At 34.9% G+C, this 60,948-nt stretch overlaps 2 protein-coding genes across 2 annotated transcripts; both read left to right on the top strand.

Annotated features, from left to right (window-relative positions):
- Window positions 1-831: 831 nt before the first annotated feature.
- On the top strand, window positions 832-34,186 carry LOC143257733 (uncharacterized). The gene is made up of 10 exons (XM_076516766.1): window positions 832-1,027; window positions 4,014-4,142; window positions 8,393-8,514; window positions 9,980-10,403; window positions 10,547-10,899; window positions 13,901-13,998; window positions 23,020-24,352; window positions 31,170-32,005; window positions 33,132-33,753; window positions 33,983-34,186. The coding sequence occupies exons 1-10, from the start codon at window positions 832-834 to the stop codon at window positions 34,184-34,186; spliced, it is 4,317 nt and encodes a 1,438-aa protein (XP_076372881.1).
- Window positions 34,187-34,517: 331 nt separating this feature from the next.
- Window positions 34,518-37,519, top strand: LOC143256250 (metabotropic glutamate receptor 1-like). The gene is made up of 2 exons (XM_076513198.1): window positions 34,518-35,451; window positions 36,505-37,519. The coding sequence occupies exons 1-2, from the start codon at window positions 34,570-34,572 to the stop codon at window positions 36,721-36,723; spliced, it is 1,101 nt and encodes a 366-aa protein (XP_076369313.1). The 5' UTR covers window positions 34,518-34,569; the 3' UTR covers window positions 36,724-37,519.
- The last annotated feature ends 23,429 nt before the right edge of the window (window positions 37,520-60,948 follow it).

Below are 60,948 nucleotides of genomic sequence, written 5' to 3'. Positions count from 1 at the left end.
TAAACTAGCACATAGTAAACTAGAAACCAGTTGAGGTGTTAAGCTAGCAATTAACAAAATAGAAAACAGTCAAGTTGTTACACTAGTACCTAACAAACCAGATAACAATTGAAGGTGTTAAACTAGCACCTAGCACAATAGAAAACAGATGAAGGTGTTAAACTATCATCTAAAATAGACGACACAGCGAAACTAGTAAGTAGCCAGTTCATGTTACAAGTATGAAAAGTTAACGAAGAGAAAAGGAACAGGTAAGTCTGTGTTATGACTTGCGAACTAACAGCAACTGGTGTTAAAGTATTGGCTGAATGTTGAATATTGTTCCGGTTTATTGTTGAAGTTTAATGTCTTAAAACATATCCTCTTGTTTTGTGTCACTCATGTTCCGAATGATTGGAAATGAATAATTCACTTAACGTAAGGAACGAATTTTGTATTATTGTATTTCATAACAGGGAAACATTCAATGAGTGACAACCTAAGCCTTTTCTCCATAGAAACTCCATCAGTTGTAAAGTAAAAACTGAGATTTTGGTGATTAGTACTGGGAAACGTATTACGTATAAAAGAAACTCGCTCGGTTTAACAATAGTGATTTTATTGTTGCTATATCTTCCATACTTGTCGTGTAGTTTTCTATTCCATTGTTATCATGCGGTTTTTGTTTTGTTAAATTACACCATAAAGTTTTCTCACTGGTTTCATATGAAACGTCAATATTAAAGTAGAAACAGTGATAAAAAACGTATCATTGATACTTAAAAAATATAGGTAAACATTGTTAGGTAAAACATTTCAAGTGGGACTTTTCTCATTTTGCAGGTATAAAGAATGACATTTATTCAAAGTGCTTTTTGTGCGCTTTTATCTCTGTTGTTCGCTCAACGGTCGTTTGTGATTGGACAAAATTTGAGAAATGACGAATGTCTTATTTCGAATCGACACACGGAGGTGGTGCCAGATGCAGACGTCACCATTGGGGTTCTCTTGAACGTCCATCAACCAGGAAAAGGAATTTATGGCTGCGGTAATACGACACTAGAGGGAGTCGAAACTTACGAAGTGTTGCGATGGGCTGTTTCACTGCTTAACCAACAAGAAAGGGTTATTAACGGGCAGAATATTACGGATACATTTATACCCGGTATTAAAATAGGTCAGTATTTTATATATTTCAAAATATGTTGAGGTATTAAAAAAGAAACTATAGTTTGTTGAAAACAGTTTCCAATTTAAGATAAACAAAACGACACATTAGTAGAGAATATGAAACAACCGTTAAATAGTGGAAGTGTATATACAGTCAAAAAAACAGTTCGAAAGAAGGGGTTACATAGTCAAAACTGATTCTAAAAAAAAAATCATATATTCAAAAACCGATTGAAGAGAAGAGTTCATATAGTCAAAAACTGATCAGAGAAAAATGTCAGTGTCAAAAAGTGATTCGAAAAAAATTCATATAGTCAAAAATCGATCCGAAAGAAGAGTTCATACTCAAAAACCGATCCGAAAAAAATTCATATAGTCAAAAATCGATCCGAAAGAAGAGTTCATATACTCAAAAACCGATCCGAAAAAAATTCATATAGTCGAAAACTGATTCCAAAAAAATTCATATAGTCAAAAATCGATCCGAAAGAAGAGTTCATATAGTCAAAAACCGATCCGAAAAAAAATTTATATAGTCAAAAACCGATCCGAAAAAAATTCATATAGTCAAAAACTGATTCGAAAAATTTCATATAGTCAAAAACTGATTCAAAAAGAAAATTCGTATAGTCAAAAACTGATTCAAAAAGAAAATTCGTATAGTCAAAAACTGATTCGAAAGAAATCTCAAATAGTCAAAAACGGATTCGAAAGAAATCGTATAGTAAAACGGATTCGAAATAAGAGGTTATATAGTAAAAACTGATTCGAAAGAAGAGGTTATATAGTCAAAACTGATTCGAAAGAAGAAGGTATATAATCAAAACTAATTCGAAAGAAGAGGTTATATAGTCAAAACTGATTCGAAAGAAGAGGTTATATAGTCAAAAGTGATTCGAAAGAAGATATTATATAGTCAAAACTGATTCGAAAGAAGAGGTTATATAGTAAAAACTGATTCGAAAGAAGAGGTTATATAGTCAAAACTGATTCGAAAGAAGAGGTTATATAGTCAAAACTGATTCGAAAGAAGAGGTTATATAGTCAAAACTGATTCGAAAGAAGAGATTATATAGTCAAAAGTGATTTGATAGTTAAGACTATGTGGTGTATAAATTGTATGGTTATAGAGAGTATGTTGTGGAAATTGGTTTTATAGCAAAGAAAATACAGTCAAAAAGTTATCTAAAAGGGTAAAATATACTAAATCAATTGTTAGTTCATAATTCACGTTTTCAAGACGAGTGCCTCATTAACTACTAAGTTTTCCACCTAATTCTGTTAATTTTAGTTTTGAAGCTAATTCTGTTAAAGTGAAAATTTCATTCTCGTGTTTGTTATTAGCAAATTGTGTCCGAAAGCATTGTCTTCGTCGAGTATTAATTAACTGCTAACAATTAATTAACTGTTAACTATAAAATCAGGCTTTAGTGAGCATGTGGATGTGAAGAGAAATATTTATTGTGTTGGTACGAAGGTTAAAATAATACTAATTTAGTGTAATAATAAAAATAATTAACTAAAGTAAAAAACCCGTAAAATTATTACTGCTCACTAGTTGGTTACCTTTCTTCGGTAGCCAGAAATTAAAAATCAGGACAACAGCACCACACTTACAAACAGGGCTCCATGATTCAGAGGAGGAGAGACTGCGCTAAAACTCCATCTAGCGGTATTATTAAGAGCCAGAAAAGATGGGTTAAAATTTGACAGGGAATGTTTTATTTGTTGCTTGTCATTGAGCCAACAGCTATTATGTCCATTAGATATAATTTATAATTATTCTCTTCTCCACAGATACTGTTTGATAAATCATCATGTTTTATATAAGTTTTGCCAACGACATTTATAAATTATATGGACAAAGACTTCCCCTTTGGTCAAACATACCGACTAGCTCGTTGTCCGCACGATGTTATGATGGTTTAACTTCAGTAAAATGCGCATCATTTGAAGACAGTAGTAGTTTAACAGTAGTTAATGTCAAAATAATTTAATTATACATGATTACAAATTATCTTTCGCACCGTTTTTTGCTAAGGAGCGCTATCTAGTAACACGTTCTATGTACTGAAGGACTGCAATGGCAAATGTAGAAAACGTAATAAATTTGGGATAAGGAATACTAAAAATAAAACCGTAAACATCTTTGAAGCTTTATTGATAGAAGGAACTCTGATTGTAAATCTAACATAAGGATCCCAGTCTGATCTAAATTCTGACATAAGTAACCCAGTCTGTTCAGGTTTGTGACATAAATAACCCATTCTGATCCAAAATCTAACATAAAGATCCCAGTCTGGTCAATTTTGTGACATAAGGAACACAGTCTGATTTAATTATGACATAAGAAATCCATTCTGATCCTAAATGTAACATAAAACCCAATCGGATCCAAATTCTCACCCAATCTTTTCAGGTTTGTGACATAAGGAACCCGGGTTGATCCAGTTGTATCAGTCTGGTCTAATTTGTGAGATAAAAAAAACTAGTCTGGTCAAATTTATGACATAAGGAACTCAGTTTGATCCAATTGTAACTTACGAAACCCAAACTGATACAAATTTGAAGAGAATGACATGAGATTAATTGTTAGTTCCAGGTTTCGAATATCAAATTTTTTGTGCGATCGAAAAATCGTCGGTTACCAGTTTTTATGTTGGGAATGTGTTCATGGTACCGATTGAACACCAAATATTAGAGTTATAAGCACTCGGTATTATCACTGAGCCACCAGGTGGCTGAGAAATGTGTAATAAAAATAAAAATTAATATATAATATAAATATTCTATGTCATTTCGTAAAAAAAAATCATAAATTTATAAAATTAACATCATTTGCCATTTTATGGATTTTCATATAGGTTTGAAGATTTACGACACTTGTGGCAACCAGGGAGCAGCAGTGTCGCAGCTGACTGAATGGTTTCCAGAATTATTTTCTGACTCAGAATCTTGTTTAGCCAAGTCAAATGCTTCAGACCGGATTCTTGGTAGGATTTCATAACACTAATATTAAGTAATTACAGTTAATTATAAGGAGATGAACTATTTATTAGGAACATTAAACTTGGTTTAGAATATGTTTTGTTATGTCGGACGTAGCATGATGGCTAGTGTGGTGGGCTGTGTATAAGATGGATCACGATGCGATGTATTGTTGTATAAGTATTAAGAATGAAAGACAATCCCGCTATTTGATTGAAAATTAAAAAAGGTCTTATGAAATAATTTCGTGGGAGCCAGGCGTCTAGTGACTAGTTTACTGAACTGCATATGGGAAGGTCCAGTTTTCCTTCACATTATCTCTGAACGCATTCTACTCTTTCTTCTGTGAGTGGATCAAACGCTGGACAAAGTCTCTATGGAGACGGGCTTACTGCTTTTCCTCTATTGAGATTCGATTTTAGGATAACACTCTAAGTTTACAAAACCTCCTAATGTACTCAGTATAATAAAACAGTACTTGAAGTGCGGCATAATGAGACAGAGTGCCATTTCAATTCTTTTCAGGGGGGCCTGGCATGGCCAAGCGTGTTAAGGCGTGCGACTCGTAATCTGAGGGTCGCGGGTTCGCATCCCGGTCGCGCCAAACATGCTCGCCCTTTCAGCCGTGGGGGCGTTATAATGTGACAGTCAATCCAACTATTCGTTGGTAAAAGAGTAGCCCAAGAGTTGGCGGAGGGTGGTGTTAACTAGCTTCCTTCCCTCTAGTCTTACACTGCTAAATTAGGGACGGCTAGCACAGATAGCCCTCGAGTAGCTTTGTGCGAAATTCAAAAGCAAACAAACAAACAAACTTTTCAGGAGGGCTCCAAACCATTCTGCTATCATTTATTACACTGTAAACTTATCATGAGAGAAAGGCATAACAGACGAGGCAAGATTGAAACAAAGTAGAAGACGGACAGATAAATGAGTCCTCTCGCTAGTGGTTCGGTCGGTGTGACCGAGTTCGTGACCAAAAACTAACTATGAGCTTCCACACGATAATCCGTACCACTGTACATATATTTATGCGTAAATTTATTATTTTATTGCCATTTGAACAGTGTTTATCTAATAATTTCGCCACACAAGTTTGAAAACACTCGTCGATCGTGCAGTTCACGTTACCATAACGAAGGACGTAAAGCAGGAACTGTTTAAAAATACATCATGGAGAATTTCTATTATTATTTTTTCATTATCACACGTAATGTGACTTTATATAACTTGATAAGTTTTAGCTTTTACATTTTCGTTACTTTTATAATAATGAATAAAGAATATACACACAAAAGAAGAAATGTAGTTAATAATTCTCAAACCATCCCTATCCTCTTTTCTCCCACTTCACACCGTGTTTATAATACAATTCAACAAACACTGCTGGAAGTAAAGTAACTAACCTAAACTATCTATACTCATTAACAAACATTACTTTGATATCGTTGTTAGTTTGATGAGTAGACACTTCTCCTGAGTAACTGAGCACAAAAGTATTTATTTATGCTCTGTCCACTACGGGTATCGAAACCCGTTGTCTTGTGTTGTAAATCCACAGACATACCGTTGTACCACTGTTGTTCTATCTCTATCTGACATACTTATTCCTCTTGGATCTGGAGGGGTTTTCAACGGCTGAGGTATCCCTCCACAACTCTCAGTGCTTGCAATAATACATAATTTTGTATCTCCTCCTATTTAGTTCTCTTACGTTTAGCAGGACATAAAGATTTTTTGTTTTCAGATAAACATATTTTAAACGTCAGATCTTACTAAGCCTAGATTTATCGTATAAAAATCCAAATAGAGAAACAAATAGTGTTATTTCAGAAGGTGCATCAATTTATATACTCGGGGATTGCACATGCGCCTCTACGTCACAAACAAACCATGGAGAAAATGGCTGACGAGTCCACTTGTCTTTGTAAAACCTGTTCTTCCATATCATTCACAAATATTTTGTTTGTGGCTTGAGTGCGTCTTCGTTTTGTAGGGTTGAGGTACGTCCAATAGGGACGCGAGCAGTGCCGTTTGGAGGAGCTCTCCGCGGCTCGATTGAAACTATCTCTACCTATCAGTGAGAACAAAGTTTTTTTATGCTCTTCACGTGGCTCAAAAGATGGCCAATGAAAATATTGATTCTGAAATTCAGCGGTGCTTTGTTGTATAACTGCAAATTAAGTATATACAAGAGGGAATCCTCAATAGTCGCGGCACTTGAAATTATTTTAGGCAGAATTTGAGTAAATTAATCTCTGAATCTTAGGACGAGGTCAAATACATAAACTGAAAGGATTTGGTCTTCTGATTCCAATTCACCAACGACCAGAACACAATTATCCCACACTTTAAGAATAAAAACCGGTTTTCAGAAACCACGACACAATTAGCTCAGATTAGCCCATTGATAAACAAAAGAAACACATGTTTACAGCACTTGTGTGACGGCCATTGGAGAAACAAACAGACTGCATTCTCTTTCTCTTCAGTTTGATGGAAGTCAATTGTCCTATGACCATATCAGGTACAGCTGTAGGCCAAATATTCCATCTTGTTTAATCCTGAAATAAACACTGCACCCACGTCTTAAAGTTTAAATTAATTATGTGTAAACCTAGATGTACATTCATGCGACCCACAGGAATACTCGCTAACCCTCTATGACGTATTGGGTTTTATGCGCGTGAACTCGAGTCGTATTGGTATAGGTCAAGTAGTCCAGGTTTACCGGACCCTCCCGTAATACCTGGACTTGTGACAAACTACTCGGTGTGTTTTCCCTCCTTTGTGTGGTGCTATATAAGGTTGTTATGTTAAAAGTCTGGTTTCTAGAGTGCATTATAAGCACCAGAAGGGAAGAGTTATAAATCTGAAAAAAAATATATATTTTTCGCATTTTTACGATAAATTTAGGAAAGTACGAATGTTCTGGCCGATAATTTATTGGACAAACAAAGTAAGTAGTAGCCACACTAGGTTTGTTATACCAACGAGGCCTTTCGTAGATACCAAGGATCATCAGGTAGGCTGGCATGCAACAGACATTGTCTGGGCTGTATACATATATCACCAGTTTTAATGAACAACACTTATTATGATGTGAATACAATGAAACTGGTGAACTGAAATTATTATTAATATTATTTACACAATATATAAGTAATTTTAGGTAATAATTAATAAGACGTTTATTTTAACACTGTTTTTGTATTCATTTTTTAAATCGGAATTAATTTTACAATTGTTCACAAGTACTGGCAAACCCTGAACCAAGTCTTCTAAACCATATTGTTTGCTTCTTTTTTTTTAAATTTCGCTGAAAGCTACACGAGCAGTGTAAGACTAGAGAGAAGGCAGCTAGTCATCACCACCCACCGCCAACTCTTGGGCTACTCTTTTACCAACGAATAGTAGGTTTTACCTACACGTTATAACGCCTCCACAATTGAAAGGACAAGCGTATTTGGAAAAACAGCGATTTGAGCCCTCAAACCTCACATTACGAGTCGAGCTTCCCTAACCACTTGGCTATGTTGGGACCCCATAGTATCAACGTGAAAAAACCACATTATTAATTCTAAAAACCCGTGAGTGAAATTAAAGGAATATTTGTTAAGACATGTCAAACAAACTCTGTCATATTCCCTGTTATCGTGTAACTGTTATTCTTTAGGTTAAAATACTTACAATAAAATATCAAGTGAAACACTTCTAGTATGCGCAATGTTTTCGTTTCTCTTTGTTTTAGTACAAAGTTACACAATGGGCTATCTGTGCTCTGCCCACCACGGGTATCGAAACCCGGTTTTTAGCGTTGTAAGTCCACAGACATCCCGCTGAGTCACTGGGGGGCACTCACCAGGGGTACACAGGGATTGGATCATTATTTTTCCCCTAACATACCTTTCGCTCTAAAGTGAGGAATACGTTTTTTGAGTGTCACGAACCGTGAATCTTCCGAATCACAGTCCGGTCACAATAACTATTATGCCACGCCTGCCATCATATCCAGAAGGAATTCAAAAGCCTCATAATTTGGTTTTACAGTACAAGGAACGAATATAATTATTTCTCGCATTTCGAAAATAAAATATTAATTCTATAATTAATTCTATTTTATAGAAACTGATTTCACGTGATAATATTTCTATCTTATCTTAGTATCTAATGACAATTCATTATCCACAAGCCGTTCCTCAATATAGATTACCATTAACAAGAAATTACAGGGACTGTTTCGCACTTTTATTCGTAGGTTTAATCGATACGACGAGGTTAACAAGTCTGCCTCACGTGATTGGTTCTCTTCATGATTACGCAATACCCATAATTCCATTAGATTTCCGCTCAGCGATTTCTCCGGATCATCTTGCAATGGTTCGTAATTCTTTATGAAAAACAAACAAATTGTTCTCAGAAATATTGTATGTCAAGGAATTATAAATGTATATTTGACTTCCAAATGAACAGCTAATTTTTAGTTAACGAACTCGTTTATGAATAAAAAAAAATATATATCATGTCACTCTTAGAATGTTTATTGCCAAAAACATATTAAAAATCTAATTCGAAAGGTTTTATATTTTACTAGTCTCGTTATGAGCTACCATATGTCTCTCTGATATTTCTTATTTTCGGTTCTGTTAGTAGATAGTTTACTAAAGTAGTCACACACTAGTAGCCACATGTTAGATGTCATACGCTAGTAGTCACATGTTAGATGTCACACACTGGTATCCACATGTTAGATGTCACACACTGGTATCCACATGCTAGGTGTCATACATTGGTATCCACATGCTAGGTGTCATACATTGGTATCCACATGTTAGATGTCACACACTGGTATCCACATGTTAGATGTCACACACTGGTATCCACATGTTAGATGTCACACACTGGTATCCACATGCTAGGTGTCATAACTACTAACCACATACTGAATGTCATACACCAGGAGCCACATATAATTGTTAATTGTACAGTACCCAAGTTTGAAGGGATACGTGCAATAAGATTTATGATTTTGTCTTATTTTAAGTGTAAATAATGCCCGTACATATAAGGTCTGTGGTTTTATGGTATCTTAAGTTTAAAGAATATCCGTACATATATAAGGTTTGTAGTTTTATCCTATCTTAAGTATGAATAATATCCGTACATATATAAGGTTTGTAGTTTTATCCTATCTTAAGTGTGAATAATATCCGTCATATATAAGGTTTGTAGTTTTATCCTATCTTAAGTGTGAATAATATCCGTACATATATAAGGTTTGAAGTTTTATCTTAAGTGTGAATAATATCCGTACATATACAAGGTTTGTAGTTTTATCCTATCTTAAGTGTGAATAATATCCGTACATATATAAGGTTTGTAGTTTTATCTTAAGTGTGAATAATATTCGTACATATATAAGGTTTGTAGTTTTATCTTAAGTGTGAATAATATTCGTACATATATAAGGTTTGTAGTTTTATCCTATCTTAATTATGAATAATATCCGTACATATATAAGGTTTGTAGTTTTATCCTATCTTAATTATGAATAATATCCGTACATATATAAGGTTTGTAGTTTTATCCTATATTAAGTGTGAATAATATCCGTACATATATAAGGTTTGTAGTTTTATCTTAAGTGTGAATAATATCAGTACATATATAAAGTTTGTAGTTTTATCTTACTTTAATGTAAACACTAGTCTCACCATCTCATTGTTTGAGCTTTTTATTCTAAACGAAATTTTAGTAAGTTTAAAAGTTTCACGTGAGCTGGTTTTGATATCACTTTCTTTTTGCGGCTGTTGTTTAAAATGACCGACTTTGTCAATTGTTTTAGACCATAGCAGAAGTCGCCCTCGACATGGAATGGAATAAAATTGCTGTCTTACATACGAGCGACAAGCACAGTATTCGCTTAACTGAAACACTTGGTCATCTGGCTGCGATTGGAAACCTGTGTATTGTTAAAGTAAAAAGCATCCAATGGAAAGAAGATGAAGGTATTCTGTCCGGGAGAAAACTGTATGGTAAGCTACTGAACAGCCTCGCCGTTGAGTTGGAAGATAAAACTCCAGTTATTGTGATTGGATATGGACTTATTATACAACGATTCATCCAGGCGATGGCTGAAAACCTACAAATGGTGGCAAGGTTTCAGTGGATCTTTTCTTGGATTCCAGATATGGATTCTCTCACCAGCTTAGCAAATGCATTGAACGAAAGAAATATCTTCTCTGTCGCTGTCTATCCGCAAGCTGTCCGTCAGCTGGAGAATTATTGGGCCGAGCTACAGGATTTGGGTTCCACAACTCTGCAGGAAAACCGCTGGTTTCTAGAGTACATTATGAGTAGCAAAAATTGCAGTGTTAGAGGTCTAGAAGGGTTACAGTTTAAAATCTTCCAGTTTGTTCTAATCACCGTCTTTTAGTGTCTCCTGGACAGGTATTGTTAAGAACATCACGAGCTATTCCAAGCATTCACGCGCTCTTTACTTATGCCCACGCGCTTCGTAAAGCTTGGGAAATCAAGTGTTCTGGACGCCCTGGTGCTTGTTCGTCTTTCCAACAGATGTCAGGACGAGAATTTATGTGGCAGTACTTGAAGCCTTTAGAATTTACTCTTAGAGCCAATAACAGGAGTCCTCCTGAAGTAAGCGGCCAGAAATTTAGAGGAAGTCAACTGGGAAGAGTGGATAATATACATTTAGGTTTAACATTGTACACATTTAATAAAACAGTGGGAGTAGAACCTCGACAGGTACGTTTTCCACAATATTACAGGAATATTAGTTATGGCCGGTAACTAGGTGGACGTTCAGAACTCTGGTTAGGTAGCGAACTCAATGTTTGTGTCCCACCCTCGTCAGATGGATGGAGATAAAAACGTCCAAGACAGGTGCTGATTTTTACCTCTTTCACTTCCTGGAATTTTCTTAAAATAAAAACATTAAAATAGATTCTTTTTATTTTGTTTACTTTGTCTTTTAAAGGGAAATTTCTCCCAACCTCCTGTTTAAAAAACAAACAAACAAGCAAAAATCAAAAACAAGTGAAATTAATAAATGCCAAAAAGATTCCTTTTACCAATTGGGTTTGAGAGAATAATTTTCATTAACGTGAAACGCATTTCTGAAAATTAGGAAATAAATAAACGAATATTTTACAGTTAACCTTAATGCAAGAACAGAAATAATAAAAATGTCGCTGGAGTTCTAAGAATGTCGACATAGTTACCAGTTCAACTGAAATATCTGTTGGTATGATATGAAGTGACTGTTCAACAGAACAGTGGGGGTTAAATGTGATTCATCCAGTCCTAAAGCTGTAAATGTGTAATCTTCTCGTTGGATAAAATGTTTTTTTTTTTCTATTCCTAGTACTTTTAATCCCAATCTAACCCTAATACTTTACCTCCCATTCTAACACTAACACTCTTATTATCGTTCTAACCCTAAGACATTTAATATTATTCTAACCTAAACACTTTTAATATTATTCTGATACTAATACCTTGCATATCATTCTAACTCTAAAACATTTAACATTGTTCTAACCCTAATACCTTTAATTCCACTCTAACCCTAACACTGTTAATATCGTTTTAATCTTAACATATTTAATCCCATTCTAACACTAACACTCTTATTATCGTTCTAACCCTAAGACATTTAATATTATTCTAACCTAAACACTTTTAATATTATTCTGATACTAATACCTTGCATATCATTCTAACTCTAAAACATTTAACATTGTTCTAACCCTAATACCTTTAATTCCACTCTAACCCTAACACTGTTAATATCGTTTTAATCTTAACATATTTAATCCCATTCTAACACTAACACTCTTATTATCGTTCTAACCCTAAGACATTTAATATCATTCTAACCTTAACACTTTTAATATTGTCCTGATACTAATACCTTTCATATCATTCTAGCCCTAAAACATTTAACATCGTTCTAACCCTAATACCTTTAATCCCACTCTAACACTAACACTGTTAATATCGTTTTAATCCTAACACATGTAATCCCATTCTAACACTAACACTCTTATTATCGTTCTAACCCTAAGACATGTAGTATCATTTTAATCTTAACACCTTTAATATTGTCCTGATTTTAATACCTTTCATATCATTCTAACCCTAAAACATTTAACATCGTTCTAATTCTAACACCTTGAATATCATTTATTTTAAAAACAGAAAAATCTTCAAATTGAATTTCGATAAATTCTACTTTATTCATCGTTTAGAAATGTTCCAGTAAAGATATGGAAACGTCATATTTCTGTATGCATGTATGTGTTTCTGTTTATATGAGAGGGGGGGGGTAATTACAGTTCTTAAGGAAAAGTTCTGGTACCTAAACAAGTGCCAAAACCTTTTGATAAACAAATAACTTTAGTTATAATGTTTTATATTTAATGCAGTGGTAATGCACATTGAGAAAAGTGTTTATATATTTAATGCAAGCGAATTAAGTTCTGGAAGACACGAAGCAAGATTTATTTAAAATGTCCTTTTTACTTCCAGAACGATCCTAAAATATCCTTAAAACGATTAGCATTAGTTTATATTTAATGGCCAAATATTACTTTTAGTGGATACTCGCTCTTTTATTTTAATGGTTTTCACCACTCACACCACTGTAAAGTAGTGTGTTGTCTGTCAATCAGTAAGTAAACACTAAAATGACGTCACATAAGGGACGTTTAACATTGCAATTTGTACTCTCTTGACGTCAGTAAAACGTGCGCATATCATGAATCACGAGAAGAATCATGTAACTTATAATATAGTATGACATGTGAACTGTAAAAGCAAGAAGTAAAAATATTTGTTACCCCTCATTTTGGTTTTTGTTTACTCTTGAAATAAAACATCTTCGGGGACCATGCGAAAGTACACCTTGTTTTGGAAGTTTCTACGACTATTTATGATTCATTGTGGCCAGTTACACATCACAGAGGACTGGCCACTTGATCCGATTAACAGTAAGAAAATATTAGCTCGTACATAACAAAAGTCAAATAATGTTTAACTCTGAAATTATTTGTTTTCTTTTTTGAATTTCACGCAAAGCTACGCGAGGGCTATATGCGCTAGCCGTCCCTGATTTAGCATTGTAAGTCTAAAGGGAAGGCAGCTAGTCATCACCACTCACCGCCAACTCTTGGGCTACTCTTTTACCAACGAATAGTGGGATTGACCATCACATTATAAGTTGTCATTCGAGCCTCGAGCAAATGATTTTCAAATTAAGACTGATATTGTGATGTAGGTAACTGATCTACCGTTATCATAAAATCATTAAGACAGTTAGGCTTGAAGCAGCGGTAAAAAGTAACACATTCAAATCAACACGTTGTATGTTTGGATATAGATGTACTCAGAATGTGAGTTTCTTCAAAACTGAGGCCTTAATTTCTTACTTCACTAGAGATATTTTCCTTATGGGTTTTATTCTTTAACATAATTTTTAATTCTTAAGAAAGCAATCAATAACTGGTACAACAAGTGTATGTATTTGTAAGGCAGTTTGTGGTGCCGTCAGAGGTTAACACCTGTTACGCATGCTCAATATATGCTAACTCCTATCACGCACGCGCAGCAAGGTTAACTCCGTCACGCATGCTCGCTAGATGCTAACTCCTATCGCGCATGCTTATTATTTCAATAAATGATATGTTTGTGTTTTTTCACCTCAAAGTATTACCTTCAAACATTCTTTATTTTTTCTTTCATGCAGTTAGTGTTTTACGACAGCGTTCGATCTCACGTTGTTGACAGTCATTTTGAATATTATCCCTCAACGTGTTCAACAAGTGGATGTACGTACTGTGTAAAGTAAGTCGGTGTCTCGTGACTTGGAGTGTTATAACAACTGTATGAGTTTGGTGAATTTAAAACGATTTGTGTTCCTCATCAATCATAATTACCACAGACATCCGCAAGGAAGAACTTGCTTCCCCGGATTATCTCATTAAAGTAAATTTAAAGAAATATGTATGATAAATATTTCTATTTTGTATCTCAGAGTAAATTGTCTGGGAGGGGGAATCGTTGGAAACAAAGCGTTCAACATATGATACTAAATTAACTTGACAAAAACACGTAAGCGAAATCTCTAGTAAAATCTGGCGAAGAGTAGACAACGTTCGAGGTCTGTCTGGGGTTAATACAGGAGCAACACAAAAACATATATTAACAATATACAAACTGTACATCAGACAAGTTACAGGACATGATCCCAGCAAGAATCAATGTAGATATTAACAATATACAAACTACATCAACATACAGAGTTCCTACATCAACATACAGAGTCTTTACATCAACATAAAGAGTTCCTACATCAACATAAAGAGTTCCTACATCAACATAAAGAGTTCCTACATCAACATACAGAGTCTTTACATCAACATAAAAAGTTCCTACATCAACATAAAGAGTTCCTACACCAACAGAAAGAGTTTCTACATCAACATAAAGAGTTCGAACATCAACATACAGAGTCTATACATCAACATACAGAGTCCCTACATCAACATAAAGAGTTCCTACATCAACAGAAAGAGTTCCTACATCAACAGAAAGAGTTCCTACATCAACATAAAGAGTTCCTACATCAACAGAAAGAGTTCCTACATCAACATAAAGAGTTCCTACATCAACAGAAGGAGTCCCTACATCAACATAAAGAGTCCCTACATCAACATACAGAGTTCCTACATCAACATAAAGAGTCCCTAAATCAACATACAGAGTTCCTACATCAACATAAAGAGTCCCTACATCAACATACAGAGTCCCTACATCAACATACAGAGTTCCTACATCAACATACAGAGTCTATACATCAACATAGAGTCCCTACATCAACATAAAGAGTTCCTACATCAACATAAAGAGTTCGAACATCAACATACAGAGTCTATACATCAACATACAGAGTCCCTACATCAACATAAAGAGTTCCTACATCAACAGAAAGAGCTCCTACATCAACATAAAGAGTTCGAACATCAACATAAAGAGTTCCTACATCAACAGAAAGAGTTCCTACATCAACATAAAGAGTTCGAACATCAACATAAAGAGTTCCGCGATCAACAGAAAGAGTTCCTACATCAAAATAAAGAGTCCCTACATCAACATAAAGAGTTCCTACATCAACAGAAAGAGTTCCTACATCAACATACAGAGTTCCTACATCAACAGAAAGAGTTCCTACATCAACATAAAGAGTTCCTACATCAACAGAAAGAGTTCCTACATCAACATACAGAGTTCCTACATCAACAGAATGAGTTCCTACATCAACATAAAGAGTCCCTACATCAACAGAAAGAGTCCCTACATCAACATACAGAGTCTTTACATCAACATAAAGAGTTCCTACATCAACAGAAAGAGTTCCTACGTCAACATACAGAGTCTTTACATCAACATAAAGAGTTCCTACATCAACATAAAGAGTTCCTACATCAACAGAAAGAGTTCCTACATCAACATAAAGAGTTCGAACATCAACATAAAGAGTTCGAACATCAACATACAGAGTCTATACATCAACATACAGAGTCCCTACATCAACATAAAGAGTTCCTACATCAACAGAAAGAGTTCCTACATCAACATACAGAGTTCCTACATCAACAGAAAGAGTTCCTACATCAACATAAAGAGTTCCTACATCAACAGAAAGAGTCCCTACATCAACATAAAGAGTCCCTACATCAACATAAAGAGTTCCTACATCAACATAAAGAGTCCCTACATCAACAGAAAGAGTCCCTACATCAACATAAAGAGTCCCTACATCAACATAAAGAGTTCCTACATCAACAGAAAGAGTTCCTACATCAACATACAGAGTTCCTACATCAACATAAAGAGTTCCTACATCAACAGAAAGAGTTCCTACATCAACATAAAGAGTCCCTACATCAACATACAGAGTCCCTACATCAACATACAGAGTTCCTACATCAACATAAAGAGTTCCTACATCAACATAAAGAGTTCCTACATCAACATAAAGAGTTCGAACATCAACAGAAAGAGTTTCTACATCAACATACAGACTTCCTACATCAACAAACAGAGTCTATACATCAACAAACAGAGTCTATACATCAACATACAGAGTCCCTACATCAACATAAAGAGTTCCTACATCAACAGAAAGAGTTCCTACATCAACATAAAGAGTTCCTACATCAACATAAAGAGTTCGAACATCAACATAAAGAGTCCCTACATCAACATACAGAGTTCCTACATCAACATACAGAGTTCCTACATCAACATACAGAGTCTATACATCAACATACAGAGTCCCTACATCAACATAAAGAGTTCCTTCATCAACATAAAGAGTTCGAACATCAACATACAGAGTCTATACATCAACATACAGAGTCCCTACATCAACATAAAGAGTTCCTACATCAACAGAAAGAGCTCCTACATCAACATAAAGAGTTCGAACATCAACATAAAGAGTTCCTACATCAACAGAAAGAGTTCCTACATCAACATAAAGAGTCCCTACATCAACATAAAGAGTTCCTACCTCAACAGAAAGAGTTCCTACATCAACATAAAGAGTTCCTACATCAACAGAAAGAGTTCGTACATCAACATACAGAGTTCCTACATCAACAGAAAGAGTTCCTACATCAACATAAAGAGTCCCTACATCAACAGAAAGAGTCCCTACATCAACATACAGAGTCTTTACATCAACATAAAGAGTTCCTACATCAACAGAAAGAGTTCCTACATCAACAGAAAGAGTTTCTACATCAACATAAAGAGTTCGAACATCAACATACAGAGTCTATACATCAACATACAGAGTCCCTACATCAACATAAAGAGTTCCTACATCAACAGAAAGAGTTCCTACATCAACAGAAAGAGTTCCTACATCAACAGAAAGAGTTCCTACATCAACATACAGAGTTCCTACATCAACAGAAAGAGTTCCTACATCAACATAAAGAGTCCCTACATCAACAGAAAGAGTCCCTACATCAACATACAGAGTCTTTACATCAACATAAAGAGTTCCTACATCAACAGAAAGAGTTCCTACATCAACAGAAAGAGTCCCTACATCAACATAAAGAGTCCCTACATCAACATAAAGAGTTCCTACATCAACAGAAAGAGTTCCTACATCAACATAAAGAGTTCCTACATCAACATACAGAGTCTTTACATCAACATAAAGAGTTCCTACATCAACATAAAGAGTTCCTACATCAACAGAAAGAGTTCCTACATCAACATATAGAGTTCGAACATCAACATAAAGAGTTCGAACATCAACATACAGAGTCTATACATCAACATACAGAGTCCCTACATCAACATAAAGAGTCCCTACATCAACAGAAAGAGTCCCTACATCAACATACAGAGTCTTTACATCAACATAAAGAGTTCCTACATCAACATAAAGAGTCCCTACATCAACAGAAAGAGTCCCTACATCAACATACAGAGTCTTTACATCAACATAAAGAGTTCCTACATCAACAGAAAGAGTTCCTACATCAACAGAAAGAGTTCCTACATCAACATACAGAGTTCCTACATCAACAGAAAGAGTTCCTACATCAACATAAAGAGTCCCTACATCAACAGAAAGAGTCCCTACATCAACATACAGAGTCTATACATCAACATACAGAGTTCCTACATCAACATAAAGAGTTCCTACATCAACATAAAGAGTCCCTACATCAACAGAAAGAGTCCCTACATCAACATACAGAGTCTTTACATCAACATAAAGAGTTCCTACATCAACAGAAAGAGTTCCTACGTCAACATACAGAGTCTTTACATCAACATAAAGAGTTCCTACATCAACATAAAGAGTTCCTACATCAACATAAAGAGTTCCTACATCAACAGAAAGAGTTCCTACATCAACATAAAGAGTTCGAACATCAACATAAAGAGTTCGAACATCAACATACAGAGTCTATACATCAACATACAGAGTCCCTACATCAACATAAAGAGTTCCTACATCAACAGAAAGAGTTCCTACATCAACAGAAAGAGTTCCTACATCAACATAAAGAGTTCCTACATCAACATAAAGAGTTCCTACATCAACAGAAAGAGTCCCTACATCAACATAAAGAGTCCCTACATCAACATAAAGAGTTCCTACATCAACATAAAGAGTCCCTACATCAACAGAAAGAGTCCCTACATCAACATAAAGAGTCCCTACATCAACATAAAGAGTTCCTACATCAACAGAAAGAGTTCCTACATCAACAGAAAGAGTTCCTACATCAACATAAAGAGTTCCTACATCAACAGAAAGAGTTCCTACATCAACATAAAGAGTCCCTGCATCAACATACAGAGTCCCTACATCAACATACAGAGTTCCTACATCAACATAAAGAGTTCCTACATCAACAGAAAGAGTTCCTACATCAACATAAAGAGTTCCTACATCAACATAAAGAGTTCGAACATCAACATAAAGAGTCCCTACATCAACAGAAAGAGTTCCTACATCAACATACAGAGTTCCTACATCAACATACAGAGTCTATACATCAACATACCGAGTCCCTACATCAACATAAAGAGTTCCTACATCAACAGAAAGAGTTCCTACATCAACATAAAGAGTTCCTACATCAACATAAAGAGTTCGAACATCAACATAAAGAGTCCCTACATCAACATACAGAGTTCCTACATCAACATACAGAGTTCCTACATCAACATACAGAGTCCCTACATCAACATACAGAGTTCCTACATCAACATACAGAGTTCCTACATCAACATACAGAGTCTATACATCAACATAGAGTCCCTACATCAACATAAAGAATCCCTACATCAACATAAAGAGTCCCTATATCAACATAAAGAGTTTCTACATCAACAGAAAGAGTTCCTACATCAACATACAGAGTTCCTACATCAACATAAAGAGTTCCTACATCAACAGAAAGAGTTCCTACATCAACATAAAGAGTTCCTACATTAACATAAAGAGTTCGAACATCAACAGAAAGAGTTCCTACACGAACAGAAAGAGTTCCTACATCAACATACAGAGTTCCTACATCAACATACAAAGTTCCTACATCAACATAAAGAGTTCCTACATCAACAGAAAGAGTTCCTACATCAACATAAAGAGTTCCTACATCATCATAAAGAGTTCGAACATCAACATACAGTGTTCCAACATCAACATACAGAGTTCCTACATCAACATAAAGAGTCCCTACATCAACAGAAAGAGTTCCAACATCAACATACAGAGTCCCTACATCAACAGAAAGAGTTCCAACATCAACATACAGAGTCTCTACATCAACATACAGTGTCCCTAGATCAAGATATAATGTTCCTAGATGAACATACGGAGTTCGGGGATCAGCGTACAGAGTCCCGAGACGATTATACGGAGTTTCGAGATAACAAATTTACACTTTACACACAAATGTGTATACATCCAGCAACTCCAGGACAAACTTCTAAGCAGGACATTCGAATATTTTAAGAAAAACGTGCGCAAAAATGAACTGTTTCGCACATTAGATCGCTCTGTCATACAGAATGGAAATGAACCTTAGAACCTCTGATCTATTAACATGTACTATAGGTTTAGTCAATAGACACCTCTTCGTAGACTTATCGTTTATAAAGAGAGTATTAATAGAGTATTTGTGTGAAAATATATAGTGTAAATTATGAAGTGAAGCAACATTAGCACATGTGGACTACAAATAGCAAGTGTATCCTTGTGGGAAAGCGGAATATAAATTCACATGACTCTAGTAAGGGCAAATATCGTACTCTAAATTTTCGTGTATTCAACGCCTTTATGTCAGTGTTAATCATTGATATAGTTTGCCCACCACATCGGTGCAGATGAAGGAAGAGGTCAAGTTTACAGCTGACTCCCCCAGGTCTATATGGTTTTCACTTGACCTTTCCCCCCTAGGCCCATATGGTTTTAACCTAATGCTCACAAATTCATATGCATATGCTTTTAGTTTGACCCGTCCAGGTTCATATAGTTTTAACATAATCATCCAAGGTCGATATGGTTTGCATCTTCCCCCTCCAAGGTTCATATGGTTTTCGCCTGACCCTTCCAGGTCCATATGGATCTGAATTCCGGTGAAGGATACAGAGCACTGTTCACAAGAAACATCAAGAACTCGAGACCTTTGTTTAGTCTTTTCTGTTAAAAAATATCTAAACATCGCCTCTCTGTCCAGAGAATACCTTGGGAACGACAACTGGTATGATTACATTGCGTGTTGGGACTGACACTCAGTTACTGCTGACTGCGTTTTACCACTTATCTGTTGCTTCATTTACTGGTTCGTGCAGATGGAATCTGGAAAGAAACCAGAACCATAACACTGCTCTGAAATTTCCAGAAGAGAACTCTATATGATCTGTTTCTTTTGAGAACTGACTTCATATAAATTGTAGTTTTAAACACAAATCTTGTTTAGAGTCCACGAACCTGAGAGTGAGAAAGAAGTTCTTTACTACATTAAATAGTCTAGGTTTGGGGCTGTTTGTTCTTAAGTAACGACAATGCTACATTATAGACTATCTGTACTGTGCCCACCGCAGGTATCTAAATCCAGTTTTTGGCGTTGTAACTCTCATACTTACCGCTGAGCCAAAGGAGAGCAGACCATGGCTAACGATCTTATGAACAATCTGTGATTTGATTTTCTACAATAAATGATCTTTGTCTTGGTAATATATCAACGAGACAGCTTTTGTACACAATAATATAAAGACAACACATGCTACAGCATAAAACTCGGTCCTACTTGGACTCAACGTGTTTCTACTTTAAGCCTAATGCCAGTATTTAGCTTCAGTAAAGCCCGGCATGGCCAAGCGTGTTAAGGCGTGCGACTCGTAATCTGAGGGTCGCGGGTTCGCATCCCCGTGGCGCCAAACATGCTCGCCCTCCCAGCCGTGGGGGCGTTATAATGTGACAGTCAATCCCACTATTCGTTGGTAAAAGAGTAGCCCAAGAGTTGGCGGTGGGTGATGATGACTAGCTGCCTTCCCTTTAGTCTTACACTGCTAAATTAGGGACAGCTAGCGCAGATAGCCCTTGAGTAGCTTTGTGCAAAATTAAAAAAAAACAAAAAAGCTTGAGCAAATAATGAGGGGAACCCCAAGTGTCACCTTGCGTACAAAATAAGGGGAACCTCTGTGTCACATCACTGCTCGGTTTGATCCAAATATCACTTTGTTCACAGTAATATTTTATAGTGTATTAGATAGTGTGACACATGACGGCTCGGTTCGATCCAAATATCACTTTGTTTACAGCAATATTTGAAAGGATATTAGATAGTGTGACATATAACGGCTCGGTTTGTTCCAAATATCACTTTGTTCACAGTAATATTTTATACTTTATACTGTGTCAAGAATGGAGCTCGTTAAGTCTTTATCTGATTGGTTGAAAGTATGACGTACCGCTATAAATGTAGCAAATGTATTGGCTGTGTATTTGAAAGCTATAAAATAGAGTAAAGTGGAATTAGTTTAAGAACTATTTTATAGAAAATCTGTTCTGATTCACTCCTACTATATAAATTAATTAATTACTAATGAAAATCATCCTAAATTACAATTTGTCTATATTTAGAAAGGTCTATCCAACACTCGCAAACCGAGTGGCCAAATGAAAGTAAATTTTTACAATACTTTAATTCCCAACTTCTGATTGGTTGTAAATATGAGCTTTTCCAATAAAAGGAAAATTGAATACAGAAAATTTGAAATATGTAAGGATTCTATGGTTTATTCAGTCATGTATGGTGATATTTATCTTGAATCAATATATCTTGGTTGGAAGTATAGAGAACCCTGAAAGTAAATGGCAAAGAAGAAAAAAAATATATCCTGTTTTCATTTTACAGCACGCGTGGCCAGGTGTTAGGAAAGTTTTCTTTCTATAAAAACTTTTTTCCTTATAGGAAGTTGAACGTTTATTTTTGTTTTTTGGAATTTCGCACAAAGCTACTCGAGGGCTATCTGTGCTAGCCCTCCCTAATTTAGCAGTGTAAGACTAGAGGGAAGGCAGCTAGTCATCACCACCCACCGCCAACTCTTGGGTTACTCTTTTACCAACGAATAGTGGGATTGACCGTCACATTATACACCCCCACGGCTGGGAGGGCGAGCATGTTTAGCGCGACGCGGGCGCGAACCCGCGAATTACGAGTCGCACGCCTTACGCGCTTGGCCATGCCAGGCCCGAAGTTAAACGTATCTGGAAAGATAGGTTCTTAAGAGATTTTCTACCTTGACTATTTCCAGGAAAGAGAAACACGGGGAGTCACAGATAATCAGATAAGTCATTTTGTGGAAATATATAAACATCAAATACATTTTATTAAGCCGACTGGGTTAGAGTCTAAGGTTAGAGTCTTAACGCACCGCCGAACGTGTTTTGTACTCACAACTCTGGGGAGTACGACAGATACCATGGGCACTCAAACTGGTGGAATATGAGTAACCACATGACTCTTGTTAACTAGTTTTCAACCCTTTTGTCAACAGTTCTAAATTAGGGACGCCAATGCACAAAAATAGGGGTTTCTAATTTGGTCGTTTATGTGTCGCATAATGTGCCAGTCAGGCTAAAAATGTCAGATACTTTTTTTATGGAGTCTCATCTTTGAATTCTGACCAATTCTGATACATCTACTTTAGATCTAATACCACATGTTAAGTACAATAAGAACTGTTTTTTTTAATAATATATATATATATATCATGGTACGTAAATAAACGATTTTTTTTCCTTTTTTTCAATAGAATAGTCCATGGCCAACTGGAAGGTTCCAAAGAAATGCCTGATGAGTTTGTAATGATAGACCAAAGGGCAGATGTCATCATTCCCGTACTTCTGCCAATCCACAAACCGGGATCGTCGCCGCTAGAGTGCAGCACCGCAATTAACAACGACGCTATTCTTGATTTAGAGGCAGCTTTGTGGACACTGGACAAAATTAATAATGATGCGCAATTCTTGCCGGGAGTTCGTTTGGGAGCTGTTGTTATTGACACGTGTGGGTCAGTTCTAAAGGTCGCTCAGCACTTGTCAAGCTTTCTTACAGAAAGCTCCGAGGAACTCGATAGCATCTCAATGTTAGCTGTCGTCTCTGCCACATCACCAGAAGTAGCTGCCATTGCAGAATCAATATTGAGTCCTCTGAACCTCACGAGTGTGTCCACTGAGGACCTTTCAACCGATAAGAAGAGGGATTCTTACGGTTTACAAACAGCTGCATCAGCGAAAACGAAGTCCAAGGCCATCGTCGAAGTCCTCATGCACTTCGGATGGACATTTGTAACAGTTGTTCACAGTACAGATTATGACAGTTTTCGTGGTCTTCGGGCGTTTACCACAGAAGTCAAGTATGCTTCCATCTGTATTGACGTTCAACTTTCAATGGAAGGAGTGGATAATACTGAAACTGGATTATTAAATTTGCACAAGATAATAAGAAAATTGGTGGATTCCAGAAATCGTGGTGTTGCGGTGGTCATCCTTTTTCTGAGTGACCATGATACCGGTCTTTTCTTTTCTGCCTTTCAGAAAGCAACAGCTGATGGATTAGTCGCCCGTAACGATTTTGTTTGGTTAAGAAACGGAGTCAGGGAAGTGGATTTAGATATCTTAGAGAAGTTTGGGAAAGACATTTCTGGTTCCTTGGTTTTCAGGGAAGCCTTTAAAGAGGTCCAGGAATTTGTGACGCACTTCCGGCGACTTAGTCCAGAAACAAACAAACGCAACCCTTGGTTCCAAAAATACACTGAAGAACGTGCTAGGTGTACCGACCCAGAATGTACTGGTTCTTTACGAAATGCTGGGACTGTAAAAGTTATGCAAGCTGTGTTGTCGATCGCTTCTGGTTTGGCTCGCTTCAGAAATGAGTTTTGCAAAGCCGAAAGGGGGCTGTGCCATCATTTACTTCGTCAGCCATCACTACGCCTCAACCTTAACAAATATATTCGGCATACAGCGTCTGCAAGACCAGATGAAAAGAAGTCAATTTTCATATTCAAAGACGATGGAGTTGGCGATGTTCCAATCGAAATATTTAATATGAAGAGAGGAAGTAAGAAGACATTTAATTATCAACAGGTACATTCTGAGAACCTAAGTATTACCTGACGTTGTTACCTCGTATCCAAATCTTTACAATTGATCATTTCTGTATACGTTTAAATAGTATTTCCTCTTGATTAAAATAACACGTTCTTAATGTTTTTGCTATAGCATAATAACTTCAAAATATGTAATTTAAAAGTAAAGCTTCAAGTACAGTGTGCACATCATGCCAGGCGCTAACGAAATGACGTTTTCCCATAGACCCATTATATGTATTGTGTTATATGTATTATATGTATGTGTTATATGTATTGTGTTATATGTATTATATGTATGTGTTATATGTATTGTGTTATATGTATTATATGTATGTGTTATATGTATTGTGTTATATGTATGTGTTATATGTATTGTGTTATATGTATTATATGTATGTGTTATATGTATTATATGTGTGTGTTACCATCTATCACCCAAAATTGATTGTCTCAGTTATCGTAATTTTTGTCATGGTAACTGGAAACTGTCCGATGGTGGACATTAAGCATTTGTTTCAGTATTTTTCCTGTACAAGAAGGGGAAAAACCTCTGAAACAAGCCACACTTCCATGTTTAAATAATTTGGCTTATATCACACAGAGTTGATTGGTTATTTAAATAGGCACTGTTCAATGGTGTAAGTCAGCTACTATCTTTTAAGATTTCTGCCCGAGATGGTAAAAACCATCTTTAAATATGGCTCTTTTCCATCTTTTTTATATGTTTTTGACTCTGAATTTAGAAACAAACTAAGTGTGTCGTTTATTACATTCCACAAAGCAGGGTGACCCTGACATGGCCTGGTGGTTAGGGTCGCGAGTTAGAATCCCTGTCACATAGAACATGCTCGCTATTTCAGTCGTGGGGATGTTATAATGTTACAGTCGACCCACTCGTCGTTGATAAACGAATAGTCCAAGAGTTGGCGATGGGTATTGTTGACTAGCTGCCTTACCCTAGTCTATCGCTGGTAAATTAGAGACGGCTAATGTAGAATTTTTTTTTTGCAGTTTAGCAGAAAATTCATAAACAAACCAAAAATTACTGATTTAGTAACGACACAAAGAATGTTTATAGGTAGCCCAACATTGGGTATTGAAATGTGATTTCCATCGTTTGAAGTCCGCAGACATACTGTTGTGGCCTGGGGAGTATCATATAACATTGTTTTTACATAGTTTTTGCTTCCTTAGTGGTAGTCTAAATTTAGTATTATCTTCGAGGTTAACTTTCGTATCCAAGAAACATAACCTTGTCAAAACAAACGTTCATGTTGAAATAAATTGTATGAAAGAACAAATTCTGCAAAAAGGTGGGGTGAAAGTTAATTAAGAAAAAATTGGGGAGCATAAGACCCTTTTTTATATTCACGTTTCTGATTATTTCAGTTGCAATAAGAAAAGAACTCAAGTCACGTGGTATAACCTAGCGGCAGAGGAGATTAATTAACTTTTAAAATGATCAAAAGATATTCTTAAACAGCAACACTGTATACACTACAGATACACAGCCACGAGTTCAGATTAAATATCTACATGTAATGTATTGTTTGTGATGGACCTTTGTTTACAATATGTTTAGTTACAGTTGTACAGCCCCGAGTTCAGGTTAAATATCTACATGTAATGTTTTGTTTCGTGATGGACCTCTGCTTACAATATGTTTAGTTACAGTTGTACAGCCCCGAGTTCAGATTAAATATCTACACGTAATGTTTTGTTTGAGATGGACCTTTGTTTACTATATGTTTAGTTACAGTTGTACAACCCCTAGTTCAGGTTAAATATCTACATGTAATGTTTTGTTTGTGATGGACCTTTGTTTACTATATGTTTAGTTACAGTTGTACAGCCCCGAGTTCAGCTTAAATGTCTACATGTAATGTTTTGTTTGTGATGGACCTTTGTTTACAATATGTTTAATTACAGTTGTACAGCCCCGAGTTCAGATTAAATATCTACATGTAATGTTTTGTTTGTGATGGACCTTTGTTTACTATATGTTTAGTTACAGTTGTACAATCCGTAGTTCTAAGTATAATGTTTTGTTTCGTGATGGACCTCTGTTTACTATATGTTTAGTTACAGTTGTACAATCCATAGTTCTAAGTATAATGTTTTGTTTCATGATGAACCTCTGTTTACTATATGTTTAGTTACAGTTGTACAATCCGTAGTTCTAAGTATAATGTTTTGTTTCATGATGAACCTCTGTTTACTATATGTTTAGTTACAGTTGTACAATCCATAGTTCTAAGTATAATGTTTTGTTTCATGATGAACCTCTGTTTACTATATGTTTAGTTACAGTTGTACAATCCGTAGTTCTAAGTATAATGTTTTGTTTCGTTATGAACCTCTGTTTACTATATGTTTAGTTACAGTTGTACAATCCGTAGTTCTAAGTATAATGTTTTGTTTCGTGATGGACCTCTGTTTACAATATGTTTAGTTACAGTTGTACAACCCTTAGTTCAGGTTAAATATTTACATGTAATGTTTTGTTTGTGATGGACCTCTGTTTATTATATGTTTAGTTACAGTTGTACAATCCGTAGTTCTAAGTATAATGTTTTGTTTCATGATGGACCTCTGTTTACTATATGTTTAGTTACAGTTGTACAATCCGTAGTTCTAAGCATAATGTTTTGTTTCATGATGAACCTCTGTTTACTATATGTTTAGTTACAGTTGTACAATCCGTAGTTCTAAGCATAATGTTTTGTTTCATGATGAACCTCTGTTTACAATGTGTTTAGTTACAGTTGTACAATCCATAGTTCTAAGTAAATGTTTTGTTTCATGATGGACCTCTGTTTACTATATGTTTAGTTACAGTTGTACAATCCGTAGTTCTAAGTATAATGTTTTGCTTCGTGATGAACCTCTGTTTACTATATATTTAGTTACAGTTGTACAATCCGTAGTTCTAAGTATAATGTTTTGTTTCATGATGAACCTCTGTTTACTATATGTTTAGTTACAGTTGTACAATCCATAGTTCTAAGTATAATGTTTTGTTTCATGATGAACCTCTGTTTACTATATGTTTAGTTACAGTTGTACAATCCGTAGTTCTAAGTATAATGTTTTGTTTCATGACCAACCTCTGTTTACTATATGTTTAGTTACAGTTGTACAATCCATAGTTCTAAGTATAATGTTTTGTTTCATGATGAACCTCTGTTTACTATATGTTTAGTTACAGTTGTACAATCCGTAGTTCTAAGCATAATGTTTTGTTTCATGATGAACCTCTGTTTACTATATGTTTAGTTACAGTTGTACAATCCGTAGTTCTAAGCATAATGTTTTGTTTCATGATGAACCTCTGTTTACAATGTGTTTAGTTACAGTTGTACAATCCATAGTTCTAAGTAAATGTTTTGTTTCATGATGGACCTCTGTTTACTATATGTTTAGTTACAGTTGTACAATCCGTAGTTCTAAGTATAATGTTTTGCTTCGTGATGAACCTCTGTTTACTATATATTTAGTTACAGTTGTACAATCCGTAGTTCTAAGTATAATGTTTTGTTTCATGATGAACCTCTGTTTACTATATGTTTAGTTACAGTTGTACAATCCATAGTTCTAAGTATAATGTTTTGTTTCATGATGAACCTCTGTTTACTATATGTTTAGTTACAGTTGTACAATCCGTAGTTCTAAGTATAATGTTTTGTTTCATGACCAACCTCTGTTTACTATATGTTTAGTTACAGTTGTACAATCCATAGTTCTAAGTATAATGTTTTGTTTCATGATGAACCTCTGTTTACTATATGTTTAGTTACAGTTGTACAATCCATAGTTCTAAGTATAATGTTTTGTTTCATGATGAACCTCTGTTTATTATATGTTTAGTTACAGTTGTACAATCCGTAGTTCTAAGTATAATGTTTTGTTTCATGATCAACCTCTGTTTACTATATGTTTAGTTACAGTTGTACAATCTGTAGTTCTAAGTACAATGTTTTGTTTCATGATCAACCTCTGTTTACTATATGTTTAGTTACAGTTGTACAATCCGTAGTTCTAAGCATAATGTTTTGTTTCATGATGAACCTCTGTTTACTATATGTTTAGTTACAGTTGTACAATCCGTAGTTCTAAGCATAATGTTTTGTTTCATGATGAACCTCTGTTTACTATATGTTTAGTTACGGTTGTACAATCCGTAGTTCTAAGTATAATGTTTTGCTTCATGATGAACCTCTGTTTACTATATGTTTAGTTACGGTTGTACAATCCGTAGTTCTAAGTATAATGTTTTGTTTCATGATGAACCTCTGTTTACTATATGTTTAGTTACAGTTGTACAATCCATAGTTCTAAGTATAATGTTTTGTTTCATGATGAACCTCTGTTTACTATATGTTTAGTTACAGTTGTACAATCCGTAGTTCTAAGTACAATGTTTTGTTTCATGATCAACCTCTGTTTACTATATGTTTAGTTACAGTTGTACAATCCGTAGTTCTAAGCATAATGTTTTGTTTCATGATGAACCTCTGTTTACTATATGTTTAGTTACGGTTGTACAATCCGTAGTTCTAAGTATAATGTTTTGTTTCATGATGAACCTCTGTTTACAATATGTTTAGTTACAGTTGTACAATCCGTAGTTCTAAGCATAATGTTTTGTTTCATGATGAACCTCTGTTTACTATATGTTTAGTTACAGTTGTACAATCTGTAGTTCTAAGTACAATGTTTTGTTTCATGATCAACCTCTGTTTACTATATGTTTAGTTACAGTTGTACAATCCGTAGTTCTAAGTACAATGTTTTGTTTCATGATCAACCTCTGTTTACTATATGTTTAGTTACAGTTGTACAATCCGTAGTTCTAAGCATAATGTTTTGTTTCGTGATGAACCTCTGATTACTATATGTTTAGTTACAGTTGTACAATCCGTAGTTCTAAGCATAATGTTTTGTTTCCTGATGAACCTCTGTTTACTATATGTTTAGTTACAGTTGTACAATCCGTAGTTCTAAGTATAATGTTTTGTTTCATGATGAACCTCTGTTTACAATATGTTTAGTTACAGTTGTACAATCCGTAGTTCTAAGCATAATGTTTTGTTTCATGATGAACCTCTGTTTACAATATGTTTAGTTACAGTTGTACAATCCGTAGTTCTAAGTATAATGTTTTGTTTCATGATGGACCTCTGTTTACTATATGTTTAGTTACAGTTGTACAATCCGTAGTTCTAAGTATAATGTTTTGTTTCATGATGGACCTCTGTTTACTATATGTTTAGTTACAGTTGTACAATCCGTAGTTCTAAGTATAATGTTTTGTTTCGTTATGAACCTCTGTTTACTATATGTTTAGCTACAGTTGTACAATCCGTAGTTCTAAGCATAATGTTTTGTTTCATGATGGACCTCTGTTTACAATATGTTTAGTTACAGTTGTACAATCCATAGTTCTAAGTATAATATTTTGCTTCATGATGGACCTCTGTTTACTATACTGTTTACTTTTTTAAAGCGAAGAATAAGAGAAACCATAATTTTACCACTTGTGATCGACTATTTATTTTAATGTAAGACAGATTTTTAATGCGATGTAATAATGATTAGATCTGTTCAGAAGCGAAACATTATTAACATTCATGCATTTAGAACAGCTCTAAGTATAGTGACATTCCAGCATTCGGAGGAGCTGTGATAATTGTGGCATTTCTGAATTTGGAGCAAGTGTAATAATAGTGGCTTGCTTTCGGAGCAGCTATAACAGTAATGGCATTTCATTATTTGGAGCAGTTGTAACAATACTCCAGACTTGCCAAATGTTCAGTCCTATAATGTTCTCGTACTTGTTCCACGAAGCCATTTCTGGATAGATGTATTTTGAGAAGGTTCGAAGTTATAGTGATATGAAATGTTATAGATCTTGACTATTGAAATGATGAAATAGAATTGATAAGTATCTATCAAAGCCATATATTAATTGTCATATATCTCTAAATTGGTACCTATCTGTATAACTTTGGAGTAGATTTCGGGTGTATCTTCGTAGTGAGATTTCATATAACTCTCAATTGGTACTTTTATAACCAATACTCTCTCTATGCTGTGCGGACGCATAACTAATGAACTGCCAGTCATTTCCTCAGAAAAGGTGAGGAACCTGAGCGAGTTGACCCGCTCTAATGGCTCTGACATGACAATGAATAGGCCTAAAGCACAAATAACCAACTGATAACATTGCAAAGCGACTTAATGGTCCAATAAGGTTGATGATCTAAATATACTGTAAAAGAAAGAAAGAAACAAAGTAGTAGCACACAACTGCATATTATCTTGTTTCTGGTGCACGTAAAAAAAAAATTATTCCGCACATAAATGACAAATATTAGAGGGAACATTTTCTATTATTTGGAAAGCTAATCTAAATTTAATATTATGTTAAGTTAAATAAAAGTCTGTGTGTAAAGGATTTCAAGCTGAATCATAAGTTAATAATGTAAAAAAAACAACCTTTTGTTTGATCATGTTCAGGAGCCTTAAGTTACTATACATTGTTTAACCATATTTTTTATATTATATGCGTAAGTTAGCGCCATCTGTGCCAAAACAATGCGTAATAGGTTTGAAGACGAGATCGTAAAAGTAACAAAAAGTTTCAGTAAATTTAGAAGGATAACTTGGCTGGTTTTCGTATTATCATGTGCTGAAGTATCCATACTGTAGAATATTAGAAAATAATTGGGCATATTTGTGATTAACATCAATCTTGGATAATATATTCATATATCTTGAATTATGGTAATTTATTATGTTGAATTCCTCAGGTTGCGGTATTTAATAATCATCTGACCACCTTGGCAAACATGGTAACTTATGGAAATCATGGAGAAGAGTTTCCAATGATGAATACAGTATCCGAATGTAGATCAGAGTGTGGTCGTTGTGAGAGTCCAAACTCAAGGTTTCTGGTTGTACGTTCCAAAGACCAACTGTATTTGGGTGCAACCTTTGGTGTTCACAAGTCATCTTTAAACACCCTAGAGTGTGGAGAGTTGGATTCTTCTGTTGGAATTCAGCACGTGGAAGCATTCTTGTGGGCATTAGACCAGGTCAACAATGACCCTCGAATCTTGCCTGGTGTTACTTTAGGGGGGGTAGTTTTTGACACGTGCAACAGTCGTACAAAGACGTCACAAATTATTTTCGACTTTTTCAGCCAGCCATCACCCTCTCAAACTGAAGCCCGTCCCAAACTCCTATTTCCTGATGACGTAATGGGCTTCATCGCTGACCAGCACTACAATGTAGTGAAGCCTGTTGTTGACCTCACTATTTCTCATCAAGTGACCACGCTGGCACCAGAAGTTACCTCTTCAGAGTTCAATAACCTGAACTGGTATGATTACGTCTTAAGACTATCACTGCCAAACGTTTTGATAGCAGATGCCATGGTGAGGATCTTAAAACTGTTTCGTTGGAACTACATCTCTGTGGTGCATTCTCACAGAAATCATCAAGAGAGAGATCTCTTTCAGAACTTCAAGGCGGGGTCTGATAAAAACCACATCCAGTTGGCCCTGACAGAGAGGGTTCCAGATATTGAAGCTAGCTGGTTGACTATTCTTCGACGATTGAAGTCAAAAAGAGATGATGGAGCGAGGTATGCTATAAAAACTCTGTTTTCAATAGAACTGGTTATTTAGTTTGACAATCAACATAATTTGTTTCAATGTATAACTCATTTAGAATGTTTGCTTAGAAACTTAGGCTTTGTTCAGTAAGAAGAAACTTTAGTAGAAGTGGTATAAAATATTGATGATTTGTGAGAAAAACTCATGAATTGCTGGCTGTGGAGTGTTTGTAATTCTGAACGTAAAGTACTACCAAATATATTGACAAGTTATTGTTTTTCATATTACTTGATCCCAATGAAACTAAGAGATAGTCATAAAAATTTGGTGAAAAGGTTTGGCTTGTTTGTTTTGAATTTCGCGCAAAGCTACACGAGGGCTGTCTCCACTAACCGTCCATAATTTAGCAGCGTAAGAAGAGAGGGAAGGCAGCTCGTCATCACCACCCAAGCGAACTCTTAGGCTACTCTTCTACCAACGAATAGTGGGATTGACCGTAACGTTTGATGCGATGGGGATTCGAACCCGCGACCATTAGATTATGAGTCTAGTGCTTTAACCACCTGGTGAAAAATAAAATATTTAATATTTAAGTAAATCTACATAGTTTCGTAGTAGCAAACTACATATGTTTATAAGTACTAAAATGCAATTTCTATTTTACATATTTTTTCTGTAATTTGCTTGTTTTGAAGTTAAGCACAAATACAATGGGCTGTCTGTGCTCTGCTCACAACGGGTAGTGAAGTCCGGTTTCTAGCGTTATAAGTCCGCAGACATGCCGCTGTGCCACTGCGGGCTCCAGCAATTAGACTCTACGGTAAAAAAGTAGCACGTGCGGCTAATTTGCGTTTCAGTCAAACAGAAATTTCTTTTTATATCAACTATAAACATTTCAACGCGGTAGAAAAATAGATTAACGTGGAAACATGAAGAGTAGGTAATAATTTTACAATGTTTAGGAATAAGAGCGACTTGCTTCACGGAAGCAGTAAGGGTCTGTTAGTTTTAGAAAGAAATAAGAATAAGAAATCTTTTCAATGGAAATACAAAAACATATGGGAATGCATTAACCATGTGGTTGTGTTTGGCTATTAAGAACCTTTTGTTTTCCTCGACAAGTTACTAATCAAATAATTGTTGTTGTTTTTTTAGAGTTGTAGTACTTCTGTTATCTGGTGACCACCTGAAGAGGTTCTTCCAGAGTCTCCAGATGATAACTGAAGAGGGATCTGAGAAATTTGGACACTTTGTTTGGATAACCTATGAGAATCTCGAGGTCTTCCAAAAATTCCACAAATATTCAGTTGGTGCTCTTTCTGTCCGACAGGTGGCGGATCACGTACCTGGTTTCCAGGAATATTTTCAACGTTTGAACATTCGGATGAACCTTAGAAACATTTGGTTCCGAGAATATTGGGAACACGTGTTCGGATGTCGAGGAACAGCCTGCTATAGTGGACACCAGAGTGGATTCCATGATGTTCCTTTATTCCAAGATCCTGGTGTTAAAAACGTGGTGAGCAGTGTCTTTGCCCTAGCCCATAGCTTGGAAGTGGCAAGAGCTCATTTCTGTCCTGGAAGGTCCAGAGGAATTTGTGTCCAGATGAAAGAAAGTCCTGAGTCAAGAGAACTTATCTTAAATTCAACCAAGAATGCTCAAGTAGTTGAAAATGGCAGAATAAGGAAACTCTTTACAGAAAATAACTACGGAACTAAAGGATTAGACATTTTGAACTTCCGTCAAGTGGGAAACAACGCTCACTCTTTTGTAAAGGTATTTATCGTATTAAACCAACAGCTTATGTTCACGTCATAAGAATCGATTATATTTTAGGAGGAATGTCCAGGTTTATAAAAAAAAAAATATGCTTTCACGTGTTATTTGCAACGTTAGGTACTATTGTAAAATATTACTTTAATCCAAGTGTACAGTTTGAATTTCAAAATCGGAAATAAAACTAGAAGAAGTTGTTTTGGACACATTTTATTTTTCTTCACCACAGATTGGACATTACACAGAAGCAGAAGGATTGGATGTAGATATGAATAAGATTGATGGCTTTGACAACAGTGGCCATGAATATAACCTTCAGAAGGTTGTGTCCAGCTGTTTGAAAAGCGACGGATGTGGGAATCAGATTGTTTTCCGGCTGCCTACTGTAATGAAGTGGATTCCTAAAATAACAGTTACGTCATTACATCTATGATGTCTCTCCATCACCCAGGGAGACGTTTTTTCATGTGGTTCGCTTAATCCAAAATCTTTCCAAAATTTGGTAGCTCTGATTTTTGCCGTGCTGGAGATGAACAACAACATTGGGTTAATTCTAGGAGAGGCTCTAGGAGTTGTTGCTTTGGATGACTGTGGTAGAGTTCAAAGGGTTAAAGGAAACTTATTTAGTTATTTAACCACAGAACGTGAGAAGAGGCTTAACGAGTCTGGCACAGATTACAAAAACGTCATTGTTGCTCTGACATTCGACCACCAGGTGGCCTCTGAAGTTTCGCCTCTTCTGCAAGCGAACAAGATTCCCAAGTGAGCACATCAATTGTGTGGTCAAACACATCGAGTGCTAGCACAAATCTGATTATGGCCATTCCATCCCCTGTGAAGTTACAAATATCGGCTGTATTGGCGCTGTTGAAGAAATATGATTGGACGTACGTCAACGTTATTACAACCAATGACGTATTTGGAAGAGCAGCACACGTACAGTTTGCCGAAACAGCGAAAAATTACAGTGTTTGCATCGCCGAAACTCTAGCGGTGAATATTGATTTTACTGTTAAAAACCTCACGAGGGAGTTTACTGCATTAACCACTGATGCAAACGTTCGTGTCACCGTGCTCTTGACGAACAGCACTCTTGCAACAAGTGTAATTTTAGAGATCGCTCAAGAAGCGAACCTCATTGAGCGTTTTACTTGGGTTGCCACCGAGGGATTTGGTTCCGATAATCGTCTTGAAGGAATTTTGATAAATAGTACACTGGATGCCTTCGTGGTGAAATTGGAGAACCACGAAATTCCAGAATTTCGCCATTTTATCACTGGAATGACTCTCACTGAGCACGATCCAGTTCCTGATTCTTGGTTTGAAGAATTTTGGCAACACCACTTCAGGTGCTGGCTACCAAGTAGCTTTATTGTTCAGCATCAGTACCCGGATGTGTGTACCGGACAGGAACGTTTCATAGAAGCCAACTTTCAACAGGATAGTCAGGTATACCGAACAATTACAACTACAAGATCCATAGGTCGTGCGCTTCGCTCTCTTCTGACCAAACACTGTCGTCCGTTTTCGAACGCTAGCAACTGTGAGGGCCTTAGAAGAGAACAGTTAGCTGGTGAGATTAGAAAAGTGCTTGAAGGTTCAGAAAGAGAACCCAGCGGTCCAGAAACTGGATCTATATTCGGCTATCAAGTTTTTAAAGTACAGAAAAATTTTGAAGGCAAATATTATAATCATTTGGTAAGTTTCTTATTCGGACATTGGAACTTTTCTGTGAGTGTTGTATACCAGATGATTAGCTATAACTTTCTTTTCATTTCAAATTTAATTTGACCAGATAGAGAAACATAAACTTCTTTTCATTTCAAATTTAAAAATTGTATCAGTTGAATGATTGGTATGGATATTGAGCATTGAATAATTTGATTAAAAAAAACAATCTAAAATAATTCTGGCTTCTGATATTGACCCAAGTCTCAAAGTGTTTAATGTATTTCTGATTATAATATGAGTTTTTGTTCAACTTTGGTGTAGTAAGATAATATAGTTTTAAACTACTTATAGTAAGATAATATAGTTTTAAACTACATATACCAAGATAATATAGTTTCAAACTACTTATACCAAGATAATATAGTTTCAAACTACTTATACCAAGATAATATAGTTTTAAACTACTTATAATGAGATAATATAGTTTTAAACTACATATACAAAGATAATATAGTTTCAAACTACTTATACCAAGATAATATAGTTTTAAACTACTTATAATAAGATAATATAGTTTTAAACTACATATAGCAAGATAATATAGTTTCAAACTACTTATACCAAGATAATATATTTTTAAACTACTTATAGTAAGATAATATAGTTTTAAACTACTTATAATAAGATAATACAGTTTAAAACTACATATACCAAGATAATATAGTTTCAAACTAGTTATAGTAAGATAATATAGTTTTAAACTACTTATAATAAGATAATATAGTTTTAAACTACGTAGGGTAAGATAATATACTTTTAAACTAGTTATAATAAGATAATATAGTTTTAAACTACTTATAGTAAGATAATATAGTTTTAAACTACTTATGTTTTTGTTTAGATAACATCGAGCCTCAAATACTAAAATAAATTAAACTACATAAACACAGACATAAATATTAAGAAGTTGAACCAATATGTTGCTAATCTTGTGTTTTTGGATACTGAGTCAGCATAAGTTTAATGAAGTCCAACTGGGTATTTTAATATTAATTGCAGCTATTGTAAATCCTCATATAGATTGGGCTTTGGAAAACAATAAACTTGACCTCTTCGAGGATTTTGTACTTTCCTACGACACACTGCCGACATCAGTGTGCTACGGGAAGTGTGAGAAGTGTAAAGATGACGAAGACAATAAAAATAACCTGCTGTACAGGGGTCCACTATACAGGAACTTCAAGACCCTGTGGGGCATTGTTGTCACGGCCCTTTCTCTTTTTGGAATCAGTATGGTGATAGTCTGCGCCCTCTATTTCCTGGTAGCGTTTCCGGTAGCGATCGGAACAACAGTACTGGGGTATGCCATTTTACTGGGACTTCTTATTTTATTCGGTGCAAACTTCCCCTTCATTCTCCCCCCAACAACTCACACATGCGCAGTACGCCGATTTGTTTTGGGGTTGGCTTACGCAGTCATTTTCTCCGGAATGCTGGCTAAGGTGACGAGTGCCTGGAGACTGATGGGCTACAGGGGCAGTGAAGCTCTGAGTAATGGCTCTCGTTTCAACACCCCTATCGGTCTGCTGTTAATGGTCGCAGGCCTGGTTGCCATTCAAGTAATACTGACCAGTGCCTGGTTAGTGCTGCGGCCATCAGATGCCATTGTCTACAATCGGGTCTGGATGTGTTCTCCATCCTCTGTGCTTGAAGACAAGTTTGCTGCCATCTCTCTAGTGTATGTAATGTTGCTTTTGGCCTTGTCCATCCTCTTCTCCATCTTCACCTGGAAATGTGCCGACGGCAACAGGGAACCCCGCTGGATAATGGTCAGTTGTGTCGTGACGGTTTTGGTGTGGGTGGCCCGGACTGTTTTGTCCATCCACCTAAGTCCACGACACCGCGACGTTACGATCATTGTGGCTAACTTAACATCTGCTACTGTTATCATGTTGTGTTTATACGTACGTAAGATGTACATATACAGTAAATACACGAAACGTGCTCGCGAACGGGGCGTTAAGACGCGTCTCCAGCCATCCAGGAAAGCTCGTTCCAAGTTTCCGAAAGAATGCGTGTCGTCATCAACTTACGGTGAGTGATTTATATTTATTTATGTCAAAAACTCTCATATTGCAGTTTTCACTTTTAGCCGTTTTACTGTTTATTTATAAGTCTATGTTTTGATAGAAGAAAGAGAGATTGATGCCTAAAATTAATAACTGAACCACCCGTAGTGGGTGGAACTCCATAATTACAGAATTGAGGGAAACGAGACAATTGTATGTTTCACGAGTCATTATTTTATTACAACCATCGTTTCGCCAGGAAGGGTTTCATCATGGCTGTAATAATTGTGGAACATTTAACTATATTTTCTTTTCCTTATTTGTTTCAGCACTACTTTCATCCTTATATCAGTTTCTATTTAGGTTTCTAAATATTACAGTTTAGAAATTCGAGAAATCTATCTAATCTTGTTGAGTTTGTTTGTTTTTTGAATTTCGCACGTAGCACAAAGCTACACGAGGGCTATCTTCGCTAGCCATCCATAATCTATCAGTGTAAGACTAGAGGGAAGGCAGCAAGTCATCACCACCCACCGCCAACTTTTGAGCTATTCCTTTTACCAACGAATAGTGGGATTGACCGTCATATTATAACGTCCCCACGGCTGAAAGGGCGAACATGTTTGGCGCGACCTGAATGTGAACCCGCGACCCTCAGATTACGAGTCGCACGCCTTAACACGCTTGGCCATGCCGGACCCTGAAATTAATACCTAAATAAAATAATTAATTACAGTAGCTGAATATATATATATATATGTGTGTATTATCAACTATATTCTGTGTTCTTTTTTATTGTGACATTTTTGTCGGTTGCAATAATTCATGTTAGTCTAAAGGGTTATAAGATCGACTAATAAATAGTTTTGTGCTATTTGGTTACTTAATAATGAATACACGTAAGTAATACTAAGATATACATAAATACTTTAATATTGTGTGTTTACGTAACAATGAAGTAATATTGTGACTGTCTGTAAATTCATCTACTGACTTTATAACGTATTTCCTCATTTGTTTTTGTAATCAAATCTATTTTGACTAGTCTTCTCAGACACACTTTCTGTGAAATTGAAATTCCAAAGAGGTTCCACAAGAATCAAAAGTTCCAGTATTCTATTTATCATCACTTCAAAGTTATTCTGAGACTGTATTTGACAATATCGTTTCTTCAGTCTGTCACAGTATATCCGGTTCTTCAGTCCCTCAGAATATTTTCATAGTATCTTTACATCAAATTACACCGTGGTTGTGTTGCTTCGGATATCTTGACCAAAAGAGAATCACGAAGGTTTTCCTATCTTGTACCTGTTACAGGAACGTTGGTGGTACTAGGGTTTATTACTTGTGAGAGAATATGTACAGTTGGTTGTTAAGCCTTGAAAAGGTTTCCAATCGTGTTTCTTTATCGGGTAGGTTTACGTACGAACACGGTGAAGGAATTTATGGGTTTGTTTTGTTCATCAGAGAAAACCTGTTACAAACAAAGATTTTAAGGGCTGAAGAAAACAGGCGTGTGTATCAACTAGAACAAAGAAGCTGAGATAACATGAACTGAAGCAAACGTAAGCTGAGATAACATGAACTGAAGCAAACGTTTCTGTTGAGTAATTTATTTGGATTATCACCACATTTTTCTAAAGTCCTTTTCGTTTTTTAATGCATTATAAAAGCTTAAAAACGTTCAAATATGAGTACTTAAGTTAAAAACCCCAAAGTTACGGAGACAACACATAATAATAACAATAATTACGGAGACAACACATAATAATAACAATAATTTTGGAGACAACACATAATAATAACAATAATTACGGAGACAACACATAATAATAACAATAATTTTGGAGACAACACATAATAATAACAATAATTTTGGAGACAACACATAATAATAACAATAATTACGGAAACAACATATAATAATAACAATAATTTTGGAGACAACAAATAATAATAACAATAATTACGGAAACAACATATAATAATAACAATAATTTTGGAGACAACACATAATAATAACAATAATTACGGAGACAACACATAATAATAACAATAATTACGGAGACAACACATAATAATAACAATAATTACGGAGACAACACATAATAATAACAACAATTACGGAGACAACACATAGTAATAACAATAATTACGGATACAACACATAGTAATAACAATAATTACAGAGACAACACATAATAATCACAATAATAGTGTCTGGTTTTGTTTGGTTTGAATTTCGCGCAAAGCTACACACGTCGAGTGCCTTAACCTCCTGGCCGTGCAGGGCCTTGTTAATATGTTACGGTTACCTACTCTTTTCAACAAAACAAAACAACAATGCTGCTATCACAATTATTATAGATATTTTATCAATTGAAGCTACTATTAAAAGTGGAATTATTACGAATGAAACTCTCTGTGCCCTCAAGTGGCTAACACTTAAAACTGTAAACCAATCACAACACTTGGTTCAAATTGACACACGAACCGAAACTATATATTTTAAACCAACTGCAACATATATGCCCCCAGTGTCACATATGCAAATTCATACCACAATAAATCGGGTTTCGATCCTCGAGGTGTGCAGATCACAATAGCCCTTTGTGTAGCTTTGTGCTTAATTACAAACAAACAAAGATACACACATAGAAGGAAGAGATAGAAGTATCAAACCTCATCTTCCCAGATACCGATAAAGAAGTGCGACACACAATACTAACGGGGTGGTTGTAAGTGAAAAATCAGGATGGCTTACAAAGGGTAGGGTTAAAGAAAAACATGTATATAGAGACTACATAAGGAAGATTTCATTTGTCCAAATAGGAAACGAATATAATAGAAGATTGTCTGTCAATGCAAAACAATCACCAAGAACTTATCTAAACACTATATACGTCTTCTAGAATACAATGTGAGAAACCATATACATAAGGGTCGTGAAATGGCTGAGCTATTAATTATATCCTTTTTCAGTTTTAACTAATGAAATAATTAATATTCCTTATCCTGAACAGACGTTAGATGGAAATAAGATATTCATATCAATTTTGAGTTTGTTAGGAAAAAAAACCTGGAAAGTTCGAAGAATGATAAAGACCTCGGTTCAGATAATGGTTTTAAAAGAGGTTAGGATTGAATATGTGACACTTGCTGTTCTTTCTAAGTCTTTGAATAGTGAGCAGATGTCAGAAGATTGGAAGTTGGTTAATATTAATCACGATTTAGAAAATGGTTTTAAAAGAGGTTAGGATTGAATATGTGACACTTACTATTCTTTCTAAGTCTTTGAATAGTGAGGAGATGTCAGAAGATTGGAAGCTGGTTAATATTAATCTCGGTTCAGATAATGGTTTTAAAAGTGGTTAGGAATGCATATGTGACTCTTGGTATTCTTTCTAAGTCCTTAAATAGTGAGCAGATGTCAAAAGATTGGAAGTTGGTTAACATTAATCTCGGTTTAGATTATGATTTTGAAAAAGGATAGGATTGAATATGTGACACTCACTCTTCTTTCTAAGTCATTGAATAGGGAGGAGATGTCAGAAGATTGGAAGTTGGTTAATATTAATTACGATTCAGATAATGGTTTTGAAAGAGGTTAGGATTGAATATGTGACACTTGCTGTTCATTTTAAGTCCTTGAATAGTGAGCAGATGTAAGAAGATTGGAAGCTGGTTAATATTACTCTCGGTTCAGATAAAGGTTTTGAAAGTGGTTAGGATTGAATATGTGAAACTAACTATTCTTCCTAAGTCCTTGAATAGTGAGCAGATGTCAGAAGATTGGAAGTTTGTTAATATTAAACACGGTTCAGATAATAGTTTTAAAAGAGGTTAGGATTGAATATGTGACACTTGCTGTTCTTTCTAAGTCTTTGAATAGTGAGCAGATGTCAGAAGATTGGAAGTTGGTTAATATTAATCACGATTTAGAAAATGGTTTTAAAAGAGGTTAGGATTGAATATGTGACACTAACTATTCCTCCTAAGTCCTTGAAAAGTGAGCAGATGTCAGAAGATTGAAAGTTTGTTAATATTAATCACGGTTCAGATAATGGTTTTGAAAGTGGTTAGGATTGAATATGTGACACTTACTATTCATTCTAAGTCTTTGAATAGTGAGGAGATGTCAGAAGATTGGAAGTTGGTTAATATTAATCTCGGTTCAGATAATGGTTTTAAAAGTGGTTAGGATTGAATATGTGACACTTGGTATTCTTTCTAAGTCCTTGAATAGTGAGCAGATGTCAGAAGATTGGAAGTTGGTTAATATTAATCACGGTTCAGATAATGGTTTTGAAAGAGGTTAGGATTGAATATGTGACACTTACTATTCTTTCTAAGTCCTTGAATAGTGAGCAGATGTCAGAAGATTGGAAGTTGGTTAATATTAATCACGATTCAGATAATGGTTTTGAAAGAGGTTAGGATTGAATATGTGACACTTACTATTCTTTCTAAGTCCTTGAATAGTGAGCAGATGTCAGAAGATTGGAAGTTGGTTAATATTAATCACGGTTCAGATAATGGTTTTGAAAGTGGTTAAGATTGAATATGTGACACTTACTATTCTTTCTAAGTCCTTGAATAGTGAGCAGATGTCAGAAGATTGGAAGTTGGTTAATATTAATCACGGTTCAGATAATGGTTTTAAAAAGTGGTTAGGATTGAATATGTGACACTTACTATTCTTTCTAAGTCCTTGAATAGTGAGCAGATGTCAGAAGATTGGAAGTTGGTTAATATTAATCACGGTTCAGATAATGGTTTTGAAAGTGGTTAGGATTGAATATGTGACACTTACTATTCTTTCTAAGTCCTTGAATAGTGAGCAGATGTCAGAAGATTGGAAGTTGGTTAATATTAATCACGGTTCAGATAATGGTTTTGAAAGTGGTTAGGATTGAATATGTGACACTTACTATTCTTTCTAAGTCCTTGAATAGTGAGCAGATGTCAGAAGATTGGAAGTTGGTTAATATTAATCACGGTTCAGATAATGGTTTTAAAAGAGGTTAGGATTGAATATGTGACACTTGCTATTCTTTCTAAGTCCTTGAATAGTGAGCAGATGTCAGAAGATTGGAAGTTGGTTAATATTAATCACGGTTCAGATAATGGTTTTAAAAGTGGTTAGGATTGAATATGTGACACTTACTATTCTTTCTAAGTCCTTGAATAGTGAGCAGATGTCAGAAGATTGGAAGTTGGTTAATATTAATCACGGTTCAGATAATGGTTTTGAAAGTGGTTAGGATTGAATATGTGACACTTACTATTCTTTCTAAGTCCTTGAATAGTGAGCAGATGTCAGAAGATTGGAAGTTGGTTAATATTAATCACGGTTCAGATAATGGTTTTAAAAGTGGTTAGGATTGAATATGTGACACTTACTATTCTTTCTAAGTCCTTGAATAGTGAGCAGATGTCAGAAGATTGGAAGTTGGTTAATATTAATCACGGTTTAGATAATGGTTTTGAAAGGTTCAGGTTAGGATTGAATATGTGACACTTACTATTCTTTCTAAGTCCTTGAATAGTGAGCAGATGTCAGAAGATTGGAAGTTGGTTAATATTAATCACGGTTCAGATAATGGTTTTGAAAGAGGTTAGGATTGAATATGTGACACTTACTATTCTTTCTAAGTCCTTGAATAGTGAGCAGATGTCAGAAGATTGGAAGTTGGTTAATATTAATCACGGTTCAGATAATGGTTTTGAAAGTGGTTAGGATTGAATATGTGACACTTACTATTCTTTTTAAGTCCTTGAATAGTGAGCAGATGTCAGAAGATTGAAAGTTTGTTAATATTAATCACGGTTCAGATAATGGTTTTGAAAGTGGTTAGGATTGAATATGTGACACTTACTATTCTTTCTATGTCCTTGAATAGTGAGCAGATGTCAGAAGATTGGAAGTTGGTTAATATTAATCACGGTTCAGATAATGGTTTTGAAAGTGGTTAGGATTGAATATGTGAAACTTACTATTCTTTCTAAGTCCTTGAATAGTGAGCAGATGTCAGAAGATTGGAAGTTTGTTAATATTAATCACGGTTCAGATAATGGTTTTGAAAGTGGTTAGGATTGAATATGTGACACTTACTATTCTTTCTAAGTCCTTGAATAGTGAGCAGATGTCAGAAGATTGGAAGTTGGTTAATATTAATCACGGTTCAGATAATGGTTTTAAAAGTGGTTAGGATTGAATATGTGACACTTACTATTCTTTCTAAGTCCTTGAATAGTGAGCAGATGTCAGAAGATTGGAAGTTGGTTAATATTAATCACGGTTCAGATAATGGTTTTGAAAGTGGTTAGGATTGAATATGTGACACTTACTATTCTTTCTAAGTCCTTGAATAGTGAGCAGATGTCAGAAGATTGGAAGTTGGTTAATATTAATCACGGTTCAGATAATGGTTTTGAAAGAGGTTAGGATTGAATATGTGACACTTACTATTCTTTCTAAGTCCTTGAATAGTGAGCAGATGTCAGAAGATTGGAAGTTGGTTAATATTAATCACGGTTCAGATAATGGTTTTGAAAGTGGTTAGGATTGAATATGTGACACTTACTATTCTTTCTAAGTCCTTGAATAGTGAGCAGATGTCAGAAGATTGGAAGTTGGTTAATATTAATCACGGTTCAGATAATGGTTTTGAAAGTGGTTAGGATTGAATATGTGACACTTACTATTCTTTCTAAGTCCTTGAATAGTGAGCAGATGTCAGAAGATTGGAAGTTGGTTAATATTAATCACGGTTCAGATAATGGTTTTGAAAGTGGTTAGGATTGAATATGTGACACTTACTATTCTTTCTAAGTCCTTGAATAGTGAGCAGATGTCAGAAGATTGGAAGTTGGTTAATATTAATCACGGTTCAGATAATGGTTTTGAAAGTGGTTAGGATTGAATATGTGACACTTACTATTCTTTCTAAGTCCTTGAATAGTGAGCAGATGTCAGAAGATTGGAAGTTGGTTAATATTAATCACGGTTCAGATAATGGTTTTGAAAGTGGTTAGGATTGAATATGTGACACTTACTATTCTTTCTAAGTCCTTGAATAGTGAGCAGATGTCAGAAGATTGGAAGTTGGTTAATATTAATCACGGTTCAGATAATGGTTTTGAAAGTGGTTAGGATTGAATATGTGACACTTACTATTCTTTCTAAGTCCTTGAATAGTGAGCAGATGTCAGAAGATTGGAAGTTGGTTAATATTAATCACGGTTCAGATAATGGTTTTAAAAGTGGTTAGGATTGAATATGTGACACTTACTATTCTTTCTAAGTCCTTGAATAGTGAGCAGATGTCAGAAGATTGGAAGTTGGTTAATATTAATCACGGTTCAGATAATGGTTTTGAAAGTGGTTAGGATTGAATATGTGACACTTACTATTCTTTCTAAGTCCTTGAATAGTGAGCAGATGTCAGAAGATTGGAAGTTGGTTAATATTAATCACGGTTCAGATAATGGTTTTGAAAGTGGTTAGGATTGAATATGTGACACTTACTATTCTTTCTAAGTCCTTGAATAGTGAGCAGATGTCAGAAGATTGGAAGTTGGTTAATATTAATCACGGTTCAGATAATGGTTTTAAAAGTGGTTAGGATTGAATATGTGACACTTACTATTCTTTCTAAGTCCTTGAATAGTGAGCAGATGTCAATAAGATTGGAAGTTGGTTAATATTAATCACGGTTCAGATAATGGTTTTTAAAAGTTCAGGTTAGGATTGAATATGTGACACTTACTATTCTTTCTAAGTCCTTGAATAGTGAGCAGATGTCAGAAGATTGGAAGTTGGTTAATATTAATCACGGTTCAGATAATGGTTTTGAAAGAGGTTAGGATTGAATATGTGACAGATAATGGTTTTGAAAGAGGTTAGGATTGAATATGTGACACTTACTATTCTTTCTAAGTCCTTGAATAGTGAGCAGATGTCAGAAGATTGGAAGTTGGTTAATATTAATCACGGTTCAGATAATGGTTTTGAAAGTGGTTAGGATTGAATATGTGACACTTACTATTCTTTCTAAGTCCTTGAATAGTGAGCAGATGTCAGAAGATTGGAAGTTGGTTAATATTAATCACGGTTCAGATAATGGTTTTGAAAGAGGTTAGGATTGAATATGTGACACTTACTATTCTTTCTAAGTCCTTGAATAGTGAGCAGATGTCAGAAGATTGGAAGTTGGTTAATATTAATCACGGTTCAGATAATGGTTTTGAAAGTGGTTAGGATTGAATATGTGACACTTACTATTCTTTCTAAGTCCTTGAATAGTGAGCAGATGTCAGAAGATTGGAAGTTGGTTAATATTAATCACGGTTCAGATAATGGTTTTGAAAGTGGTTAGGATTGAATATGTGACACTTACTATTCTTTCTAAGTCCTTGAATAGTGAGCAGATGTCAGAAGATTGGAAGTTGGTTAATATTAATCACGGTTCAGATAATGGTTTTGAAAGTGGTTAGGATTGAATATGTGACACTTACTATTCTTTCTAAGTCCTTGAATAGTGAGCAGATGTCAGAAGATTGGAAGTTGGTTAATATTAATCACGGTTCAGATAATGGTTTTAAAAGAGGTTAGGATTGAATATGTGACACTTACTATTCTTTCTAAGTCCTTGAATAGTGAGCAGATGTCAGAAGATTGGAAGTTGGTTAATATTAATCACGGTTCAGATAATGGTTTTGAAAGTGGTTAGGATTGAATATGTGACACTTACTATTCTTTCTAAGTCCTTGAATAGTGAGCAGATGTCAGAAGATTGGAAGTTGGTTAATATTAATCACGGTTCAGATAATGGTTTTGAAAGTGGTTAGGATTGAATATGTGACACTTACTATTCTTTCTAAGTCCTTGAATAGTGAGCAGATGTCAGAAGATTGGAAGTTGGTTAATATTAATCACGGTTCAGATAATGGTTTTGAAAGAGGTTAGGATTGAATATGTGACACTTACTATTCTTTCTAAGTCCTTGAATAGTGAGCAGATGTCAGAAGATTGGAAGTTGGTTAATATTAATCACGGTTCAGATAATGGTTTTGAAAGTGGTTAGGATTGAATATGTGACACTTACTATTCTTTCTAAGTCCTTGAATAGTGAGCAGATGTCAGAAGATTGGAAGTTGGTTAATATTAATCACGGTTCAGATAATGGTTTTGAAAGTGGTTAGGATTGAATATGTGACACTTACTATTCTTTCTAAGTCCTTGAATAGTGAGCAGATGTCAGAAGATTGGAAGTTGGTTAATATTAATCACGGTTCAGATAATGGTTTTGAAAGTGGGTTAGGATTGAATATGTGACACTTACTATTCTTTCTAAGTCCTTGAATAGTGAGCAGATGTCAGAAGATTGGAAGTTGGTTAATATTAATCACGGTTCAGATAATGGTTTTGAAAGTGGTTAGGATTGAATATGTGACACTTACTATTCTTTCTAAGTCCTTGAATAGTGAGCAGATGTCAGAAGATTGGAAGTTGGTTAATATTAATCACGGTTCAGATAATGGTTTTGAAAGTGGTTAGGATTGAATATGTGACACTTACTATTCTTTCTAAGTCCTTGAATAGTGAGCAGATGTCAGAAGATTGGAAGTTGGTTAATATTAATCACGGTTCAGATAATGGTTTTGAAAGTGGTTAGGATTGAATATGTGACACTTACTATTCTTTCTAAGTCCTTGAATAGTGAGCAGATGTCAGAAGATTGGAAGTTGGTTAATATTAATCACGGTTCAGATAATGGTTTTGAAAGTGGTTAGGATTGAATATGTGACACTTACTATTCTTTCTAAGTCCTTGAATAGTGAGCAGATGTCAGAAGATTGGAAGTTGGTTAATATTAATCACGGTTCAGATAATGGTTTTGAAAGTGGTTAGGATTGAATATGTGACACTTACTATTCTTTCTAAGTCCTTGAATAGTGAGCAGATGTCAGAAGATTGGAAGTTGGTTAATATTAATCACGGTTCAGATAATGGTTTTGAAAGTGGTTAGGATTGAATATGTGACACTTACTATTCTTTCTAAGTCCTTGAATAGTGAGCAGATGTCAGAAGATTGGAAGTTGGTTAATATTAATCACGGTTCAGATAATGGTTTTGAAAGTGGTTAGGATTGAATATGTGACACTTACTATTCTTTCTAAGTCCTTGAATAGTGAGCAGATGTCAGAAGATTGGAAGTTGGTTAATATTAATCACGGTTCAGATAATGGTTTTGAAAGTGGTTAGGATTGAATATGTGACACTTACTATTCTTTCTAAGTCCTTGAATAGTGAGCAGATGTCAGAAGATTGGAAGTTGGTTAATATTAATCACGGTTCAGATAATGGTTTTGAAAGTGGTTAGGATTGAATATGTGACACTTACTATTCTTTCTAAGTCCTTGAATAGTGAGCAGATGTCAGAAGATTGGAAGTTGGTTAATATTAATCACGGTTCAGATAATGGTTTTGAAAGTGGTTAGGATTGAATATGTGACACTTACTATTCTTTCTAAGTCCTTGAATAGTGAGCAGATGTCAGAAGATTGGAAGTTGGTTAATATTAATCACGGTTCAGATAATGGTTTTGAAAGTGGTTAGGATTGAATATGTGACACTTACTATTCTTTCTAAGTCCTTGAATAGTGAGCAGATGTCAGAAGATTGGAAGTTGGTTAATATTAATCACGGTTCAGATAATGGTTTTAAAAGTGGTTAGGATTGAATATGTGACACTTACTATTCTTTCTAAGTCCTTGAATAGTGAGCAGATGTCAGAAGATTGGAAGTTGGTTAATATTAATCACGGTTCAGATAATGGTTTTGAAAGTGGTTAGGATTGAATATGTGACACTTACTATTCTTTCTAAGTCCTTGAATAGTGAGCAGATGTCAGAAGATTGGAAGTTGGTTAATATTAATCACGGTTCAGATAATGGTTTTGAAAGTGGTTAGGATTGAATATGTGACACTTACTATTCTTTCTAAGTCCTTGAATAGTGAGCAGATGTCAGAAGATTGGAAGTTGGTTAATATTAATCACGGTTCAGATAATGGTTTTGAAAGTGGTTAGGATTGAATATGTGACACTTACTATTCTTTCTAAGTCCTTGAATAGTGAGCAGATGTCAGAAGATTGGAAGTTGGTTAATATTAATCACGGTTCAGATAATGGTTTTGAAAGTGGTTAGGATTGAATATGTGACACTTACTATTCTTTCTAAGTCCTTGAATAGTGAGCAGATGTCAGAAGATTGGAAGTTGGTTAATATTAATCACGGTTCAGATAATGGTTTTGAAAGTGGTTAGGATTGAATATGTGACACTTACTATTCTTTCTAAGTCCTTGAATAGTGAGCAGATGTCAGAAGATTGGAAGTTGGTTAATATTAATCACGGTTCAGATAATGGTTTTGAAAGTGGTTAGGATTGAATATGTGACACTTACTATTCTTTCTAAGTCCTTGAATAGTGAGCAGATGTCAGAAGATTGGAAGTTGGTTAATATTAATCACGGTTCAGATAATGGTTTTGAAAGTGGTTAGGATTGAATATGTGACACTTACTATTCTTTCTAAGTCCTTGAATAGTGAGCAGATGTCAGAAGATTGGAAGTTGGTTAATATTAATCACGGTTCAGATAATGGTTTTGAAAGTGGTTAGGATTGAATATGTGACACTTACTATTCTTTCTAAGTCCTTGAATAGTGAGCAGATGTCAGAAGATTGGAAGTTGGTTAATATTAATCACGGTTCAGATAATGGTTTTGAAAGTGGTTAGGATTGAATATGTGACACTTACTATTCTTTCTAAGTCCTTGAATAGTGAGCAGATGTCAGAAGATTGGAAGTTGGTTAATATTAATCACGGTTCAGATAATGGTTTTGAAAGTGGTTAGGATTGAATATGTGACACTTACTATTCTTTCTAAGTCCTTGAATAGTGAGCAGATGTCAGAAGATTGGAAGTTGGTTAATATTAATCACGGTTCAGATAATGGTTTTGAAAGTGGTTAGGATTGAATATGTGACACTTACTATTCTTTCTAAGTCCTTGAATAGTGAGCAGATGTCAGAAGATTGGAAGTTGGTTAATATTAATCACGGTTCAGATAATGGTTTTGAAAGTGGTTAGGATTGAATATGTGACACTTACTATTCTTTCTAAGTCCTTGAATAGTGAGCAGATGTCAGAAGATTGGAAGTTGGTTAATATTAATCACGGTTCAGATAATGGTTTTGAAAGAGGTTAGGATTGAATATGTGACACTTACTATTCTTTCTAAGTCCTTGAATAGTGAGCAGATGTCAGAAGATTGGAAGTTGGTTAATATTAATCACGGTTCAGATAATGGTTTTGAAAGTGGTTAGGATTGAATATGTGACACTTACTATTCTTTCTAAGTCCTTGAATAGTGAGCAGATGTCAGAAGATTGGAAGTTGGTTAATATTAATCACGGTTCAGATAATGGTTTTGAAAGTGGTTAGGATTGAATATGTGACACTTACTATTCTTTCTAAGTCCTTGAATAGTGAGCAGATGTCAGAAGATTGGAAGTTGGTTAATATTAATCACGGTTCAGATAATGGTTTTGAAAGTGGTTAGGATTGAATATGTGACACTTACTATTCTTTCTAAGTCCTTGAATAGTGAGCAGATGTCAGAAGATTGGAAGTTGGTTAATATTAATCACGGTTCAGATAATGGTTTTGAAAGTGGTTAGGATTGAATATGTGACACTTACTATTCTTTCTAAGTCCTTGAATAGTGAGCAGATGTCAGAAGATTGGAAGTTGGTTAATATTAATCACGGTTCAGATAATGGTTTTGAAAGTGGTTAGGATTGAATATGTGACACTTACTATTCTTTCTAAGTCCTTGAATAGTGAGCAGATGTCAGAAGATTGGAAGTTGGTTAATATTAATCACGGTTCAGATAATGGTTTTGAAAGTGGTTAGGATTGAATATGTGACACTTACTATTCTTTCTAAGTCCTTGAATAGTGAGCAGATGTCAGAAGATTGGAAGTTGGTTAATATTAATCACGGTTCAGATAATGGTTTTGAAAGTGGTTAGGATTGAATATGTGACACTTACTATTCTTTCTAAGTCCTTGAATAGTGAGCAGATGTCAGAAGATTGGAAGTTGGTTAATATTAATCACGGTTCAGATAATGGTTTTGAAAGTGGTTAGGATTGAATATGTGACACTTACTATTCTTTCTAAGTCCTTGAATAGTGAGCAGATGTCAGAAGATTGGAAGTTGGTTAATATTAATCACGGTTCAGATAATGGTTTTGAAAGTGGTTAGGATTGAATATGTGACACTTACTATTCTTTCTAAGTCCTTGAATAGTGAGCAGATGTCAGAAGATTGGAAGTTGGTTAATATTAATCACGGTTCAGATAATGGTTTTGAAAGTGGTTAGGATTGAATATGTGACACTTACTATTCTTTCTAAGTCCTTGAATAGTGAGCAGATGTCAGAAGATTGGAAGTTGGTTAATATTAATCACGGTTCAGATAATGGTTTTGAAAGTGGTTAGGATTGAATATGTGACACTTACTATTCTTTCTAAGTCCTTGAATAGTGAGCAGATGTCAGAAGATTGGAAGTTGGTTAATATTAATCACGGTTCAGATAATGGTTTTGAAAGTGGTTAGGATTGAATATGTGACACTTACTATTCTTTCTAAGTCCTTGAATAGTGAGCAGATGTCAGAAGATTGGAAGTTGGTTAATATTAATCACGGTTCAGATAATGGTTTTAAAAGTGGTTAGGATTGAATATGTGACACTTACTATTCTTTCTAAGTCCTTGAATAGTGAGCAGATGTCAGAAGATTGGAAGTTGGTTAATATTAATCACGGTTCAGATAATGGTTTTGAAAGTGGTTAGGATTGAATATGTGACACTTACTATTCTTTCTAAGTCCTTGAATAGTGAGCAGATGTCAGAAGATTGGAAGTTGGTTAATATTAATCACGGTTCAGATAATGGTTTTGAAAGTGGTTAGGATTGAATATGTGACACTTACTATTCTTTCTAAGTCCTTGAATAGTGAGCAGATGTCAGAAGATTGGAAGTTGGTTAATATTAATCACGGTTCAGATAATGGTTTTGAAAGTGGTTAGGATTGAATATGTGACACTTACTATTCTTTCTAAGTCCTTGAATAGTGAGCAGATGTCAGAAGATTGGAAGTTGGTTAATATTAATCACGGTTCAGATAATGGTTTTGAAAGTGGTTAGGATTGAATATGTGACACTTACTATTCTTTCTAAGTCCTTGAATAGTGAGCAGATGTCAGAAGATTGGAAGTTGGTTAATATTAATCACGGTTCAGATAATGGTTTTAAAAGAGGTTAGGATTGAATATGTGACACTTACTATTCTTTCTAAGTCCTTGAATAGTGAGCAGATGTCAGAAGATTGGAAGTTGGTTAATATTAATCACGGTTCAGATAATGGTTTTGAAAGTGGTTAGGATTGAATATGTGACACTTACTATTCTTTCTAAGTCCTTGAATAGTGAGCAGATGTCAGAAGATTGGAAGTTGGTTAATATTAATCACGGTTCAGATAATGGTTTTGAAAGTGGTTAGGATTGAATATGTGACACTTACTATTCTTTCTAAGTCCTTGAATAGTGAGCAGATGTCAGAAGATTGGAAGTTGGTTAATATTAATCACGGTTCAGATAATGGTTTTGAAAGTGGTTAGGATTGAATATGTGACACTTACTATTCTTTCTAAGTCCTTGAATAGTGAGCAGATGTCAGAAGATTGGAAGTTGGTTAATATTAATCACGGTTCAGATAATGGTTTTGAAAGTGGTTAGGATTGAATATGTGACACTTACTATTCTTTCTAAGTCCTTGAATAGTGAGCAGATGTCAGAAGATTGGAAGTTGGTTAATATTAATCACGGTTCAGATAATGGTTTTAAAAGTGGTTAGGATTGAATATGTGACACTTACTATTCTTTCTAAGTCCTTGAATAGTGAGCAGATGTCAGAAGATTGGAAGTTGGTTAATATTAATCACGGTTCAGATAATGGTTTTGAAAGTGGTTAGGATTGAATATGTGACACTTACTATTCTTTCTAAGTCCTTGAATAGTGAGCAGATGTCAGAAGATTGGAAGTTGGTTAATATTAATCACGGTTCAGATAATGGTTTTGAAAGTGGTTAGGATTGAATATGTGACACTTACTATTCTTTCTAAGTCCTTGAATAGTGAGCAGATGTCAGAAGATTGGAAGTTGGTTAATATTAATCACGGTTCAGATAATGGTTTTGAAAGTGGTTAGGATTGAATATGTGACACTTACTATTCTTTCTAAGTCCTTGAATAGTGAGCAGATGTCAGAAGATTGGAAGTTGGTTAATATTAATCACGGTTCAGATAATGGTTTTGAAAGAGGTTAGGATTGAATATGTGACACTTACTATTCTTTCTAAGTCCTTGAATAGTGAGCAGATGTCAGAAGATTGGAAGTTGGTTAATATTAATCACGGTTCAGATAATGGTTTTGAAAGTGGTTAGGATTGAATATGTGACACTTACTATTCTTTCTAAGTCCTTGAATAGTGAGCAGATGTCAGAAGATTGGAAGTTGGTTAATATTAATCACGGTTCAGATAATGGTTTTGAAAGAGGTTAGGATTGAATATGTGACACTTACTATTCTTTCTAAGTCCTTGAATAGTGAGCAGATGTCAGAAGATTGGAAGTTGGTTAATATTAATCACGGTTCAGATAATGGTTTTGAAAGTGGTTAGGATTGAATATGTGACACTTACTATTCTTTCTAAGTCCTTGAATAGTGAGCAGATGTCAGAAGATTGGAAGTTGGTTAATATTAATCACGGTTCAGATAATGGTTTTGAAAGTGGTTAGGATTGAATATGTGACACTTACTATTCTTTCTAAGTCCTTGAATAGTGAGCAGATGTCAGAAGATTGGAAGTTGGTTAATATTAATCACGGTTCAGATAATGGTTTTAAAAGTGGTTAGGATTGAATATGTGACACTTACTATTCTTTCTAAGTCCTTGAATAGTGAGCAGATGTCAGAAGATTGGAAGTTGGTTAATATTAATCACGGTTCAGATAATGGTTTTGAAAGTGGTTAGGATTGAATATGTGACACTTACTATTCTTTCTAAGTCCTTGAATAGTGAGCAGATGTCAGAAGATTGGAAGTTGGTTAATATTAATCACGGTTCAGATAATGGTTTTGAAAGTGGTTAGGATTGAATATGTGACACTTACTATTCTTTCTAAGTCCTTGAATAGTGAGCAGATGTCAGAAGATTGGAAGTTGGTTAATATTAATCACGGTTCAGATAATGGTTTTGAAAGTGGTTAGGATTGAATATGTGACACTTACTATTCTTTCTAAGTCCTTGAATAGTGAGCAGATGTCAGAAGATTGGAAGTTGGTTAATATTAATCACGGTTCAGATAATGGTTTTGAAAGAGGTTAGGATTGAATATGTGACACTTACTATTCTTTCTAAGTCCTTGAATAGTGAGCAGATGTCAGAAGATTGGAAGTTGGTTAATATTAATCACGGTTCAGATAATGGTTTTGAAAGTGGTTAGGATTGAATATGTGACACTTACTATTCTTTCTAAGTCCTTGAATAGTGAGCAGATGTCAGAAGATTGGAAGTTGGTTAATATTAATCACGGTTCAGATAATGGTTTTGAAAGTGGTTAGGATTGAATATGTGACACTTACTATTCTTTCTAAGTCCTTGAATAGTGAGCAGATGTCAGAAGATTGGAAGTTGGTTAATATTAATCACGGTTCAGATTGGTTAATGGTTTTGAAAGTGGTTAGGATTGAATATGTGACACTTACTATTCTTTCTAAGTCCTTGAATAGTGAGCAGATGTCAGAAGATTGGAAGTTGGTTAATATTAATCACGGTTCAGATAATGGTTTTGAAAGTGGTTAGGATTGAATATGTGACACTTACTATTCTTTCTAAGTCCTTGAATAGTGAGCAGATGTCAGAAGATTGGAAGTTGGTTAATATTAATCACGGTTCAGATAATGGTTTTAAAAGTGGTTAGGATTGAATATGTGACACTTACTATTCTTTCTAAGTCCTTGAATAGTGAGCAGATGTCAGAAGATTGGAAGTTGGTTAATATTAATCACGGTTCAGATAATGGTTTTGAAAGAGGTTAGGATTGAATATGTGACACTTACTATTCTTTCTAAGTCCTTGAATAGTGAGCAGATGTCAGAAGATTGGAAGTTGGTTAATATTAATCACGGTTCAGATAATGGTTTTGAAAGTGGTTAGGATTGAATATGTGACACTTACTATTCTTTCTAAGTCCTTGAATAGTGAGCAGATGTCAGAAGATTGGAAGTTGGTTAATATTAATCACGGTTCAGATAATGGTTTTGAAAGTGGTTAGGATTGAATATGTGACACTTACTATTCTTTCTAAGTCCTTGAATAGTGAGCAGATGTCAGAAGATTGGAAGTTGGTTAATATTAATCACGGTTCAGATAATGGTTTTGAAAGTGGTTAGGATTGAATATGTGACACTTACTATTCTTTCTAAGTCCTTGAATAGTGAGCAGATGTCAGAAGATTGGAAGTTGGTTAATATTAATCACGGTTCAGATAATGGTTTTAAAAGAGGTTAGGATTGAATATGTGACACTTACTATTCTTTCTAAGTCCTTGAATAGTGAGCAGATGTCAGAAGATTGGAAGTTGGTTAATATTAATCACGGTTCAGATAATGGTTTTGAAAGTGGTTAGGATTGAATATGTGACACTTACTATTCTTTCTAAGTCCTTGAATAGTGAGCAGATGTCAGAAGATTGGAAGTTGGTTAATATTAATCACGGTTCAGATAATGGTTTTGAAAGTGGTTAGGATTGAATATGTGACACTTACTATTCTTTCTAAGTCCTTGAATAGTGAGCAGATGTCAGAAGATTGGAAGTTGGTTAATATTAATCACGGTTCAGATAATGGTTTTGAAAGAGGTTAGGATTGAATATGTGACACTTACTATTCTTTCTAAGTCCTTGAATAGTGAGCAGATGTCAGAAGATTGGAAGTTGGTTAATATTAATCACGGTTCAGATAATGGTTTTGAAAGTGGTTAGGATTGAATATGTGACACTTACTATTCTTTCTAAGTCCTTGAATAGTGAGCAGATGTCAGAAGATTGGAAGTTGGTTAATATTAATCACGGTTCAGATAATGGTTTTGAAAGTGGTTAGGATTGAATATGTGACACTTACTATTCTTTCTAAGTCCTTGAATAGTGAGCAGATGTCAGAAGATTGGAAGTTGGTTAATATTAATCACGGTTCAGATAATGGTTTTGAAAGTGGTTAGGATTGAATATGTGACACTTACTATTCTTTCTAAGTCCTTGAATAGTGAGCAGATGTCAGAAGATTGGAAGTTGGTTAATATTAATCACGGTTCAGATAATGGTTTTAAAAGTGGTTAGGATTGAATATGTGACACTTACTATTCTTTCTAAGTCCTTGAATAGTGAGCAGATGTCAGAAGATTGGAAGTTGGTTAATATTAATCACGGTTCAGATAATGGTTTTGAAAGTGGTTAGGATTGAATATGTGACACTTACTATTCTTTCTAAGTCCTTGAATAGTGAGCAGATGTCAGAAGATTGGAAGTTGGTTAATATTAATCACGGTTCAGATAATGGTTTTGAAAGTGGTTAGGATTGAATATGTGACACTTACTATTCTTTCTAAGTCCTTGAATAGTGAGCAGATGTCAGAAGATTGGAAGTTGGTTAATATTAATCACGGTTCAGATAATGGTTTTGAAAGTGGTTAGGATTGAATATGTGACACTTACTATTCTTTCTAAGTCCTTGAATAGTGAGCAGATGTCAGAAGATTGGAAGTTGGTTAATATTAATCACGGTTCAGATAATGGTTTTGAAAGTGGTTAGGATTGAATATGTGACACTTACTATTCTTTCTAAGTCCTTGAATAGTGAGCAGATGTCAGAAGATTGGAAGTTGGTTAATATTAATCACGGTTCAGATAATGGTTTTAAAGTGGTTAGGATTGAATATGTGACACTTACTATTCTTTCTAAGTCCTTGAATAGTGAGCAGATGTCAGAAGATTGGAAGTTGGTTAATATTAATCACGGTTCAGATAATGGTTTTGAAAGTGGTTAGGATTGAATATGTGACACTTACTATTCTTTCTAAGTCCTTGAATAGTGAGCAGATGTCAGAAGATTGGAAGTTGGTTAATATTAATCACGGTTCAGATAATGGTTTTGAAAGTGGTTAGGATTGAATATGTGACACTTACTATTCTTTCTAAGTCCTTGAATAGTGAGCAGATGTCAGAAGATTGGAAGTTGGTTAATATTAATCACGGTTCAGATAATGGTTTTGAAAGTGGTTAGGATTGAATATGTGACACTTACTATTCTTTCTAAGTCCTTGAATAGTGAGCAGATGTCAGAAGATTGGAAGTTGGTTAATATTAATCACGGTTCAGATAATGGTTTTGAAAGTGGTTAGGATTGAATATGTGACACTTACTATTCTTTCTAAGTCCTTGAATAGTGAGCAGATGTCAGAAGATTGGAAGTTGGTTAATATTAATCACGGTTCAGATAATGGTTTTGAAAGTGGTTAGGATTGAATATGTGACACTTACTATTCTTTCTAAGTCCTTGAATAGTGAGCAGATGTCAGAAGATTGGAAGTTGGTTAATATTAATCACGGTTCAGATAATGGTTTTAAAAGAGGTTAGGATTGAATATGTGACACTTACTATTCTTTCTAAGTCCTTGAATAGTGAGCAGATGTCAGAAGATTGGAAGTTGGTTAATATTAATCACGGTTCAGATAATGGTTTTGAAAGTGGTTAGGATTGAATATGTGACACTTACTATTCTTTCTAAGTCCTTGAATAGTGAGCAGATGTCAGAAGATTGGAAGTTGGTTAATATTAATCACGGTTCAGATAATGGTTTTGAAAGTGGTTAGGATTGAATATGTGACACTTACTATTCTTTCTAAGTCCTTGAATAGTGAGCAGATGTCAGAAGATTGGAAGTTGGTTAATATTAATCACGGTTCAGATAATGGTTTTGAAAGTGGTTAGGATTGAATATGTGACACTTACTATTCTTTCTAAGTCCTTGAATAGTGAGCAGATGTCAGAAGATTGGAAGTTGGTTAATATTAATCACGGTTCAGATAATGGTTTTGAAAGTGGTTAGGATTGAATATGTGACACTTACTATTCTTTCTAAGTCCTTGAATAGTGAGCAGATGTCAGAAGATTGGAAGTTGGTTAATATTAATCACGGTTCAGATAATGGTTTTGAAAGAGGTTAGGATTGAATATGTGACACTTACTATTCTTTCTAAGTCCTTGAATAGTGAGCAGATGTCAGAAGATTGGAAGTTGGTTAATATTAATCACGGTTCAGATAATGGTTTTGAAAGTGGTTAGGATTGAATATGTGACACTTACTATTCTTTCTAAGTCCTTGAATAGTGAGCAGATGTCAGAAGATTGGAAGTTGGTTAATATTAATCACGGTTCAGATAATGGTTTTGAAAGTGGTTAGGATTGAATATGTGACACTTACTATTCTTTCTAAGTCCTTGAATAGTGAGCAGATGTCAGAAGATTGGAAGTTGGTTAATATTAATCACGGTTCAGATAATGGTTTTGAAAGTGGTTAGGATTGAATATGTGACACTTACTATTCTTTCTAAGTCCTTGAATAGTGAGCAGATGTCAGAAGATTGGAAGTTGGTTAATATTAATCACGGTTCAGATAATGGTTTTGAAAGTGGTTAGGATTGAATATGTGACACTTACTATTCTTTCTAAGTCCTTGAATAGTGAGCAGATGTCAGAAGATTGGAAGTTGGTTAATATTAATCACGGTTCAGATAATGGTTTTGAAAGTGGTTAGGATTGAATATGTGACACTTACTATTCTTTCTAAGTCCTTGAATAGTGAGCAGATGTCAGAAGATTGGAAGTTGGTTAATATTAATCACGGTTCAGATAATGGTTTTGAAAGTGGTTAGGATTGAATATGTGACACTTACTATTCTTTCTAAGTCCTTGAATAGTGAGCAGATGTCAGAAGATTGGAAGTTGGTTAATATTAATCACGGTTCAGATAATGGTTTTGAAAGTGGTTAGGATTGAATATGTGACACTTACTATTCTTTCTAAGTCCTTGAATAGTGAGCAGATGTCAGAAGATTGGAAGTTGGTTAATATTAATCACGGTTCAGATAATGGTTTTGAAAGTGGTTAGGATTGAATATGTGACACTTACTATTCTTTCTAAGTCCTTGAATAGTGAGCAGATGTCAGAAGATTGGAAGTTGGTTAATATTAATCACGGTTCAGATAATGGTTTTGAAAGTGGTTAGGATTGAATATGTGACACTTACTATTCTTTCTAAGTCCTTGAATAGTGAGCAGATGTCAGAAGATTGGAAGTTGGTTAATATTAATCACGGTTCAGATAATGGTTTTGAAAGTGGTTAGGATTGAATATGTGACACTTACTATTCTTTCTAAGTCCTTGAATAGTGAGCAGATGTCAGAAGATTGGAAGTTGGTTAATATTAATCACGGTTCAGATAATGGTTTTGAAAGTGGTTAGGATTGAATATGTGACACTTACTATTCTTTCTAAGTCCTTGAATAGTGAGCAGATGTCAGAAGATTGGAAGTTGGTTAATATTAATCACGGTTCAGATAATGGTTTTGAAAGTGGTTAGGATTGAATATGTGACACTTACTATTCTTTCTAAGTCCTTGAATAGTGAGCAGATGTCAGAAGATTGGAAGTTGGTTAATATTAATCACGGTTCAGATAATGGTTTTGAAAGTGGTTAGGATTGAATATGTGACACTTACTATTCTTTCTAAGTCCTTGAATAGTGAGCAGATGTCAGAAGATTGGAAGTTGGTTAATATTAATCACGGTTCAGATAATGGTTTTGAAAGTGGTTAGGATTGAATATGTGACACTTACTATTCTTTCTAAGTCCTTGAATAGTGAGCAGATGTCAGAAGATTGGAAGTTGGTTAATATTAATCACGGTTCAGATAATGGTTTTGAAAGTGGTTAGGATTGAATATGTGACACTTACTATTCTTTCTAAGTCCTTGAATAGTGAGCAGATGTCAGAAGATTGGAAGTTGGTTAATATTAATCACGGTTCAGATAATGGTTTTAAAAGAGGTTAGGATTGAATATGTGACACTTACTATTCTTTCTAAGTCCTTGAATAGTGAGCAGATGTCAGAAGATTGGAAGTTGGTTAATATTAATCACGGTTCAGATAATGGTTTTGAAAGTGGTTAGGATTGAATATGTGACACTTACTATTCTTTCTAAGTCCTTGAATAGTGAGCAGATGTCAGAAGATTGGAAGTTGGTTAATATTAATCACGGTTCAGATAATGGTTTTGAAAGTGGTTAGGATTGAATATGTGACACTTACTATTCTTTCTAAGTCCTTGAATAGTGAGCAGATGTCAGAAGATTGGAAGTTGGTTAATATTAATCACGGTTCAGATAATGGTTTTGAAAGAGGTTAGGATTGAATATGTGACACTTACTATTCTTTCTAAGTCCTTGAATAGTGAGCAGATGTCAGAAGATTGGAAGTTGGTTAATATTAATCACGGTTCAGATAATGGTTTTGAAAGTGGTTAGGATTGAATATGTGACACTTACTATTCTTTCTAAGTCCTTGAATAGTGAGCAGATGTCAGAAGATTGGAAGTTGGTTAATATTAATCACGGTTCAGATAATGGTTTTGAAAGTGGTTAGGATTGAATATGTGACACTTACTATTCTTTCTAAGTCCTTGAATAGTGAGCAGATGTCAGAAGATTGGAAGTTGGTTAATATTAATCACGGTTCAGATAATGGTTTTGAAAGTGGTTAGGATTGAATATGTGACACTTACTATTCTTTCTAAGTCCTTGAATAGTGAGCAGATGTCAGAAGATTGGAAGTTGGTTAATATTAATCACGGTTCAGATAATGGTTTTGAAAGTGGTTAGGATTGAATATGTGACACTTACTATTCTTTCTAAGTCCTTGAATAGTGAGCAGATGTCAGAAGATTGGAAGTTGGTTAATATTAATCACGGTTCAGATAATGGTTTTGAAAGAGGTTAGGATTGAATATGTGACACTTACTATTCTTTCTAAGTCCTTGAATAGTGAGCAGATGTCAGAAGATTGGAAGTTGGTTAATATTAATCACGGTTCAGATAATGGTTTTGAAAGTGGTTAGGATTGAATATGTGACACTTACTATTCTTTCTAAGTCCTTGAATAGTGAGCAGATGTCAGAAGATTGGAAGTTGGTTAATATTA

This window comes from Tachypleus tridentatus, chromosome 7 (genome assembly GCF_004210375.1).
Source record: "Tachypleus tridentatus isolate NWPU-2018 chromosome 7, ASM421037v1, whole genome shotgun sequence".
NCBI classification, from domain to species: Eukaryota; Metazoa; Arthropoda; class Merostomata; order Xiphosura; family Limulidae; genus Tachypleus; species Tachypleus tridentatus.
The sequence above is the reverse complement of the archived record's forward strand: the minus strand, read 5'-3'. Positions and strand labels throughout refer to the sequence as shown.

Excerpts from the sequence above, each read along its gene's own strand:
- LOC143257733 (XM_076516766.1), top strand. The coding sequence starts at position 832 with ATGACATTTATTCAAAGTGCTTTTTGTGCGCTTTTATCTCTGTTGTTC. Across the intron at positions 10,404-10,546 it reads TGTCTATCCGCAAGCTGTCC|TTTGTTCTAATCACCGTCTT; the intron begins GTCAGCTGGAGA and ends AAAATCTTCCAG. Across the intron at positions 24,353-31,169 it reads AGACATTTAATTATCAACAG|GTTGCGGTATTTAATAATCA; the intron begins GTACATTCTGAG and ends TGAATTCCTCAG.
- LOC143256250 (XM_076513198.1), top strand. The coding sequence starts at position 34,570 with ATGGCCATTCCATCCCCTGTGAAGTTACAAATATCGGCTGTATTGGCG. Across the intron at positions 35,452-36,504 it reads GCAAATATTATAATCATTTG|ATTGGGCTTTGGAAAACAAT; the intron begins GTAAGTTTCTTA and ends ATCCTCATATAG.